The 72089-nt window shown below is 44.2% G+C and overlaps 1 protein-coding gene across 1 annotated transcript; it reads left to right on the forward strand.

The window, feature by feature from the left end:
* The first annotated feature begins 3062 nt into the window (after positions 1-3062).
* Positions 3063-57103, forward strand: MARCO (macrophage receptor with collagenous structure). The gene is given in 20 exon segments (XM_061612707.1): positions 3063-3075; positions 12258-12359; positions 17889-17903; positions 17905-17925; positions 19287-19499; positions 25588-25641; positions 30463-30525; positions 30629-30661; positions 32129-32182; positions 32284-32328; positions 34251-34358; positions 39781-39888; positions 42079-42114; positions 43771-43863; positions 43951-44004; positions 46025-46069; positions 46995-47102; positions 50943-50978; positions 54313-54486; positions 56060-57103. Coding segments are annotated over 20 exon segments (1506 nt in total). The 3' UTR covers positions 56191-57103.
* The last annotated feature ends 14986 nt before the right edge of the window (positions 57104-72089 follow it).

Below are 72089 nucleotides of genomic sequence, written 5' to 3' on the forward strand. Positions count from 1 at the left end.
AGATTCTTAGAAACAGAGGAACAAACAGAGGAAGCTGCTTTCTACTGAGACAGACCATTGGTCTATCTATCTCAGTGTACTGTCAACACTGACTGGTGGTGCACTACAGAATTTCAGACAGGGTCTCTCCCAGCCCTACCTGAAGATGCCAGGGACTGGACCTGGGGTCTTCTGCATGCAAAGCAAATGCTCTACCACTGAGCTGTGGCCCTTTCCCAAGAAGGCTCCAGGGCTGGCCTGAGTCGTTTTGCCACCTAAAACAGAGCCTGCCTCCTGAAGCTGTTACTAGTACTTACAATAGCCACTGCTGTGCTACAGAGAAGCCACCCCAAGCTTCACAAGGCTTAACCAAGGTTTTGGCAAAGTCTTGTGAGGCTTTGCCAGGCAAGTCTTGGGGGAGGCCTATATAACCCTTTTCTCCATGTGGCCCAGTCTCAACTGGGGGACAGCCACTGTGACCCACCAGTGGTATTCCATGACCATGAGCAGCAAAACAGCATCTCACGGGGACACACTTTTTCTGGCATGCAGCAGGGACTTGGGAAGGTTGTGGCAGGGGGAACTCACTGCTCTTCCTAATCCACTACCTCAGACAAAAAGCTCAGTGTGCCTAATGGCAGAGCTGCTCCTCGACTCTATGCTTGCTGGGCAGCTTCAATGTCTACTAGAGCTCGCCTCTGTGATGCCCCTAAGGTTCTTCCCCCTTTCCTTGAACTAGCAACCTAGGAAATCACAGCCCCCCATGACCCAATTTTTACTGATGCTACTCCCATCCTTCCTGCATTAGGAACATAGGAAGTTGCCTTATGCCAAGTCAGACCCATTGGTATCTAGCTCAGTATTGTCTACACTGAATGGTAATGGATCTCTCACAGTCCTACCTGGAGATGCCAAGGATTGAACCTGGGACCTTCTGCTTGCAAAGCAAATGCTCTGTCACAGAGCTATGACCTTTCCCATTGAATGCAATGTCTGAAAGAGGTTTCTAAGAATGTTTGGGCAACATGCTTAGACAGGGCAGGCACCAGATTGCAGTGGGCCCTCAAAGGTGGTGTGGCAGCACAACCGCTGCCCCCAGAGGCTTAAATATGCCCAGCATGTCCCTGCTACCAACTTGAGTGATGGCAAACATGCATGTGGAGCATTCTGATGTGGCAACATGGGAAGTGGCATGGGCAGCCCGTGGCAGGGAGTGTGTTACCTGGGAGGGTGGTTCCTGATTCGCAATCTGTGCCGGCAGTGGGTCACTGAGTGCACACTCCACGACCCATGCTAGCACGGATTGTGGAGTGGAAGCTACACCCACCTATCCCCAGCAGCAGGGCCCCTCTCAACTGCAGGGACCCTCGGCTAGCTCCTGCTGGCACCGGGTCTGTGCTTAGATTTCTCCCTGAGGATGGGAACCTAATAGTACAGATTTTCTGTTTGCTTGGAGGATTGTAACCACTTTAACTCAAATGCACTTAGAAGCCCCCTTCAGACCTTCCTGCTCAACATGGGAAGGTCAGATGGAGCAACCAGGGTCTGCACATGTGACAACACACATGAGAACACTGGAGGCAGGCCCATCACACCCCTGTTCTACTTGGGAATTCTCTGACCAGGGAAATAAGATGTTACCTGCAAAATGGATCCAGTGGCATGATCCATTTCAGGATACTGGGCACCAGATGCAGAGCTTGGAAAAGTTACTTTTTTAAACTACAACTCCCATCAGCCCCAGCCAGCATGGCCACTGGATTGGGCTCATGGGAGTTGTAGTTCAAAAAAGTAACTTTTCCAAGCTCTGACCAGATGACACAAAGGTCAATCATAGTTGCAATATTCACTTTTGCCTCTCAGAAAAAAAACCTGGCAGGCAGCTTGGGGTCTGGATGAAACACAGGTCAGATACAGACTTGAACATCATATATGAGATCCCTGTAAATCTACCTGTTACATTCCAACTCTCTCTGACACCCTCCAAAGATACTGAAAGAGGGTAAACAATCTCCAAGAACTAAGCCAAGGGATCACTATGGTTTTATGTTCAGAATTATTTCTACCCTGGACCCATAGATAGGGATGGATGAATATATCAATTTCAGTTTCTCATTTCCCTTGTGTTTTGTTCAGTTCTCCACATTGTTTTGTACATTTTTTAACAAGTCTTCTTGAAAATTCATCATTTTAGTGTGAATATCTCCTTATACACATTTTTGTACGCAATTTTGCCTAATATACACAATTTTCCAAAGCAATTTTTCCCAATATATCTATTTCCTTAATGCATTTTTAATGCTATTTTCTCTAATGTATGCATTTTAAGCAAACTTTAGTATGCACATTTTTATATGCATAGGTCAGAGAAGTGCATTGCAAAATTAATTTCAGAGAAGTGAGAATTTCAAAGGATGGCTCCATTCCACTTCACATAATGTTTCAGAAAGTGCAAGTTAGGTAGATTGTCCTTTAAATGTGAACTGAATCAAATTTCTCTTCCATCCCTCCCCAGAGCCCTCCCCACAAATCAAAGCACTCTCCATCATTAATTTTATTTTTGGTCAGTGTTGATTTACAGTATACAAAGACAGTAAACTGCATGGCAAGACAGTGATAGGATGGTTGGAGTAATGGCTCAAAGGGGGTTAAGTTGTCTCAAAGGGGGGGTCCAAAATGACATAATTACATGCCATCTGCAAATTATTCCATGTTAATTATCTGAAAAATGCAGATTAGACTAATCTACCAATAATGCCATTGTTACCAGAAAGTTCCATAAATGATATTCATGCTGACAACTTAAATTCACATTGCTGAATAAGGATCTTCAGGTTTAAGTACATCTCTTTACTTTCTGTTAGACACGTTGACCAACCTATTTAGAAATTTTGAAGGAAGTGCTAAGGACACCACATCAGAAAGATTTTTTGCAAGACTAGAACAAAAAAAAACCCCAGTCAACAGAAAATGTTTATCTAACAGCATGTCCAGTAGATAAAACTAGGAAGCCCCTTCTTCTTCCTCAGTGTCTAACTTTATCCTGACAAGACTGTAGTTTAACAGTAAAAAAAAAACCGATCATGGACAAACCAGGTACTTATGATGATGATGGACTCTACAAGGATGGATCATTAAGTCTTTCAGATAAACTAAAGTTTGCATCATCTGGAATCACGGCATTTGAAATAAATGGTAAAGTATTTTCACTATTTGATCGTGATATCGGCTTGGGGAAGCACAATATTTTTTATTAGTGAATGAGTGTTCAGAAGTGCTTGCCTTTTAAAAAGTTAAATTGGATTTTAATTACATAACAAGACAATAATATTGTCTTATCTAAATTGTTTTCGTGACAAATGTAGCAGAATATCATGATGCATAGGGTTGTAGTCAACTAAGTTCTACTCAAAGTAGACACACTGGAATAATGAGTCTAAGTTAGCCATGTCTATTAACTTCAGTGGGTCTACCCTGAGTAGGACTAGCACTGAATACCACCCTGAATGACTTAATGGTGCAACACTAACCATGTCCCCTCAGATGTGAGCCCTACTGAATTCAGTGGGGCTTCCTCCCAGGTAAGTGATGTTAGAATTGCTGCATAAGACTGCCCCCCTGAACACAGTGGCTTACTTATGAGTAAATATACATGGGGTTGCTTTGAATTAGGGATTCCTAGGGGCCACTACTCACTTTATTAGCATCTAAGTAAAAAAATGTTTATGTGCTTCATATTAGTTAAGAATAGCATGCATGTGTTTTAATTAGCCCTTTCCCCCAGCACACAGAATCACTGTCCCACATGCTACTTCTGAATATTTCACTTAGAAAAGCAGCAAGTTAAATGTTCTTAAATCTCAATTGACACAAACTATGTGTTTTATTGTACCAGGGTATTCCTACCTACACCTAGATGTTCCATTATGGTTTAAATCAGGACTTAATTTCTCTTAAGTTTCAAGATTTTTGATGAAGGATGAATCTTGTGCCTCCAGGAAATGAGCCTTTAATTACCATTGTTGTATTTCTGGGTACAGCAGAGAGAAAGAGAGTGAGGACTTGAGAGTTCACACAATTTTTGGGGTGTGTGTTTAATATGATGGCGTCAACATGAGCTAACCTTTCAGTGAAAGTTGGTGCATTGATCCATTCTTGTGAATTGCTTATCACTGTTTACTAGAAATTAACTTAATAACAAAACAAGAACTAGTACCAATCCCTTCGTTAGCATTACTGGGGATATGGGATGAGCCAAATGAAAACGGATTGGATAAAGAATTGATTCTATATTTATTGTTGGTGCCAGGATGGTTATTGCAAGAAAATAGAAACATTTAGATGGGTTAAATGAGCAGTTATGCTACAGACAAATCTGGTCCACAGCTATTGCTGAAAAAATTAACTCAAAATTAAGGAATAGGAAAGGACAAACAAAAATTGTTTTCAAACTATGTGGCAGAATTTTATTTTCTATATAAATGATGACAACAGTAGTCAAATACCTCCAGTGAAATATGCCACTATTTAGAATTTTTAGTAACTCTTCAGCTTCAAGTTAGAATAGAATAAAACCCCAAGGACAACATCCTCATACTTACAAATAAAACAAATATTTAAAAAAGGACCTGTCATGAACCTGTAATGGTCATGAGTTATTAGAAATCTGATGACAACACTTTGGTTCCAGTAAGGGACTCTGGGAGATGGTTATAGTCAGAAAGGACAGGCCTTGCCAATTTGCAAAGTTAAGTTTCATTTTCCCAGCTGAAGACGGTTAGAAGAAGCCTTAACAAGCTGCACCTGTTTATCTTTGTTGATTAGCCAGTGCCTGGCACCCAAGGTCATCCTTGGCCTATGCAGTTGGAAAACACCGTTGGGAGGGGGGCCTGAAGGCGCGAAAATGTGAGAAACATCGAGAAGAAAGTTACATCAGTCAATTCCTGATTGGTCAATTAATGTTGGACCGTTAGGATCTTTTTCCCTTAAGTATAGGGCTAGGGACCCACAGCTTTTGTTCTCTGTTCTCTGCCTATGCTGACTGGCACCAGAGTTCCAAACCTTTTCTGCCTTATGGTTCCTGGGGTTGCTTATGGGAAGGCAACCTATGTCTGGTTCCATTGCTTTATGTTGAACATCCATCTCTCTTAGGAGAGGTGCCACGCAACCAACTACCTCGTATGTAAGTAGTTAGGTGAGCTAGTTTATTATTTTCTTGTTGTGTGTATGAATTCTCTGTAAGAACCTAAACCCCTGTTGGGTGAATGGTCTTAAAGGATTACTTGTTGCTATATGATATGTGCACTTATATATTTTAATAAAGCTACTTCTATTTAACCTGGTGTGTTCATTTGAGAGAAGGGGTGGTTCTAAATTCAGTGTTTTGACCCAACCTCAGTCACTCACTACCAAAGAGGGTTAAGAAGTTAAAAGCTTGGATTTTAAGTGTTAAACCAGAGGTGCCTGGCAAGGAGTGTAACTGTGACTCTTGCCTTTTAGGACCTTGGTTTTATATACCTTCTGGGCTCAGAGATCCCCTGGCTCTGAGTGGACCAGTATACAGGGGTGGTGGCAGCCTACCTTCTACCTTGCAGGGTTGTTGTGAGCGTACACAGCCTTGGCAAGGGTGAAGTAATAGCTTTTCGGTTCCAGTCTCATTTCCCTAAGGGTGGGGGTCTGAGCCTGATGCATGTTCCCGGGACCCTGAGGGTCGGGCGGGCATGACATGGCTGGCAGTGGTGAGGATCGAAGCCATTCCTGCTCTTAAGTGAACACGCTGTGTGAGATAAGTGCATTGCAGCAAGTTGTAAATTTTAAAGAGACTTCTGACACAATTGTTTGTTACTTTGGGTAGTAAGGTTAGTGCAGAATGTCGCAAAAGATAAAAACCAGATCTCAAAAGAATGGAGCTGAGGATGTGCTCCTGGCAGACACTGCGTTGCCTAGTCAGCTTGTTCAGCTGGAAGAAGGCGCTGCTGCTCTGTCGTTTATACCTCAGCCTTCTGTAGATGAAAAGGAGTTCGTGTCTAAGCAAACTGAGGATAGCGAAGATGAGGAGGAATCAGATTTGGATGAGGAAGAGCTGCCTAGGAGCATGCAGCGCTACCTGGCTAAGCAAATGAAGCTGTTGTCCCTGCAGTTCAAGGCTATGGAGGAAGATCGCCGGAGTAGGGAAAGCTTTGCTCGTGAGATGCAACAACCGCGAGGAGGAAGACCAGACCTCCATAAAAAATCCTTTCCGACTTTTCGTGAGACAGATGACATTTTTACCTTCTTCCAAGTTTTTGCTCACTCTTGTAGGGATCAAGGTGTGCCTAAAAAGTACTGGATGAGTGCTTTACGCATTAATGCTGAAGGCGAGTTGAGAGAACTGTTGAACTCTTTGCCACTGGAGTATGTAGATGATTTTGACTACTTTTATGCTTTAGCCAAGTCTCATTTTGCGCTAACTTCAGAGGATTGTTTTCGGCATTTAGAAATAGACCAGAAGAAGTCTCGGGAAAGCTTCTCAGCCTTTGCTGCACGGATGGGCAGAAATGTGGAACGTTGGGCTGACACAGCCGAGGCTGTAACCCGAGAGGAGGTTTTAGATCTGTTTGCAAAAGAACTGTTTTACAGACGCCTCCCTCGAGATTTGATGGCTCTGGTCAGAGACCAGCAGCCCCGTTCTCTGACTGAAGCAGGCATGCTAGCAGATCGTATGTTTAGAAACAGAGCTGGAGAAAAGTATACTTTGTTTCGGAGACCGGAGTACGTTCCTGTGAAAACGCCGAGGCGAGAGACTGCAGGTATGCAGAAACCAGGGCAACCGGCGAAGGAAGAGAAAGGGGGGCCTGCTGGCTACTTCAAAGTGTCTTCCGCCCGGCCCGAGGCTGCATTGCAAGAGAAGCCCCGTGGAGAAATAATTTGTTTTAAATGTGGGCAAATTGGACATAAAGCTAATTCCTGTTCTAAAACCTTGTCTAAGCCCAATCCTGCTGGAAGGAAGAACCCAAAGGTTGCTCCAGTTGCACGCGTGAGAGACTTAACGTCCCCTGGAGCGGAACCTCCTGAACTTTCTTCATGGTCGTCAGCCGAGGAGAATGAAGGAGCAGAATCGGATTTTGTATTTTCTGCCCCAAATTCACAAGACCGTCCTGAGGCTCCTCGTGGACCAGTTGTTAAAGCCCTGCCGGTGAGTGTTGTACAGACTGTGTCAGGGGATCGAGAGGGAGGAGTAAAGAATAGTTTGTTTCCAGAGAAAGACTCTCCAGGACCTCTTTCATCGGAATGTAAAGAATGGGTTCAAACGCAGTTTTCCGAATCCATATATGTAAACTGTATTAAGGTCAAGGGAAGAATCGATTCAGGCTCAGAAATTACCAGTATTGCAGAACGGCTGGTTAAGCCGGAGCAATATGTTCCAGAGTTACAAGTGGCGGTCACAGCGTATGGCCAGCAGACAGTGCAAGTGCCCGTAGCTGATGTGGTGCTTTCATACCGAGGCTGGACTGGACGCCATAGAGTTATAGTTCATTCGGATGACCATTTATGGGATGTTTTAATAGGAGTTGATCTGTTGTTCCTAAGCCATCAAGAGACTGTACGTGAAGCGGAAATAAACGCTCTTACCAGGTCTCAAACTTTGTCACAACCTATGGAAGACTGTGGGGAGAAATGGCCTCTGGGTGGCGAGGAAGAGAGGGCTGCCGTTGGGAGGGCTGGGACCCTGCCCGAACAACAGGGAAAAAACTCCTTTCAACCCAGTGTGGGGGAGACGGAGGAATGTAAATTACCGGCAGCCAGCTCCCAAGCCTTTAAGGCAGCTTTACTGAAGGATGAGAGTTTGCAAAACTGCAGAGAAGAAGCCGAGAGAAGCCCTCCTGCCTTATCAGAGACTGTGAAAGTGAGATTTTATTGGGACAAAGGCTTGCTTTATCGAGAACATGTACCTGGGGGGAATTCTACGGACTGGCAACCAGTCAGACAATTAGTTGTGCCAAAACCTTTTCGCCTGGATGTATTGCGGCTGGCCCATGATGTTGTGACTGCGGGGCACCTGGGTGTGAAACGGACTTTGTTTTCTGTTACCCAGCATTTTTATTGGCCCTTAGTGGCTAAGACTGTTAAAGAATATGTAAAATCCTGTGATATTTGTCAACAACTTGGGTATGCGCGTGATCACCCCAAGGCACCCTTACAAGTATCCCAGATTGTGGCAGAACCTTTTGCTCAAGTGGCTGTGGACGTGATCGGCCCTTTTAATCCGACTAAGACTGGGAGAAGATTTATTTTGACTGTAATTGACTTTGCCACGAGATTTGCTGAAGCTATTCCTTTGAGTTCCATCACTGCCCCAGTCATTGCTAAAACCTTGTTAGAGTTATTTTCGCGTTGGGGGTTTCCCAAGACTATTTTGTCAGACCGAGGGCCGAGTTTTGTGGCCAAGTTAACTAAAAAACTTTGGGAACTTGCTGGTATGGAACATCATATTACGACTGCTGGTCACCATTCCTCGAATGGGCTATGTGAGAAAATGAACGCCACTATTAATAAAATGTTAAGGGCGTATGTGTTAGAACATCCTAGAGAGTGGGATGTAGCTTTACCTTTCCTGATGTTCGCCTATAGGGCTACTCCCTCTGCCAGCTTGGGCTACAGCCCCAACCAGCTAGTTTTTGGAAGGGATCTGGTGGGGCCTTTGTCATTACTCAAGAATGAGTGGGAAGGAAGGTTGGAAGCTATGCCTGTGTCGGTAGTAACTTACCTTCAGAAGTTACAGAATATTTTAAGAGATGTTTTGGCTGTCGCTCATGAGAATTTGGGGGAGGCTCAACAACAGCAGAAAGCCCATTATGATGCTCACGCTAAAGAAAGACACTTTGTTGAGGGGTCAGAAGTTTTGGTACTAAAGGCCCAAGTAGACAATAAGTTGTCGGTGGCCTGGGAAGGCCCTTTGATTGTCAAGGCCCAGTTGAGCGACACCAACTATCTGCTAATTGACCCTAAATCCCATAAGAAACCTAAAGTATACCATGTGAATATGATGAAGCAATATTTTTCTAGGAAACACCTGGTTTTGACTTGCACTCCTGCTATGGAGGTTGTTGAAGATGCCCTATCTCGGTTACCTGTTCCAGTTGATTGATATTTGATTCATGCCTATTCCATTGACTGATTTCCCGGCTCTGATGACCTCTGGACCGTTTTTAGACCTTGTTTTACTCTTTTATGCTTTTAACATGTTTTATGGACTTTTTAAAGATTTTACGGCTTATGACCTTTTTTGAACTTGGACCAGTTTTGGATCACCCCATTTTTCATTCTATTTTTTTTTTTTATTTTTTATTTTTTATTATTATTTTTTTTTTGATAATAAAGTTTTCTTTTCTTTTTGGGTGTTTTAGGGGTCCCTTATTTCTTTTTTTTTTTTTTCTTTTTCTCCTTTATTGTTTGTTATGTTGTAACTTTGAACTTAATTAGAAGGCATAAGACAAGAAGTAGCTCACTTGCTTAAAATGTATTAAAGTGTTTTTTCTTCTCTTTTTTATATGCTGTATTGTAATGTTGATGGAATTTTTTTTTTTTGATTGTTCCCTTATTCCTGGTTGCTGTGGCGATGACGCAGAACTATTCAGAGTTCTGACATCATCTTCCCAAAAAGGGGCGTGTCATGAACCTGTAATGGTCATGAGTTATTAGAAATCTGATGACAACACTTTGGTTCCAGTAAGGGACTCTGGGAGATGGTTATAGTCAGAAAGGACAGGCCTTGCCAATTTGCAAAGTTAAGTTTCATTTTCCCAGCTGAAGACGGTTAGAAGAAGCCTTAACAAGCTGCACCTGTTTATCTTTGTTGATTAGCCAGTGCCTGGCACCCAAGGTCATCCTTGGCCTATGCAGTTGGAAAACACCGTTGGGAGGGGGGCCTGAAGGCGCGAAAATGTGAGAAACATCGAGAAGAAAGTTACATCAGTCAATTCCTGATTGGTCAATTAATGTTGGACCGTTAGGATCTTTTTCCCTTAAGTATAGGGCTAGGGACCCACAGCTTTTGTTCTCTGTTCTCTGCCTATGCTGACTGGCACCAGAGTTCCAAACCTTTTCTGCCTTATGGTTCCTGGGGTTGCTTATGGGAAGGCAACCTATGTCTGGTTCCATTGCTTTATGTTGAACATCCATCTCTCTTAGGAGAGGTGCCACGCAACCAACTACCTCGTATGTAAGTAGTTAGGTGAGCTAGTTTATTATTTTCTTGTTGTGTGTATGAATTCTCTGTAAGAACCTAAACCCCTGTTGGGTGAATGGTCTTAAAGGATTACTTGTTGCTATATGATATGTGCACTTATATATTTTAATAAAGCTACTTCTATTTAACCTGGTGTGTTCATTTGAGAGAAGGGGTGGTTCTAAATTCAGTGTTTTGACCCAACCTCAGTCACTCACTACCAAAGAGGGTTAAGAAGTTAAAAGCTTGGATTTTAAGTGTTAAACCAGAGGTGCCTGGCAAGGAGTGTAACTGTGACTCTTGCCTTTTAGGACCTTGGTTTTATATACCTTCTGGGCTCAGAGATCCCCTGGCTCTGAGTGGACCAGTATACAGGGGTGGTGGCAGCCTACCTTCTACCTTGCAGGGTTGTTGTGAGCGTACACAGCCTTGGCAAGGGTGAAGTAATAGCTTTTCGGTTCCAGTCTCATTTCCCTAAGGGTGGGGGTCTGAGCCTGATGCATGTTCCCGGGACCCTGAGGGTCGGGCGGGCATGACAGGACCCTCCAGTATTAATAATTATTATTCTTCCCAGGGATTGGACCCAAATTTGTATCTTTTTTGCGTGTATACATATGTTTCATTTAAATTTTTCTTCAACTGTATTTTTTCTCCTTTATTACCTTATTTCTTATATGTTATTGAAGTATATTTTTAGTTAGATGCATAAAAAGATTTTTTTAACAAAAGAATCACAGTTTACTCATCTGAGCTCAGTATGGGGAGATTTTTCAAGATATGGTGAAGTGTTAGAGCCAGAATATTGAGTCAGAGCAGGAGTGGGTAAACTGTGGGTTGAAAGCCAGATCTGGCGCTGCAGGAAGTAGCCTGACAGCCCCTACAGCTTTATCTCCCAATCTCAGCATTGTGGTCCTCAGTGCTGAAATTGGGAGATAAAGCACTCTGACTGCTCTTTAGAGAGCAGCCTACCTCTAACGGATCATTCACAAGATGACCCAAAATGTACTAAAAATCCAAGTCATATTTGATCTGCTCACCTTGTGTCAAATGATGGTGTGAAGCAGCTCTAAGACAGGGGATTTCAGGTCACTATAGTACCATGGCTGCAGTCCTCTGTACAGTCATTTGGGAGTAAACCCCAGTGATCTTACCTTTCCTTGCGATGAACTAATTCAGATTAACTAATTCACTGAATTAATTCAAAAATCTCTGAATTACACCCCAAAGTGGCTCCTATCATTTCCAGGTGAACTGAACATGAATTAAATTATTTTTGCAATGGAACTTAAGGCAATTTTTAATTCTGTTCAATTTTTATTTTAATTTAGTAATATGGGTTTCATCACACTTAACTCTGTGTTTGATTGTGGCCATTGCATTTACCATTTTTACCTATCTGAAAAGTGATGCTGCTATTTAAGCGTAAACATCATAGCGGCTAGGAAAAATAAATAAAACAATTGTTCACATTACACTGTGTGTGTGTTTCAATATTTTCTTAGTGTTCTTAACTATATTTTATACTTTAGCAGAACAGCTGCAAAATTCAGAAGGCTGAAAAGAAATAAGCCAAGGACTATGTGAATGAATTATGAATTTAACTGGAACAGGATCCATTCTTTTTGGAAGGGGGTGAATTTGATCTGGAACTAATTCCTTTTGGGAGGGGGTGATCTGGAACTGGAGCTCCTTTTTAAAATGAACTTTCCAAGTGCTGGATTTTACTCGTAGGGTTTCCCTTCAAGCAATCATGCATAGAGTGGACCTGCACTGTACACAGCTTCCTTGCAGTTCAGACAGCCCAGGAAATTGGAACTTTATCTGGAAATACAGCTAAGTTGAACAAAGGTGTTAAAGACATAGTGTATCACAGCCTGCCTGTCCAAGAATTCACTATTAACTGTAACTGTGCAGCTCAACAGGATCCATGTTTACTCAGGAGCAAGTCACTGATTCTAACTCTCAGTATTTGTGCATAGGGTTATAGCCTTAAACAGTAACACAGCACATTGGTCACTCATTTGCAAGCCAAAAATGATTGGATGACATTTCTTTCTCCCCAAAACCTTAGATCCAAAAGGCCAGAAAAAGACTTTCAACTGCTGCATTTCAGCTGTGGTTATACCGTACTTGATTGTGCTCACTGTAGGCTTCGGACTGTTGGCCTATAAAGGTAATTAATCTTAAATGCTGTATTCTCTCCTGAATCTAGAGGTAAAGATTGTGCACCAATAATACTTTAAATATCCAATTAGCAAATCTCTTTTGGGAAGAAGGGGCATGTCCTGCCGCCAGAATAAGAGCTTAGATGTGGAGGAAAGGAGCTTGTCTTAAAGACCTAAAAGAGCGTCCACTCAGGGATGCTCTGCAAATCAATCTTGCTTTCAAGACACATTGTTGTGTCTCAAATCACAAATAAGACTGCAATCCAATACATGTCTACTCAAAAGTAAGCTCCATTGGGTTCAATGGTACTTACTCCCAGGTAAGTGTGTACTGGATTGCAGCCTAAATGTGTTTTGTGTGTGTATGTATTTTAAAAAAAGATTCTCAGTCAAACCCAAAAATCTCAGAAAGAATTATGGTATAAAACACACACACACACAAAAGGAATCTACATATATTTCCACGCTAAAAGTTCCAAACTTTTAACATGTGTGTGAAAAATAAAAACAAAGGACACTCCATTTGCAGAGGACAAATTCCAAACATGCAAGTAAATAACCTTCAGACCTTTAGCCTCTCAAGCTGTTTCCCAGATGTTCTCACATCCAGCCATATGCTAGACAAATTTGTTACCTTAAGGACCCTGATAACAACCTGGGTGAACCTTTCAAGAGCTTCTTATCCTGCAGGATACTAGCAGCATCTTCTTTTTATCACAAATTCATTCTGCTCCTCAGAATAAATTGCTGGGATAATTAGGAATATTTATTTATTATTTTATTTTTTTATTTAATTTAATTTATATACCGCCCTAAGCCCAAGGGCTCTCTGGGCGGTGTACATAACAATAAAACAATCAGAAAATATATAAATACAATAATACAATGGAATCAAACCAAACAGACGTAAACAAAAATCAAAACAGCAGCAAAATACATCAATAAATATTAATAGTACACATTAAAATGCCTGGGAATATAAAAAGGGTTTTACCTGGCGCCGAAAAGATAGCAGCGTCGGCACCAGGCGCACCTCATCGGGGAGACCATTCCACAATTTGGGGGCCACAACCGAAAAGGCCCTATTTCTAGTCACCACCCTCCGAGCTTCTCGATGGGATGGTACTCGGAGGAGGGCCTTAGATGTTGAGCGCAGTGTACGGGTAGTTTCATATTGGGAGAGGCGCTCCACCAGGTATTGCAGTCCCATGCCGTGTAAGGCTTTATAGGTCAAAACCAGCACTTTGAATTTAGCCCGGAAACAAATAGGAAGCCAGTGCAGACGGGCCAGAACAGGTGTTATATGAGCGGACCTTCTGGTCTGCGTCAACAATCTGGCCACTGCATTCTGGACTAACTGTAGTTTCCGAACTGTCTTCAAGGGCAGCCCAATGTAGAGTGCATTGCAATAGTCCAATCTAGAAGTTACCAGAGCATGAACGACTGAGGCGAGGTCGTCACTGTCCAGATAGGGACGTAGCTGGGCTACCAATCGAAGATGGTAGAAAGCATTTTGTGCCACTGAGGCTACCTGAGCCTCAAGAGACAGGGAAGGGGCAAAAAGAACTCCCAAGCTACGAAACTGTTCTTTCAAGGGGAGTGTAACCCCATCCAGAACAGGGTGAACATCCACCATCTGGGCAGAGAAGGCACTCACTAACAGCGTCTCGGTCTTGTCTGGATTAAGCTTCAGTCTGTTAGCTCCCATCCAATCCATTATCGCGGCCAGGCAACGGTTTAGTACGTTAACAGCCTCACCTGAGGAAGATGAAAAGGAGAAATAAAGTTGCGTGTCATCAGCGTACTGGTGACAACGCACTCCAAAACTCCTGATGACCACACCCAGCGGCTTCATATAGATGTTAAAAAGCATGGGGGACAGTACCGATCCCTGTGGGACTCCACAATGGAGAGTCCAGGGTGTCGAGCAGTGATCCTCAAGCACTATCTTCTGTTGACGACCCACCAAGTAGGAGCGGAGCCAGTGCCAAGCATTACCCCCAACTCCCAACTCCGTGAGCCTTCCCAGAAGGATACCATGGTCGATGGTATCAAAAGCAGCTGAGAGATCAAGGAGAATCAACAGGGTCACACTCCCCCTGTCCCTCTCCCTACAAAGGTCATCATACAGAGCGACCAAGGCTGTTTCGGTACCAAACCCAGGCCTAAAACCGGATTGAAACGGATCGAGATAATCAGTGTCATCCAAGAGCCCCTGGAGCTGGCCGGCCACCACCCGTTCCAGAACCTTGCCCAGGAACGGAACATTCGCCACAGGTCTATAGTTGTTCAAGTTATCTGGGTCCAAGGAGGGTTTCTTCAGGAGCGGTCTCACTACCGCCGCTTTTAGGCAGTCAGGGACCACTCCCTCTCGCAAAGAGGCATTAATTACCTCCTTGGCCCAGCCGGAGGTTCCGGTCCTGCCAGCTTTCACCAGCCAAGAGGGGCAAGGATCCAGCACAGACGTGGTCGCCCGCACTAGTCCAAGGATCTTGTCAACATCCTCAAGCTGCACCAACTGAAACTCATCCAATAAATGAGGACAAGACCGTGATCTGGATGTTTCATTGAATCCAACTGCTATAATATTGGAGTCTAAGTTCCGACGAATGCAAGCGATCTTATCTTGGAAGTGTCCAGCGAACTCTTCACAGCGGGCTACAGATGAATCTATAGTATCCCGAGGGCCAAGATGTAAAAGCCCTCGTACAATTTTAAAAAGCTCCGCTGGGCGGGAGAGTGATGCCTTAATACTGACAGCAAAATATCTCTTTTTTGCTGCCCTCACCGCTGCTATATATCGCTTAGAGCAGGCACTTACCAAGGCATAATTGCATTCGTCGGGAGTCCGCCTCCATCTGCACTCAAGCCTCCTCCTCTCTTGCTTCATCGCTCTCAGCTCCGAGGTATACCATGGAGCTGTATGAGCTCTACATAGGAGGGGGCACATGGGAGCGATCGTGTCAACCTCCCGGGTCATCTCCGTATTCCACAGTTCAACCAGGGCTTCAACAGGAGCGCCAGTCTTCTCAGTCGGAAAATCCCCCAGAGCCTTTTGGAAACCCTCAGGATCCATTAATCTCCGAGGGTGGACCAATTTAATAGGTCCCCCACCCTTGCAGAGGGAAAGGGTCGCCGTAAGCCTAAACCTCAGCAAGCGGTGATCTGTCCATGACAATGGGGTAGATGAAAAAACCCCAACCTCCAGATCACCATCTCCCTGTCCAGTGGCGAAGATCAAATCAAGGGTATGTCCCGACACATGCGTTGGGCCAGTAACAAACTGAGACAGCCCCATGGTTGTCATGGACGCCATAAAGTCCTGAGCCGCCCCAGATAAAGCAGTCTCGGCATGGACGTTGAAGTCCCCCAGTACCAACAGTCTAGGGGACTGCAACAATACCTCCAAGACTACTTCTGTCAGCTCAGTTAGGGAATTTGTTGAGCAGCAGGGCGGGCGGTACACCAACAAAATTCCCAGCCTGTCTCTCTGGCCCAGCACAAGGTGGAGACACTCCAAACCAGTCGTCACCTGTACAGGGTGCTCGGTGAGTGAGAAAGAACTCCTATAGACCACGGCAACCCCGCCTCCCCGACCTTCGGCTCTACCATGATGCTGAACCGTATACCCAGGTGGGCAAAGCTGGGTAAGAGCAACTCCTCCCATATCACCCACCCAGGTCTCGGTTATGCACGCCAGGTCAGCCGCCTCCTCCACAATTAAATCATGAACAAGGGAGATCTTATGCTGTACCGACCTGGCGTTTAACAACAGCATATGGAGATCCGAAGGCTGACTGATAGGACAACCAGCAGTCCTGGGGATGTGAGGAGAAATATACTAGGAGATAGAAACAAACAAGCCAAATTTACTGAAATCATGTCAGGCACTGGTCTTGAACTGGTGGCTTGTGTGATCAACTCCTGAGGTGGAATATCTGTCTATATATGGTGTGTCACAATAGTGGTGCTGCCATTTTTTCCTGGTTGACATATTTTAAAGAGAGAGGGTGAGAGAGAAAAGAACAGTAGAAAGAGATGAGAGAAAGGAGAAAGGCCGCAAGAAAGGAGATGAGAAAATGGGCACAGAAAACACCAATTTTGCTGTATATGGTAAGATAGTCAAAGTGGACCCATGCTGTGGATTGAGGTTAAAGGTGGGTCATGGGGCTGAAAGGACTGAAGATTGCTTAGCTAGGGCACATTGTAATTGTCCATAAAGCCACAAAACCAAGAGCCAGTTCCACTTGCATGAGCTTCACCTGATTTCTTAGCCCTTAATGATTCACGGCTGAGGCATTGAACATACATTACTAAACTGCAGCTGCTCCCGTGTTGCTGCTGGTCAGTATTTGAAATAAATCTGTCATATGGGTGGGGCTGGCCACACGGTAGCCTGGCATGCCAGCATCTAGTACCCCAGTGGCTGACAATACTGATGTGCAAGAGAGATAACCAAGTGTCCAAATCTGCCCACCTGATTGTTGTTGACCTTCAAACATTACCCCCACCCCTTGCCACTGCAGTGGGCCAGATTGTGTGAGGTGACTCTTAGTTTGAAAGCACTGTGTGTGAAGTGCTATGAAAGTTCTGTCTGTGGTGCTGAACAATGTGTAGATGGAATTCACCGCCTGATGCTGCAGTCATCAAGGGAGGGCATGCAAATGCTAACTGACCCTAACTGTGAGACAAATAGCTTTGGACCACACAACAGATAATCTTTGGGTTCCATCTAGTCCTATTAGTTGATAGGCTTCACCTGTAGCCAGTCTTTCTTTTTAGTTGGGGCAACCATATTTCTAAGTGGGGCTATGGGGAGAAGAGGTTCATGGCACCAACCAATCCCTCCTTCACTGGCGGAGAGGATGTATGGGCAAGGCCAGGGGAAGGGAAAGGCAGCGATCTTCCTCCTCATTCCTCCTCCATTCAGAGAGTTTGTTATTTTACATGAATGAAGTTTGATCTGTTGAATTATCTCATCCTATTTTGAGAGATCCCAAGGAATACCTGACTCAAAAGCTTGAGTTTGCCCATAGCTACAAGTCCTTTTTCACCTGTGGTCTCTCTCAGTGTTCTGACTCTCCATGAACTGAACTATTTGGCTTTGATGCTGCATCAGGGATTCCACCCCAAAAACAAACTTGTCCATACTACAAGTTTAGGGAAGAGCAAAGAGAAAATAACTACTTCAGGGTGTGTTTGTTAACTCCTCCTTGAAAGTCCCTCTTTCTAGTGTTGTCCCTGATCTTCCTTGCTGTTGGACAATGCAGGGGGGGGAAATTAACTGGCTGCTATATAAAGGACTAACTTAGCAATTGGAAACTAATTGTGGAAAACAATTAGAATTTTTGTACTGGTTGCTGGGTTGGTTTTTCTGTCCAGACCCTGGAAAGGCCTCATGCTGAGCTGCACATGATGGAAAAATCAGAAATTAGGCTTGAATTACAGCCTAGGTGGCCATCCATCCAACCAGCTAGCTAACTGTAGTCTACACAACAATATTTCTATTTTCTGTTGTTTTCATCCTTTGCCATCAGGTACTCAGAAAAAGAAGAAAAAATAGCTGCTATGATTGTGAGTATAGTGAATGCTTTAAAAGAGTAAAAGGTAACTTAGGGTAGATATTTTCTCAGATCATTTTAAGTTATCTCTTTATTTCACCCTTTAGCAATAAGCACCCAATCCTGCTCTGCTCATCATAATAACTGCAGAATAAACATACTCTTTACCTGAACCTGAAAAGCAAAGCAAAGGAAAATCCAGGGGGGTCTAGCCCATAATACATAGTTCTAATATTTAACTCTACAAGGGTCATGTTACTATTCAGGCTGGTTATTTCAGGATCACTTAAATAATTATAAGGTGATTGTGATCATGAAAAATCCACCCTCAGTCAGGGAAAGTCTTGAGCGAGCAGACTTTTGTGGGCTCTTCTAGATGAGACTTTTATTGTGTGTTTGCCCTGCCTTGTTCACTGAATTTTTCAGAGGGTCCTATTCTAAAATTGCTCCTGTTCTTAAAACAAACTGTTATTCTTTAAGTGGAGGCTGTCATTGTCTGTCATGTTACAAATGAAAAAAGAAGACAATTTTCCACACACAAAAAAAACCCGGGGGGAGGTGAAGCATACCTCTAGGGGGTGCCTCCATTTACCCCACTCTCTGGCTACAGGGCTGGGCTTCACCAATTGATCAGTGACTGCCTGTTCCTACCTCAGTTTCAGCTTTTGTATAATAGCCTCCTCCAGTGCTTCATCCACAGATAATTGTGTCATAGCCAGTCAGTACTAAATGGACTGTGGAGAGAGGTAGCCTTGTTGTGGCAAGATAGTCACACCACTGAGTGTTTCCCTCCCCATTTTCAAATAAACATTCAGAGTAATGTGTATTCCAGAGAATACATCCTTCAGAAAATGAAATAAGAGGATGTGGGCATAGGAAGGCTGCTGGTGGCGGGGATCTGTGCCATTAATCATTCACATTATAAGCAATTATAAACAGCTGTACAACCACTTTTTACATGACAACAGTAACAATAATAGATATGCTATTGGAGGGTGGGATAGAATCACATTTTCCAAGATATAAAGCATTTTATTTATTTAAAACATTTGTATACCACTTAATCATTTGCATTTCTAAGTGGTCTGCATAAAAACAAGCCATATGTAAAATAAACAATAAGTACAATTCTATGTATCTCTACTTAGAAGTTTGTTCCTTGGGTGTAGGGTTGCTGTCTCAGTGTTATATAACTACAGGGCTATATTGGAGGAAACCAAAATTTATTTATTTATTTATTATTTGATTTATATCCTGCCCTTCCTCTCAGAGGAGCCCAGTGCAGAAAATCAGTACATTTGGTTAATAGCTGCTAAGAAAGAGGTGACGAGCAATACTGTGCTCTACTTATTTTGTGATCTCTTCTATTTTCAGTCTATGAGATGACCATAGATATAGATAAAATGAAAGAAGAAACTGCCAAGAAACTGGCAAGCTATTCTGTCAATGCCACTGTGCAAAAGGAAGCCTTTATTGGAGCAAGCTCACACAGAGGAGGAGACAACTGGATCAGAAATTTAAAGGAAGAAATTCACATAATCAAGCTGAGCAACCAACATTTACAATGGAAGATGGCCAATTTTACAGGTACCTCCTTGTAGTACGTAGGCTGGAGGTTTTTGTTTGTTTATTGATTGATTGATTTTGCCTATCGTCTTAGCGTGCATAATAAATACTCTGAACTCTGTGTAGAAAATGGTGTGCCCGTCAGGATGCCCTTTGCCCAGGGACCCCTCAAACCTGGAACCAGTTCTGCCAATCACAACAATAAGGCTCAGAAAAAACTGTTTACACTGATTAGACTAGCTAGTAATTTTGTCATCATTTCCCATAAATAGATTCTGGTCACTAGCGGTGCTGGGTGTATTAAGGAATGTGGTGTTATGTGCCCTGAAAACTGTTGATCTGGCTACCGACAAAGGACCCCCCACTCAGCATTGAGATGGCTAGAGCAAAGGCCTTGTGTAATGTTTCTTATGGCATCTCCAGCCTGAGGCCCCTTGAGGACCTGGAATGAAGGACAAATTTCCCCTGCAGGAAAAGCACTCAAGGGACAGACTCTTTCACTGTTAGCTGAGATGCTGTTAGGAACATAGGAAGCTGCCTTATACTAAGTCAGACAATTGCTCCATCTAGCTCAGTATTATCTACACTGACTAGCAGTGGCACTCCAGGGTTTCAGGCAGAAGTCCTGCCCGGCCCTACCTGGAGATGCTGGAGATTGAGCCTGGGGGATGTGCATGCAAAGCATGTCCTCTGCCACTGAGCTATCGGTCCTTTTGCCCCAAGACTTATTATTAAGTCTTATTCCTGAAGGTTTGAATTGAAGACCTATCCATCCATACATATGTCCCCATTTCCCCCTCCCACAATTCCTGTTGTGCGGGGAATTGTTGGCTCTGGGTCCTTGATGGAGTAGGCAAAAAGAATAAGACCAACAGGACTCTAAATTAGCACTCTGTACCTCCAGAATATCAATGTCCATATCACTTATCAGGGTTTGGGGAAGCTAGTGGCTGAATAATATTTGAACAGGTATCCCAGTAATCAGGGCTGGAGCCAGAGGGCAGCCAGGTCGGGCCTTGGCTGAGGGCTCTGCAGCCCAGAGGGGACCCTGAAGGGACCCTCCTTAGGGTGGGAGGAGAGCTCTCCCATTCCACAGTCTGTAGCAGAGTCAACTCCCTACCCGGCCGCAGATCACAGACAGGGAGCTCCCAGGCACCCCCTCCCATACAGACCACACGGGCTTCAATAAGCTTGCACAAACACTCCACCTACCTCTCCTGTTGCTGTGAATACATGCCATCAACCAGGATGGCATCAGGGGCATCAGCCCCTTAGGGAAGCCACCCCCCATCTTGGTTGATGGTAGACATACACATGCAGCACACATGGCATTCACATGAGGCGACAGGAGAGGTAGGCAGTGTGTGTGGGCAGGTGCCGCAGGCCTGGGGCAGGCTGGTGCCCAAGGGCCCAGTCATGCCTGGTGTTGGTCCTGCCAGTAATGTTCCTACCCAGTTTCACCTATTTCTTATGAACACCACAATGAACAGGATTTGTTTAACAAGAAAGCGGGGGGGGGGGAGAGGACAGGAGGAAGAACCAAGATGAAACATATATACACACAATGGAAAGGCAAGGCCACTAAATCTAATCCCCAGAGGTTATTGAGTCCATTATAGGAGCTACTGTCCTGGCTGGCAATTAGGCCCTCCGTCTTATTGAATAAGTCATTAATGCATTCTATAATCAGTGGTTCAAGCCTGTAGGAGAAAGGAGCCACTCTCTCTTAAGAGAATTTATAGTGAAGGGAATGCATTAATGATTCATTCAGTAAGGATGAAGCTTTCTCCAAATGGGACCTTTGCACTCCGTGGCATTCTGGCTTCACAATGAAGGTGTGTGATGTAACAAAAAAAGAACAGCATCCTGGTGGTCGAGCTCATTAACAGTGGCCTGATCCAGTTTCTAAGCTGAGCCTGTCAATAATTACCTGGGACAGTTTAGGGTGTGAACTGCAGCATTAAGCAGTTTCAGGAGGAAAACCAGCTCATTTACAATCAATAGCATAGTGGCAAATTCAGAAGTGCAGGGTCCTATCATGATAGTCATGCCATGCCCCCTCGCTTACTTGCTCGCTCTGCGTCATCATCTCCATACTCCCAAGTCCTTCCTCCCACAACAACAGATGTCCCTAGGAGCCAGTCAGCATGAAAAGAGAGTGTGTTAACTATTGAGAAGAGTCTTTTCACTCTGATTGGCTCCAATCAGCAGGAAAGAAGGAAGCATGCTACAAGATTCTTCTCTGTGGCTGATTGGCTTGTAGGATGATGGAGACATAGGGACCAGGCTAGGACCCTGCTTCCAAAAAAGTAAGGGGTCTAAGACCCCCCAAGACCCTGGTTGACTACATCCCTGTTTACAATAACCCAGTACAGTCACCTGAGAACAATCATGGGGGATTGGAGTATATTTAGGGAAAGGGAAACATTTCTGGATTTTTTTCTGTTAAAACAATTCTCACTTTTTTCCCTATAGCCTTCACTGAAACTAATGTGTTGTTGGAATTCTGCCTAGAGCTTATTCTTTTTTGTTGTTGTTGGAAGAATCTTCTTCCCACAAGATTAAAGGTTTTATTTTAGTTGCAGACTTCTTTTGCCATTGGTGGGTGTTCCCAATAGCTATCAATATCTATTTCAGAACAACTTGAAAGTAATGCACTTGAAGAATCTCCAGGACCTCTGGGTTGGTTAAATATTGTCAGCTCTTCACTGAGACAGCAGTGTCGGTGGGGGTGCAGGCAGGGCTGGAGATTCCTTGGTAATTGCCAGGCCGTAAGTCCTCAGCTGGCAACTTGGCTATATATCTGCCAGGCTAGCAAGGAGGAAGCAAGATAAGGACAGAGGCCGTTCAAAGCTTACGTGCCAAACCAGAAATCCAGAAGAGACATCAGTGAAGGTCCGGGTCTAGTTTGCCAAGAGATCAGTCCAAGTCAAGGTTCAGGGGATAGGAAGACACACAGTGGTCACGCCTGATGTTGTAGTCAACAACAAGCTGAAACCAAGGTTTGACTTTTAAGGAGCAGGTTTGTCAGCAGGTGTGAGCCATCAGCATTTTGGCCTTAAGTGGACAGGCCTGCCCCTCTTCTGCCTGACCTTCTGTTGTCTACGTTCTGCAGGTGAGGGGGGAGTATCCTGTTCACTGTCTGCGCCTGGCTGAAGGGCTTCAGCTGTGTCTGGGGTGCTCTGCAGCTGAGGGGGAGAAGGAGCTGGGTTCTCAGGAGTTTCCTCCATTTCTCCTTCTGGGTCTGCTGCTTCTGGGTCTGCTGCTGTTACTCCCGAGTCATCCTCGTCTGATGAGTCCTCTGACGGGGCCATGACAAATATGTTCCATTAATCACATTGAATCGCTTTGCCTATAGCTCTTCTTGCCCAGTTCCTGTGTGAAGCAGCTTCAGCTGGATCAAAAGCCCTGTTTGGTTGTTCTTATTCCTCTATTTGTACTTATAGCATATGGGCTACATAGGCCCAGGTTTTGCTTAAAACTGGATGGCAAATCCTAAATCACAGAGTCTAGAGAAAAACACAAACAGCCTCTAAATCTTCATTTCATTTTCCCCAATTGTAAACTTAGGCCAAGCAGAATAAAAAGGGCAGTTGGGGGTTGAGTTAATTGGAGAGATTCATGAGGGCTGGGGGGAAATTTCCCCCACAGTTTATGTGTTAAAAAATGCCCTGGCAGTCGTGTGCAATGTCTAAGCAGGCCCTATCCTACATCCCCATACATCAAGCAACACAAGGCATGGGGGGCTAATTTTCAGCAGGACCACACACAACACACAGGGAGGAGAGCTTTAACCTTTTTTCCTTAGCAGTGATCTTAACAAAGTTTCCCTGTGCTGCAATTCATCTTAGGGGGAAAGACTTTCATTGGCAACTTCTCCTTGAGTGAGCTAGATGAGAGGTAGTCTCCAGTAGCCCTTTAGGAATCAATACAGCCATTAGAAATAATTGAAAAAATTCCATTGATAAAGAGGCACATCTTGACATGTGTCAGGAACAATATACTGGTACAGCAGTCCCACTCACCCCTGTATGTATGTTCAGACAAATGTCTGGACAGTGCTTCACATCCTGTAACTCATTGTTCTTCAACCTTGGGTCCCCACATATTGTTGGGCTACAACTCCCATATGATGAAGAACCAGAAATTTTAGAATGTGAGGTGAAAGCTGCTCTTAAAATACTTGGAAGAAACAAATCACCAGGAACAGATGGCATACCAATAGAGTTGCTACAAGCTACTTAAGACTGAATCTGTCCAAATTTTGACAAAAAATTGTCAAAAAAATATGGAAAACTAAGCAATGGCCCACAGACTGGAAGTGTTCCATATACATCCCAATTCCAAAGAAAAGGGATCTCAGAGAATGCAATAATTATTGAACTATTGCCTTAATATCCCATGCAAGTAAAGTAATGCTCAAGATTCTACAACAAAGGCTCTTACCATATATGGAGCGAGAAATGCCAGACGTCCAAGCTGGATTAAAAAAAGGGAAGAGGCACCAGAGATCATATTGCAAACATACGTTGGATAATGGGATGGACCAAGGCATTTCAGAAGAAAATCACCCTGTGCTTTATAGATTATAGCAAAGCCTTTGACTGTGTACATCATGAAAAACTATGGAATGCTTTGAAAGAAGTGGGGGCACCACAGCATCTGATTGTCCTGATACGCAACCTATATTCTGGACAAGAGGCTACTGTAAGGACAGAATATGGAGAAACCGATTGGTTCCCAAGGTGTGAGACAGGGGTGCATTTTATCACCCTATTTGTTTAATCTGTACGCAGAACATATCATACGGAAAGCGGGATTGGACCAAGATGAAGGAGGTGTGAAAATTAGAGGGAGAAATATCAATAATTGAAGATATGCAGATGATAACATACTACTAGCAGAAACCAGTAGTGATTTGAAATGAATGCTGATGAAAGTTCAAGAGGAAAGCACAAAAGCAGGACTACAGCTGAACATCAAGAAAACTAAAGTAATGACAACAGAAGATTTATTTAACTTTACAGTTGACAATGAGGACATTGAACTTGTCAAGGATTATCAATACCATGGAACAGTCATTAAGCAAAATGGAGACAATAGTCAAGAAATCAGAAGAAGGCTAGGACTGGGGAGGGCAGCTGTGAGAGAACTAGAAAAGGTCCTCAAATGCAAAGATATATCACTGAACACTAAAGTCAGGATCATTCAGACCATGGTATTCCCTATTTCCATGTATGGATGTGAAAGTTGGACAGTGAAAAAAGCGGATAAGAGAAAAATCAACTCATTTGAAATGTGGTGTTGGAGGAGAGCTTTGCTGATACCATTGACAGTGAAAAAGACAAATAATTGGGTGTTAGAACAAATTAAACCAGAACTATCACTAGAAGCTAAAATGATGAAACTGAGGTTATCATTCTTTGAACACATAATGAGAAGCCATGATTCACTAGAAAATATAATAATGCAGGGAAAAACAGAAGGGAGTAGAAAAATAGGAAGGCCAAACAAGAGATGGATTGATTCCATAAAGGAAGCCACAGACCTGAACTTACAAGATCTGAACAAGGGGGTTCATGACAGATGCTCTTGGAGGTCACTGATTCATAGGGTCACTGTAAGTTGTAATCGACTTGAAGGCACATAACAACAACAACAACAATTTCCATATACCCCAGCCAACTTAGCCAATGATCAAGGATAATGGGAGCTGTAGTCCAAAAATATCTGGGGAGGCAAAACTGAAGAACAGTGTAACTGATCTGTTCTTGCCATTCCTGAAGGTAAACTTAAACATTCTATTTCATCAGAAATTAATTCAAATGCAGTTTACAGCAACAAATCTTTTTTGTTGGCATTCACCTCTTCTACTCTGCTTCTGTACTGCTTTTACAATTATGCTTTATTTCTGATGTTGCATTTGATTTGAGTTGTAAAGTAATAATTTATTATTTTATTTTAACTAATAAACTGTCCTAGAAACCTTTGCTTAGAAGGCTACATAAAAATCTGTCTTCATCAATTAATATATAATATTAACTTGGTTTCCAAGCATTTTTCTCCTTTTCTGTGCATCTCTGAAATTAAGGCTTTTCTTTTCACTTAGGTTCCAAAGGAGAAAGAGGAGTTCCAGGGACGAAGGGTGACCAAGGCAGTAATGGTCAGTTTTCATACACTTACAGTTTAAATTTGTAACACCGTGGTCCAGATGTAATCTCAGTCAAATAAACCATAAACCGAATGAGACGTGTGCCACAAAACTCTCTCCTCACCCTATCTTTCCCTATTCCTCTTGCACACTTGTTTTGGAAAATCCTAGTTTCTTTCAGTTTCACATTATAATTCAAACCAAGAAACTGGTCTGTTTAAGGGTACCTTCCAAACCAGGCTAGTTCTTCTAAACCATAGCCTGAACCAGAATGGACTGACTGAGAAATCTCAATCCTTAAGAACATAAGAAGAGCCTGCTGGATCAGGCCAGTGGCCCATCTAGTCTAGCATCCTGTTCTCACAGTGGCCAACCAGATGCCTGGGGGAACCCCGCAAGCAGGACCCGAGTGCAAGAACACTCTCCCCTCCTGAGACTTCCGGCAACTGGTTTTCAGAAGCATGCTGCCTCTGACTAGGGTGGCACAGCACAGCCATCACGGCTAGTAGCCATTGATAGCCCTGTCCTCCATGAATTTGTCTAATCTTCTTTTAAAGCCATCCAAGCTGGTGGCCATTACTGCGTCTTGTGGGAGCAAATTCCATAGTTTAACTATGCGCTGAGTAAAGAAGTACTTCCTTTTGTCTGTCCTGAATCTTCCAACATTCAGCTTCTTTGCATGTCCACGAGTTCTAGTATTATGAGAGAGGGAGAAGAACTTTTCTCTATCCACTTTCTCAATGCCATGCATAATTTTATATACTTCTATCATGTCTCCTCTGACCCGCCTTTTCTCTAAACTAAAAAGCCCCAAATGCTGCAACCTTTCCTTGTGAGGAAGTCGCTCCATCCCCTTGATCATTCTGGTTGCCCTCTTCTGAACCTTTTCCAACTCTAGAATATCCTTTTTGAGATGAGGCGACCAGAACTGTACACAGTATTCCAAATGCGGCCGCACCATAGATTTATACAACGGCATTATGATATCGGCTGTTTTATTTTCAATACCTTTCCTAATTATCGCTAGCATGGAATTTGCCTTTTTCACAGCTGCCGCACACTGGGTCGACATTTTCATCGTGCTGTCCACTACAACCCCGAGGTCTCTCTCCTGGTCGGTCACCGCCAGTTCAGACCCCATGAGCGTATATGTGAAATTCAGATTTTTTGCTCCAATATGCATAATTTTACACTTGTTTATATTGAATTGCATTTGCCATTTTTCTGCCCATTCACTCAGTTTGGAGAGGTCTTTTTGGAGCTCTTCGCAATCCCTTTTTTTTTTTAACAACCCTGAACAATTTAGTGTCATCAGCAAACTTGGCCACTTCACTGCTCACTCCTAATTCTAGGTCATTAATGAACAAGTTGAAAAGTACAGGTCCCAATACCGATCCTTGAGGGACTCCACTTTCTACAGCCCTCCATTGGGAGAACTGTCCGTTTATTCCTACTCTCTGCTTTCTGCTTCTTAACCAATTTCTTATCCACAAGAGGACCTCTCCTCTTATTCCATGACTGCTAAGCTTCCTCAGAAGCCTTTGGTGAGGTACCTTGTCAAACGCTTTTTGAAAGTCTAAGTACACTATGTCCACTGGATCACCTCTATCTATATGCTTGTTGACACTCTCAAAGAATTCTAATAGGTTACTGAGACAGGACTTTCCCTTGCAGAAGCCATGCTGGCTCTGCTTCAGCAAGGCTTGTTCTTCTATGTGCTTAGTTAATCTAGCTTTAATCATACTTTCTACCAGTTTTCCAGGGACAAAAGTTAAGCTAACTGGCCTGTAATTTCCGGGATCCCCTCTGGATCCCTTTTTGAAGATTGGCATTACATTTGCCACTTTCCAGTCCTCAGGCACGGAGGAGGACCCAAGGGACAAGTTACATATTTTAGTTAGCAGATCAGCAATTTCACATTTGAGTTCTTTGAGAACTCTCAGGTGGATGCCATCCGGGCCTGGTGATTTGTCAGTTTTTATATTGTCCATTACCTCTCGTTACCACTATTTGTCTCAGTTCCTCAGAATCCCTTCCTGCAAATGTTAGTTCAGGTTCAGGGATCTGCCCTATATCTTCCACTGTGAAGACAGATGCAAAGAATTCATTTAGCTTCTCTGCAATCTCCTTATCGTTCTTTAGTACACCTTTGACTCCCTTATCATCCAAGGGTCCAATTGTCTCCCTAGATGGTCTCCTGCTTTGAATGTATTTATAGAATTTTTTGTTGTTGGTTTTTATGTTCTTAGCAATGTGCTCCTCAAATTCTTTTTTAGCATCCCTTATTGTCTTCTTGCATTTCTTTTGCCAGAGTTTGTGTTCTTTTTTATTTTCTTCATTTGGACAAGACTTCCATTTTCTGAAGGAAGACTTTTTGCCTCTAAGAGCTTCCTTGACTTTGCTCGTTAACCATGCTGGCATCTTCTTGGCCCTGGCGGTACCTTTTCTGATCTGCGGTATGCACTCCAGTTGAGCTTCTAATATAGTGTTTTTAAACAACTTCCAAGCATTTTCGAGTGATGTGACCCTCTGGACTTTGTTTTTCAGCTTTCTTTTTACCAATCCCCTCATTTTTGTGAAGTTTCCTCTTTTGAAGTCAAATGTGACCGTGTTGGATTTTCTTGGCAATTGGCCAGTTACATGTATGTTTAATTTAATAACACTGTGGTCACTGCTCCCAATTGGTTCAACAACACTTACATCTCGCACCAGGTCCCGGTCCCCACTGAGGATTAAGTCCAGGGTTGCCGTCCCTCTGGTCGGTTCCATGACCAACTGGTCTAGGGAATAGTCATTTAGAATATCTAGAAACTTTGCTTCTTTGTCATGACTGGAACACATATGCGGCCAGTCTATGTCCGGGTAGTTGAAGTCACCCATTACTACCACATTTCCTAGTTTGGATGCTTCCTCAATTTCATATCTCATCTCAAGGTCTCCCTGAGCATTTTGATCAGGGGGACGATAGATCGTTCCCAGTATTAAGTCCCTCCTGGGGCATGGTATCACCACCCACAACGATTCTGTGGAGGAGTCTGCCTCTTTTGGGGTTTCGAGCTTGCTGGATTCAATGCCTTCTTTCACGTATAGAGCGACTCCGCCACCAATACGTCCTTCCCTGTCCTTCCGATATAGTTTATATCCAGGGATAACCGTATCCCACTGGTTTTCTCCATTCCACCAGGTCTCGGTTATGCTCACTATATCAATGCTCTCCTCTAAGACCAAGCACTCCAGTTCTCCCATGTTGGTTCGCAGGCTCCTAGCATTAGCGTACAGGCACTTGTAAGCAGTGTCTCTCTTCAAGTGTCTTTGGCACTTGTGGTTAGGCCTGTGGTAATTTTGCTCTTCTGAATTGATATCCTGTGCCCCTGCTCTCACAATGCCTACTTCTAGGCCTACCCCTTTTAAAATTTCATCATTTCTTTGGTTTTTATCCCAGGGGGGAGGTTTATTCCGAACCGGACCTTTCTCAGCTCCTGTCGGGTTTCCCCCCTCAGTCAGTTTAAAAGCTGCTCTGCCACCTTTTTAATTTTAAGTGCCAGCAGTCTGGTTCCATTCTGGTTCAAGTGGAGCCCGTCCCTTTTGTACAGGCCCGGCTTGTCCCAAAATGTTCCCCAGTGCCTAACAAATCCAAAGCCTTCCACCTGACACCATTGTCTCATCCACGCATTGAGACTGCAAAGCTGGGCCTGTCTGGCTGGTCCTGCGTGTGGAACCAGTAGCATTTCAGAGAAAGCCACCTTGGAGGTCCTGGCTTTCAGCATCCTACCTAGCAACCTAAATTTTGCTTCCAGGACCTCACGGCTGCATTTCCCCATGTCGTTGGTGCCAACATGCACCACGACCACTGACTCCTTCCCAGCACTGTCTACCAAACTATCTAAACGACGGGCGATATCCGCAACCTTCGCACCAGGCAGGCAAAACACCTTGTGGTCTACACGCCCATCACACACCCCACTGTCTATGTTCCTAATGATCGAATCACCCACTACAAGGATCCCTCCACCCCCTGGAGATATATCCTCGGCACGAGAGGATAGCTGCTCATCCCCCAAGGAATGGGTCCCTTCTAAGGGATCCTTTCCCTCTTCCTCAGCTGGATGCTCTCCTTCCCCGAGACCATCGTTGTCCATGATAGCAGGAGAGCTATCATCGTTGGAGTGGGACACAGCTATAACGTCCCTGAAGGCCTCCTCCACACACCTCTCTGCCTCTCTCAGCTTTTCCAGGTCCGCCACCTTGGCCTCAAGGAAATGAAGTCGTTCCCGGAGAGCCAGGAGCTCATTGCACCGAGAGCACACCCACGACTTCTGTCCAACAGGCAGATAGTCGTACATGCTGCAGGCGGTGCAAAACACTGGAAAGCCCCCACACCCCTGCTGGCTTCTTACCTGCATAGTTTTGTTTAAGGTTTATTACGTCAATGGGTTGGAGACTGCGGTTTAGTTGAGGTCAGGGAACAGACAGGCAGAGTGGGGGGCCCTGGCCTCCTCGCCCTGCTGCCGAACTCGCTCTGCTGCTTAACTCGCCTTGACGCTTCGTCAGCTGGGGCTCCCTCTAGCTCGTGGAGCAGGCTCCTTCGCTAGGGTGCTCTGACTTTTCAATATGAAAATTACCATATTCAAATACAGTGGAATGATAATGACATCTAATCTATTGCATAGGCAGGCAAGCAGCAGATGAGGTTGAATGCAAAGCCCATGAAATTATGTGGCTAACTTATGGTTTTGATTAAGTTAGCATAGTGAACACTGGAACTTCAGCCATTTCCAATAAGTACATCAGAGAAGAGTTGCAACAAACACATGTGCTTTGGACATCTTTCAGGAATTAAAGGCAAAAAAGGAGATATTGGCTTAAGAGGAAGCAAAGGAGAGCCAGGGCCAAAGGGTAAGCAATTAATATGGAATCCCAAATCTTCAAGTGTATGGGGGGGGGGTTGGAATTCTTGAACAACCAATTTAAAAAACAAATATGGTGTTGTGTTTTTCAGGTACAGGATTTCCTGGACTAAAAGGAGAAAATGGTAATTTTGTCTGCCCCCTTCTGTCACTATAATACATGTAAATATTGGGCAATTCCCTTCAGTTCCTCCCACACTTATTCTGAGGCTGTGTGCCATGATGTCATATAATTTTTATGCTTGGTCTATGGCAGGAATTGTCCAAAGATATGAGTGGTTGTTCTGTGTCCAAGTAACAGATATAGCCCCTTTGTGAGCCTTGTGTGTAAGGCTACATACACATAACATTTTAATTTATAATCAATGGAGACCAAGCACTTTATTCCCCTACATGGTCTGCACACAATCCAGTTCTATTGCACATTTTTTGTTCCTGAAATGTGCTTCTTGAGAAACTGGCTTCATTTTGAAAATAAAAGCTCATTGCAGATTGATTCTGCGTTACCAGTGTGTCTACTTGAAAACAGATGAAAACAGATATAAGCAGTCCCAGCAATGGGGGGCATATCCACAGCTGCCCAATAACATTGTGGGTGGGCATATACCAAGATCAGACTCACCACTTCCTTCTCTTCCTTCAGCTGGGGCATGTGCAGGGAGGAAGAGGCATGGATAATCTAATCAAGCAGTGGGTTTTCAAGCACATATCAAGTAGGCATTCAAGAGGCAGCTGGACAGCCATCTGTCGGGAATGCTTTGATTTGGATTCCTGCATTGAGCAGGGGGTTGGACTCGATGGCCTTGTGGATGGCAGGATCTAGAATCAATCTAGATTAAAAGCAGCATGTTGAGAATGAGCACGAACAGTTCCAGACTGAGAAAAACTACATTTTTTTGTGCTATAAATGGATTGGTGGCATGTGGCCTAAAAGGGACATACATTTTAAAATGAATATCTGTATTTCCTAAATGCTCCAGCAACATCAAAAGAGAGTAGAGGGGCAAGGTCCTTTGAGTTTGGCAGAAAAAAGAAAGGAACTACTCGCCCGCTCCTCCCTCTGGATAAAGATTTTAAGTTCTAAACAGGACCCCATCTTCTAAAGAAGGGACTTTGGGAGGGGTGGTTTGGAGGGGGAAAAACAAGAAAATGTGGTGCTTTCCTTTCCCCATCTATGTTTCTCTCCATAGGGTTCCAGATGCGTGTTTATGTAGCTACACATCCTTAGTGATATTTGGGAACCGTCTTCATGTATTATATCCGTGTGCACCCCATTTTTGTGTATATTTATTTGCAGAGCTTGGAAAAGTTACTTTTTTAAACTACAACTCCCATCAGCCCCAGCCAGCATGGCCACTGGATTGGGCTGATGTAGTTCAAAAAAGTAACTTTTCCAAGCTCTGTTTATTTGTAATAAAATCCCACTTTAGTGAGTGGGCTTTGCTCACAGGTAACTGTTCATAAAATTGCAGCCTTACAGTACAATCCTAAGCATGTTACTCATACAAGTGAATCCCACTGAGTTTAATGAGACTTACTTCCAGGCAAGCATGGACAGAATTGCAGCCTTAATGTCTTCATTTATATTTTAGGAGTTCCAGGGATGAGAGGACTTGCAGGTGCCCAGGGAGAGAAGGGTGAAACAGGTAACAAAATAAGATTTGTAGAAGCAAATGCTGACAAGCAGGTGAAGTTGCTTTGCCTCTTGCCCTTTATTGTTAATTATTTTTCTGTATTTTGATTTCAGGAATCGAGGGACCAAAGGGATCAAAAGGAGAGCAAGGACTGCCAGGTAATGTATCTTTCATTGGCTTGCTATATATATGCTGCTGACATCTATAGATAGATAGATAGATATAGATGTCAGCAGCATTCTACACAATTTTATATGTACAGGAAGATCTTCTTTACATCACTCCACTGTTACTTCCAGAGTAATTGAACCAGTATTATGGCAACAGTCTAGATCAGGGATAGCCAACATCCCTGTTGTTGGACTAAGTGTTGTTGGACTACAACTCCCATCAGTCCTAGCCAGTATGGCTAGTGGTCAGAGACAGTGGATGTTATAGCCCAGGTGTGAGGAACCTTTGGCCCTCCAGATGTTGCTGAACTACAACGCCCATCACCCCGGCCGTTGGCTTGCTAGGATAGATGGGAGCTGTAGTTCAGCAACATCTGGAGGGCCAAAGGTTCTCCGTCTCTGTTGTAGCCCAACATCATGTACTTGATCTTGATTTGCATTGGCTTCTCCCAACTTGGTGCCCTCCAGATATTTTGCACTGTAGTCCCCATCATCCCTGGTCATTTAGTCATGCTGGCTGGGGCTGAAGGGAGTTGTAGTACAAAACATCTGGAGGGCAACAGGTTGGGGGAAGGCTAATTTACACCAATCTATCCAGTTGCAGAATATGTCCCTCTTACTGCTTTCTCTTAAAGTAACACCACCACCCTATTTTGTTTATGTACATAAGAACCTTTTTGGATCAGACCAAAAGTCTACCTACCCCAGCATTCTGTTTCCAGCATTCTGACTGTAGCCAGTCAGATGTCCCTAGAAAGTTCACAGGCTAGGCAGGAAAGTGATAGATATCCCCAGTTGTTTGTCTTCACCTTTGATAATCAGAGGTGGTTATTATTGTCTCTGAACATATAAGTCCTCTTCAGCTTCCAGGCTTCATGGAAATTGCTAGATCTACCTTTCATGTGTAAATTCATCCAAATGTATGTAAGCTGAGAATGCCCATTTTTCAAGAATTCAGACCAAGCTAAAAGCCTGTAAGGCACATTTATAACCATCCAGCTAGCAGTTCTGCTCTGAGGGCGGATTCATGTTGAAAAAGCAACGACTCTGAAAATGAACAATGAAAATTTCAGATGACTAGACTAGCACATGATAACCCCAATGGCTATGTGATGATTAGGGATGGGTGAGAAATTCAATTTAGTTCACATTTCAAGCTGAATATATCAAATCTGCACTTCCACAACAATATGGGAAACGAAACACAGCAATCCTGTGAAATTTACACTTATTCAAATTTCACAACGCAGTACAGCAACCAAACCATGTTTCCAAAAAGGCAGTGTGCATAAAAAATGAATATATGCATGAACATAACATACAAACATGCATTATATGACAAAAATGGTTTGCAATAGTATGTACATTAGTCAAAACTGCCTACAAAAATGTGTTATTAGGAGAAATTCACACTAAGATGCTGGAGAATTTTCATGAGGATTTTTTCAAAAAAATCATAAATTGCAGCAGAAATGTGGAGTACTGAATTTAAGATTGGAAAAATGAGGAACTGAGATAACCAAAATTGACAGATCTTTCCATCCCTAGTGATGACCCAATAAAACACTAGCTTCTGACAATCAGTGGTCTGATCATGCCATAATAAGGTAATTGCAAGCAAGCCCATTTCATCAATCTACAGCATTCATGTGTCATGAAAAGAATTGGCATGTGATATAAGTTTCTGACAATGATATAACTTGTGACAGTTGCAAACATTGTGTAAAATACATGGCCAGAATTAACTTAAGTCTTGGAAGCACTTATAGCATACTAGTCCCCATAGCAGTTAGTGGGACTACTACTCTAGAAAAAGAATTATAGGGCTTCAGCTCTTGTGCTACTTTAAAGTGAGCCCATTAAAACAAATCAATCAGTCAGTCATAAAACAGAGTGTGTTTAAAATCCAGGTTTAATTGGACGTGATGGTGAAAAGGGATCTAAAGGGGATCTTGGGCCTGCTGGGCTAAAAGGTGAACCAGGAACAAAAGGGCAAATGGGAGACAGAGGACCTCAAGGTAAGACTCATGTCTATGATTTTCAGTAGCTCATATGCTAACCCATTTTTTAGTTAGTCTCTGAATTAAATTAAAGTGGAAAACCTTGTTCAAAATCCGCCAAGGATATTCATCATGCAGGCAGATAAGTGACTTAGAGTATGGTCAGCATCCTAATGCATGTTGAGGGGGAGGGCTTCACTAACCTCCTCTTATGGTTAGCTGGGTTGAGGGGCTGCTTGGCTTGGTGTTCTCTGGGCTTGTCATTATCCCACCTGCTGAATGCTGGGGTGGCTGGCACCTGTCAGGTCACACACCCATAGCTTCCTTTTATAGGAAGATGCTATTTGCCTCCCATCATGCTATCCTGGGTGCTGGAGTTGATCCCGGGAGCTTTGGTCCTTAGTAGGAGGCAGGTTTTTTTTACCTGCCTGTGCATATTTTACCTGCCTGTTAGCTTGACTGACACAATCTTCCTTTTTAAAGGGTTTTTTACCATTGTTTGCTGCCCTGGGCTCCGTTTGGGAGGATGAAGGGTGGGATATACATTTAATAATAGTCATAGTCATAATTTTGATAATTTTTATAAATACAGCCTTTTAACCAGTTCTTTCTTGTCAAGTCTTTATTCCGGGTGTGGAATAACCTCAGTAAACTCAGATATCAAGGAAGCATGACATACCCATCCACGCTTTACCAGTTTGTGTACTGAAGGTATGCCAACCAGATGGAACCAATGTGGGGATGCAAGTGAGCATTCCTCAGAGTTCCCTGGCCTTTGGCAAAAATTTGGTCCAAGACAATCAATGTGCAGCTTTTGCCATGGATGTCATACAGTCCTGTGTCCTTTTTAATTGTAACAAAAGCTGAAACAATTCAAACAGTACCACCCTATAGTTCAGATCTGTTCGGTATGGTCTACTGAGTAACTGAGCACAGGTCACAATGACTTCTTCATCTGTATCAGATGACTGAACCAATTTGTTGAAGGGAAGCTTTGTAGGGGCCCAGATCAGTTCTCCCTCCTGCACCAAGGACACTTGAAGACCCTCTTTATCTTCAGTAGTTGTGCAGAATAAGACATTTCAGCATGCACAGCTTTTCACATTCTGCATGGAGGCTTTCTTTGTTGCCCCTGGGATGAACCATAACTCCCCAGATTTCATTTTTAAACAGGAAGCTTCTAGCATTTCTAGAACCTGAGATATGAGGCAAAACATACAGACAACCAGGGCTGGCGCCAGAGGGTGGCCAGGTCAGGCCCTGGCCGAGGGCCCCTCCTTAGGGTGGATGGGTAGTGCTCCCTTCCGTGATCCATGGCAGCGTTGCCTCCTGACCCTGCCACAGATTATGAGATGGAGCTCCCAGGCACCCCCCCCCCTACTGCTGTGCAGGCCCGCGATGCCCGCCTGCAAGCCCCACCTACCTCTCCCTTGATGTAAATGCTGGTTGTGCTGTGGACGCAAGCCTGCCGTCAACCAAGATGGTGGCTGAGGTTTCGCTAAGGGGCTAATGCCCCTGCCGCCATCTTGGTTGATGGCAGGGATGCGTGCATGTAGCATGCATGCGTGCCATCAACCAAGATGGTGACTCAACCAAGATGGTGGTGGAGGCATAAGCCCCTTAGGGAACCCTCAGTCACCATCTTGGTTGATGGCAGGCATGCGTGCACAGCGTGGGCAGCATTCACCAAAGGAAAGGTAGGTAGGTGGAGTGTGCGTGTGTGCATGTGCTGGGGCCCGGGGCAGGCTGGGGGCAAAGTTTTCCCTCAATTGTCCCACAAGAAAGAAAATCTAAAGGTCAGGAACAAGATTAGAAGTAGGGATTTTCAAGGAGTTAACAAACACACTCTAAAGTAGTTATTTTCTCTTTGCCGTTCCCTAAACTTGTAGTATGGACAGGTTTGTTTTTTGGGTGGAATCTAAAACTGAGATCTCTAATACAACATCAAAGCCAAGCTCAGGAGCTCACTGTCATTACCAAAGTAATTCAGTTCATGAAGAATCAAAACACAGGCACAGACCACAGGTGAAAGGGGACTGTAGCTATAGGCACACTCAAGCTTTTGAGTCTGGTATTCCTGGGCAGCTCTCAAAAAAGGGTGAGACAGTTCAACAGATTAAACTTCATTCATGTAAGTTAACACACTCTTCGGATGGAGGAGGAGTGAGCGGGAAGGTCACTGCCTTTTCCTTCCTCCGGCCTGGCCCTCACACTATCTCCACAATTGAGGGGAGAGATTGGCTGGTGCCTCCCGCCCATGCACCTAGAAATGTGGTGTCCCACTTAACAAGGAAGGCTGGCTACAGGGCTGCCCCCACAGCAGCCATTTTATGTTATGCCATGCCCCCACGGTAACCATTTTGTGATGGATGTCGATGGTACTTAATCAAAATACAAAATGTGCCCACTGGTCCAAATGGATTGATGACCTTTGCCATATAACAAGCTTTATCTGTCCAAATTCCTTCTTCCACCGGAGTCCTTGCTTCTTGTAATCTGACTGAGAGAAGGAGAAAGGCAGAAACAGTGTAAAACACACACATATGCACACACTGAAAGGAGGGCCTTATGTTTCATGTTACTGACCATGCAAAACCTAAGTCCTACCTGTTCATAGCCCAGGGAGCCTTCTGCCTTGTCACTTCAGGCAGCACATCACTTAGATTAAGACAGCAAAATAAAGCTCCAGAGTTTCCTGAGTCCAACCCTCAGGGTTCCTGACAGTCAGGGCCGGACTTAGGATAAATAGCACATTGGGTGAGGAGTGCCTTTGGTGTCCCCACTCCCATGGTCAGCTTTGCAGGGCCACCCGGAAGGTTTATGGGGCTTGGTGTGTGATGTTGGGGCCCCTGCTGCTGCCCCTTACAAGGACTCATGCGTATGCATATGTGTACGAAGAATTGTTGGGTGCATTTTGTAGTTAGTACCCAAACAATCTGTAGAACCTGGGGGGGGGGGAAGATTACGGACGCTTGCTTTTTGTCACCCGATCTCACTGAAAACAGTAAATCAAAAAAACACAGCCACTGAGCTCAGCTTGGTGCCCCCCCCCAGCTGAGCACCCTGGATGACCGCCCAGCTCGCCCACTCCTAAGGCCAGCCCAGCTGACAGTCCCTGAGCAACAAAATAGTGACTTGGTCTCTTACAGAAGCTCTACAAACTAAAGCCATGTTAAATCAGTGAGTGGTCCCCTGCTTGTTCAAAATCTTGCGTGGTTGCAGGAGAAGGTATCAAGAGTTTTAATGTTCGTTTTAGCAACATTTTTACATTGTTGTACCCTGAGACTTTATGGTGAAAGGCCAGTAAGAAATCTAATGAATCATATACCTTGTAAGTTTTGAGTGTTTCTGTTGTACTTTGAAACATTATTTACATTCTTATGTCACTGTTAAACACCTTTCAAAATTAATTGTATGAATAAAAAAGGACAATTATGTTTCAAATATTTCATAACCCTGCCCTCTCCAGTCCTGTTTAGGGTGGCCACAGGCATCATCAAAAAAGGGGGGCAATAGAGATGACATAGATCTCCATAACATTGGCATAAGCTAACTTATATGGAAAATGGACTGCCTTCAAGTCGATCCCAACTTAGGGCGACCCTATGAATAGGGTTTTCATGGTAAGCGGTATTCAGAGGGGGTTTACCATTGCGTTCCTCTGAGGGTGAGAGGCAGTGACTGGCGCAAGGTCACCCAGTGAGCTTCATGGCTGTGGGGATTTGAACCCTGGTTTCCCAGGTCATAGTCCAACACCTTAACCACTACACCACACTGGCTCTCTAAGCTAACTTATATATATAGATGCAAATTTAGGAATGATTACTATAATTGAAACAGAAATGCAATGCATCTCACCATAGTGGCAAAGAAAGTGAGCAAGTGACCTGTGTGCCTGCTCAGTTTGCTCTGTATTGATGGGTAACTTCAAGACACCACCACATTTTAAAGCTTGAAATTGGTCTTGGGCAAGATAGGAGGTTGGGCCTTGACCTGGGAGACTAGGACTCAAATCCCCACTTGGCCATGAAGCTCACAGTCACTGCCTTGCACCCTAACCTACCTCAGAGGATAACATGGAGAGGGGGAGAACCATGTTTCTATGCCACCTTGAGCTCCTTGACGGAAAGCTTGAGCATAAATGCGAAAATAAATGAATGAAATAGAGGACTGTCCTTTGTAAAGTTGGATGCATGGCCACTCTAATTGTATTCTTATCACAAATACTTTGGCAAAAATATCAGATGATGATGCTTTCATTTCTGCACTGAAAACTCATATAAAAATATATGCATGTGATGTACAGAATTTCAGCTAAAAGCAACTTTACGCTGAAAGTAGTCTTCTCATGGTACGTACCAACACAGAACCAAAAACATAAGCCTTTTAGAATCTTCCTTTTACCTTTGATTCAAATTTATTTATTTATTTGTTACATTTATATTCCACCTTTCCTCCAAAGAGCTCAAGATGGTGTACATGCTTCGCCCTCTCCCCATTTTATCCTCACAACAACCCTATGAGGTAGGTTATGCAAAGAGACTCTGATGGACCAAGGTCACCCAGTGAGCTTCATGGCTGAGTGGAGATTTGAACCCTGGTCTCCCAGGTCCTAGTCTAAGGCTCTAACCAAATCTACTGTGTACTACTCTCATGGATGTAGATAATTGCAGGACCTTCTTTAAATTGTTGGCCTAAAACTACAGTCTATATTCACAGTGTGTCATTCTCATGAAAATTTGTCATGTCAGCATTTTGACCCCAGAATAAAAAAAATATGCAGATTCACCATCAGCACAAAGCCTGTGCCAACCGGCCACATAAACGACCAGTGAAATGGATATTAATCATATCAATATTATTATTACACATAAAATCAAACTAGGCATTACACAAAAGATTTAAAAAATGGACAAATCCCTGCCAGCAGACTAGGGATCGGGAAGAAATTTGATTTAATTCATATTTCAAGTCTAATTTATCAAATTCACATTTTCCAAAACAATATGAGAATCAAAACACAGCCATCCTTCGAAATTCACACTTATTCGCATTTTGCAATGCAGTTGGCCAGCCAAATAATGTTTACAAAAATGGATATGATAGGGGGAAGTGTGCACAAAAATGAATATCTGAATGAAAATAACGTACAAAAATGAATTGTATGATGAGAAATTGATTGTAAAAATGTGTACATTAGTCAAAACTGTCTATAAAATGTAATTATTAGGAGAAATTTGCACTGAAATGCTGAATAATTTTCATGTTTCTTGATTTTCATGATTTCATGAGGATTTTTTTTTTAAATCACAAATTGCTGCAGAAATGTGGACAACCAAATTTAAGATTAAAATAAGAAACAGAGAGAACTGAAATTGACAGATCTTTCTATCCCTACTGCAGATTTAGCATCTAAAATGAGTTCAGACTTGTTATACAGGTCTTCCAGGGCTCCAAGGAGCAACTGGTGAAAAGGGTGATATGGGCCCAAGAGGACTAGATGGTCTTCCAGGAGAGAAGGGTGAACGGGGAGAACGAGGCCTCCAAGGTGAGTGGAAAATATGAAACCTAAACCACATCTGACATGCTTAGGCTTGAGACTAGCCTTACAGCATACATTCAAAGCACATTCAAGGCACATTTAAAGTACATGACTTCCCTAAAGAATCATAGGATTTGTAGTTTGTTAAGGGTACAAGGAAGTTGTAGCTCTGTGAAGAAGAAACCACAGTTCCTAGGATTCTTTTCGGGAGGTCATGTACTTTAAATGTGTGTTGGGTGAGATTTAAATGTATGCTCCAGATATGCCATAAACCAGGCAAGCAAAGCCCATCAGTCCCTAAATCTTAATCCTTTCAGTGCTAGTCCCAGAAACTGTATGAGAAGCATGTAAGGGAAGAGTATAACCTGGGATTATCATGTCTGGCTTCTGACACTCTAAGAGTAAAAATAGACAGATATTCTAAGGCCTGGTTCGCAGGACGCAGTAAACCAAACTATGGCTTACCTGGACCTGGCAAATGTGAATATTTCTTCCTTCTGCATGTTTGTATGAATCTTCTTTGAGTCCAGTGATAGGCCTCATCTGCACTATATGGCTGCTTTAACACTGCACTTTATTCCATTATTCTGACAATTTCTTACCTGGTAATTTGCACATTATATTTGATCTTTCACACAATGTACAAACTAGTTCTGGAATTCTAGTGGAATATAATGCAACTTTAGCGCTAATTTCCATGATAAATAATACCAGAAATAATATATTTAGAAGGTTGGGAAGAACCCATAAAATTGCAAGTTTTTTGCTAGCCGCAGCCATTCACATGACAGGCATCTCAGCATGCAGTGTCTTTGCATCCTTTAGGCGTGCACGTTTTTGTCCTGATGAAATTGCACTAGTATTCCAGCATAGGACAGATCTTAGACCTTCTACACAGTGGGGAACTACATTGTGCTTGTGTATAATGGGTGAGGGACAAAACCAAGATATTCACTACAGCTGTGTGAAAGACAGTTGCGTGAAATGCCGGTGTATCGGCTGAAAAATCTACTGCTCCTTAACACAACAGGTACTGCAGTGTGAAAGGAATTTTAGAAATTGGGACAGAAGCGCTACCATTTTAAACTAATGCAATAAGCCCCATGTCTGAAGGCAGCCTATATTAAAGCAGTACTATACCACCTTAAATAGTCATGGCTTCCCCCAAATAATCCCAGGACCTGTAGTTTTTTAAGGATGCAGAGAGTTGTTGGGAAACCTTTATTCCCCTCACAGTGCTATATTTCTCAGAGTGGTTTGATAATCCCTCTTCCCAGGGAACTCTGGGAATTATAGTTCTGTGAGGGGAATAGGGGTCTCCTAACAACTCTCAGTGTCCTTTACAAACGACAGTTCACAGGATTCTTTGGAGGAAGGCACAACTGCCTAAAGTCATGGCATGATACTGCTTTAAATATATAATACAATTGGATATACTGTTTGTCACAGTATAAAGGCACATGTCAGCTGCTGCTTTCCTGTTTTTGTATTATATTGAAACTTCAGGTGGCTGTTTCTACTGTTTTTCCAGATTACTTACTATGACTTTATTTACTTTTTGTTACATTCTTCCACCTTAATCATCATTACCATGTATGCCTGGGGTCTCCAACATAGTGCTCATGGACACTCTGGTGCCCTCAGACACTCCACTTGGCACCCACCAAGGCCTTCTGCCCCTCCTATTTTTTTAAATGAGCTTTTGGGATGTTGTTTGGTTGGGAGGGTTGCCTGGTTTGCGGGGAGGGGTTCCTGGCTTTTTGTCTGTGTTTTATTTGTTTTGTGAGGGTCTGTAGGTGATTTGTTTTGAAGGATAGGTTCTGAGTCTCACCATTTTTTCTTCTTTGAAATGGGCGTTTTATGGTGACCATGACCAGATTTCCAAATGTGTTCCTGGCCACAGAAAGCTTGGGCCCCCCTGGTGCATTCCATTCTATTTGGATGTCCTAATCTATATGCTTGCTCCTTTCTGTATCCCACCCCTAATTCTACCACTATTATCTCCTTCATATAGGCTAACTATAAGCATAATTTTAAAAAGTGGACTCTATTATACGGAAGCATAATTTCTATATACTGTAATTTGTCATTCCTACTCTCATGTTTCTTCATGTTCTATTAGCCATTTTTAACTAACTGCAAGACACTAAGACAAGCATCACTATACAGTAGCAACATATTTATGCTCTATTTCAGGTTTGGATGGTCCCCAAGGATTTATTGGATTACCAGGTACATTATGATGGAAAAAATACAATTTCACATATGCACACCCGTCTTACTTGTTTATGTGTTTCTTTTAAGGGTTGATTTAGGCTGCAACTGTATACACACTTATCTGGGAGAGAGTACCTTACTTCTGAGTAGATATGCATAGGATTGCACAGTTAATAGGAATTTCACCACTTGTAACCTGGCATATGTCTCTATCTTATGGATGTTTACTGAAAAGTAAGTATCACACTGTGTTCAGTGGGGCTTACCCATAAGTAAAAGTAAGGATTGCAATTCTATAAACACATATTAGGAACTAAGACCCATTGATCTCAGTGGAACTTATTTCTGAACGAACATGCTTAGGATTTTAGTAGTAATTGCTGCAGATTTTATCAGCTTGGACTTACTTAACTTCTAAGAATGGTTAACAAGGACAAATCTTCATTGAAATGGTTAAGTTCTAGCGGGGGGGGGGTCCTAAGGAAAACTGCAATACAGCTAGCTTATCTTGTGCAATACTGCTAGGTTGGGTGTTCTTGTTTGATGGATTTGCGGGCAAGTAGTTCAGGACTTCTTTTTTGGTAACACTTCAACAACAAAAAGTAAATGCTGATCAGCTGTCATTGCCTGATTAACAGATGCTTCTACAATCGTTAAAAGGCTTTTGTTTTCCCCAAGCTGATCAATGAGTTCTGCTTCAACTTAATTGTAAAAATGAATTCTGAATCTCTCAGGCCTTACCCATTCTAACAACTGCTCTGCTACTTCATAGATTTGTAGCTTAAATTCGTTGCTATTTACATAAGTGAAAATGATAACAAATCAACTGAACACTGGTGTGAAATGACTGAAGATGAACTAAAGCACCAGCATTTAAGAGAGATGTGTCTATGGCAGAACAATTGCCATGTGATGGTGGAGAAATTTAATTCAGTTTTCATTTAACACCGAATCTATTGAATTCTCACTTACTGAAACAATATGAGAACTGATACATAGCCATCCTTTGAAATTTGCACTTCTCTGAATTTCACAGTGCAGTTCTCCAACCAATCAATGTTTGTAAAAATGCATATATTAGGGGAAAGTGTGCATAAAAATGAATATATATATATATATATATATATATATATATGGCAAACATGTGTACATTAGTTAAAACTGCACAGAAAAATGTGTTTATTAGCAGAAATTCACCCTAAAATCCTGAAGAACTTCCATGAGGATGTTTTTAAAAACACACTAATTCCGGCAGAAATGTAGAGGATTGAATTTCAGATTGGAAAAATGAGAAACGGAGAAAACCAAAATGGACAGATCTTTCCATCTGCACTCTAGTGGTGTTTTGTCCTACACTTTTAAAAAGATGAGGAACATACAAAGCTGTCTTACAGTGTACCAGACCCATTGGTTTATCTAGCTCAGCATTATCTTCAGTGACTGGCAGCAGCTCTTAGGGTTTCAGAAAGGGGACATTCCCAGCCCTACCTAGAGATACTGGGGATTGAACTTGGGACTTCCTGCATTCAAGGCAGATGCTTGGCCACTGACCTGGAATCCTCCACCTTCTAAGCCTTCCCTCATTCACCAAATATGACAAGCCCTTCACTGCTTTGTTGCAATTCCTGTATCATTCTGACTATGATCAACATTCTTTGGTTCACTTACAAGGTGTCGCTGGTATGATTGGACCACCAGGAAATCCTGGTCCAAAAGGCCCAAAAGGGGACAAAGGACAGAAAGGAGAAGCAAGTAACCTTGCAGGTACATAAATAGACATGTGTTTCTTAATCTGCTGAAATATTGCTTTCCAAGGGGTTTCTGACATGTACTTCCTTTTTCATCTTTCAGGGTTACCAGGAGTAAAAGGCGATCAAGGGGAAAAGGGTTACACAGGAGATCCAGGTAAAAATGGAAATGTATAAGCTCAGTGTGTGAGCAAAACACATCTTATTCAGAGAGATGTGAGATACCATAAGCCAAGGATAATGGCTGCATTTCCAGATCGACATGTGAGCAGCCAACTCATGGAAATCCTTTGCACCAATACTTAATCAAGTATATGGTACCCTTACTAGTTATTATAGAATCATAGACTAATGAGTCCTGGCAGACTCTGGATTGTTACTGTTGCTTTAGTTTAGGCAAATGCTTCCAAAGAGCCCTCATCTACATGGCTGATACCCTGTTCTCATCAATGCATTGTGTGAAACAGTGATGTAAGGCAACCCAGTATGCATAAATCCCTCTTTGTGGCTGTCACTGTTGCAGGGATGGGTAACTGGGGTTGGCCCGAGAACCTTGTTGCCTCCAGGAGCAGCCAGCGTGATAGACAGGGCAGGGACAGGGCAGGGCAGCAGTGAGGTCAGGACTGCACAGGCACACCAGCAGGAGTGCCAGATTGGCTCTGCTGATGTGCCTGCACAACCCTGACCTCCCCTGTCACCCTGCAACATCCAGATAAGTGATAGTGATCTTGCTATCCGGGGGGGCAGTTCTGCCCCACTGCCCCACCATGCTGGCAGCTACTGATTGCCTCGTGGAAACTCCTCCAGGGGCCACATGTCCAACCAGGGGTCACATGCACAAACTGGGTATGAGATCGTATGTATGGTCTTCTTCCTTTAGCCATGCCCAAATACCACACACTAGGGACAGGCGAGAAATTAGATTCAATTCACATTTAAGCCGAATATGTCAAATTTGCACTTACTGAAACACAGCCATCCCTTGAAATTTGCACTTATGAAAATTTTGCAATGCAGTTCAGCAACCAAACAACATTAGCAAAAATGCATATCTTAGGGGAAAGTGTGCACAAAAATGAATATATCAGTGAAAATAACATAAAAATGCATTATGATGAGAATTTGCTTGCAAAAATGTGTACATTAGTCAAAACTGCCTACGGAAATGTGTTTATTAGGAGAAATTTGCACGAAAATGCTGGAGAATTTTCATGAGGGTTTTTTTTTAAATCACAAATTGCTGCAGAAATGTGGAGAACTGAATTTAAGGCTGGAAAAATGAGAAATTGAGAGAACTGAAATGGACAGACCTGTCTATTCCTATCACACACACATGAACCACAAACTCATGCATATACATAGCACACACATGCAAGAGTTTTTTGAAGCCTAAACAGTATGGGTGAAGGGGTTGCATCTGGGTATGAAAGGGTTCCTTCCCCAGCTGCAACCTCCCCCCCCCTTAGGCTTGAAAATCTCCTTCTAGTGACCCCAACAGGATGGGGTTTTGTAGCCTGGACATGACACTGGGAGAAGAAGAGGCAAGGAAGGGAGGTTTCAACGGGCTGCCTCTGACCCACAGGGTAATGATTCCCCATTGCTGCACTATTGGGTGATTGGCCTGGTAGATTATTAATAAAGGGCCCACTATAAAGACTGGGGAAAGGGAAACATTTTGGGGAAGGCTTTGGCAGCTGTGGCGGCAATGTAGCAAGGGAAAAGAGTTGTGTTCTAGTGTTCTAGAGTGTTTCACTAAAGCACTCCTCTTCTTCAACTAGTCAAGATGGTCATACAGGTACTATGACAGTTGCTGCCTGGGGACAAATTTTCTGCCATGGTTTCTAAGTGTTTTACAGATGTGTCACACCAATAGAAAAAAATGTTTTCAGTCTGTTAATCCTCCAACATTATTTCTCCACTTTCTTTAAAACGGGAAGGGTTGTGGGCTGAATCTAGCCCCAAAACCATTGTATCTGATCTCTGGCAGCCCAGCTAAAATGTAATCATGTTCAAGATATAGTCAGAATTTCCACTCATGGAAAAATTACCCAGTAATCTGCTAGTGGATCTACTTCCTGCATGCACTGGAATATTGGATACTAAGCAAACGTTTGAAATTTCCTCTGATGCCAGATTTGCCTCATTTTTAAAATATACCCTTTCCCCCATTCTTTTAGGCTTACTCGGAAGTAAAGGGACAAAGGGAGATCAGGGTATGACAGGTAAAATACTTGCTGGAGTTGCTAAATGAAAATGATGACTCTGTAGAATCAAAGCTTTATACTCACCTTGGTGTCTTCAGCACTAGTGTTCCCCAGGGCAGTTTACAGTTAAAATGAAATGTAAAAATACAGTACAATGTAGTGTTGAAATGCAGCAAAGCTAAAACAGCAACATAGTCCAGCATATACAAATTGCAAGAGGACAAAGCAAAAAACAGCACCCAACTGCTTAAAAGGTGGGGGATTGGGGACTTTCACCTGGCATAGCACCCTCAGCTGGAGATCAACCTCTTCCAACCTCTGCTCATCCCAGCTGATCTTGGGGCTGAATTCCTCCTAAATCTGGATCCAACCTTACAGGGCAATACTATGCATATTGACTCAGAAGTAAACATTTTCTTTATTTTATACGCTATACTGGTTAATTTTCATACTGTTTTTTATAGAACTGCCATGCCGTGGCTGCTGATTATATTGTTGTATTATGTGATTGCATTGGAATGTTTATTATTGACAGTTAGGTTTTACTGTGTTTTATGATGACTTTATAATATAATCAAATTGAGTGATTTGTTGGATTATCACATTACATTTTGAAATGATTTAGCAGCACTCGATTGTCATGATGTATAGGTTTACATTTTTGTTCTTCTGTTGTGAGCTGCTTTGAGCATTTTTATAAGGAAAAGTGATATATATATGTAAATAAGTAAATCCCATTCGGTTCAATGGGGGATTGCTCTCTTCATAACAAGGGTGTTTAGGATGCCAACCCTTAATGTTTATTTTTCTGAAGCAGGCAGAGGAAAGGCAGGATCCATTGGGCTGTTGTACAGAATCCTTTAATAGCTTACATAGCTGTATGTCTTCTGAAATTTGCTGTTGTCTTGTCTGTGCGAAATTGACACACTCATCTCTTACTTAGGCAGCAGAGGCATGCCTGGAGAAGAAGGAAGTAAGGGAAGTGCAGGGTCTCCTGGGCAGAAAGGCGAGCCAGGAAGTAAAGGAGACAAAGGCTCACAGGGAAATCAAGGTAAAAAAGGAGGGAAAGAAATGTCTTGCAGGCTTCTGACTGATTCCCTACTATTCTATGGCATGCTTTCTATCAGCACCAGTACACTAGCATTTTATTTTCTAAACAACTTATTTTTTTAAATAGTTGGGTTATATAGCTAGCTGTCAAACTCAGAGTAAACCCACTGAAATCAATGGACTTAAGTTAGTCATGATTTTCAGTAGGTCTATGCTCTGAATTTGACTTATTCAAATACATCCCTTAGTAAAGAACGATAAGGAGATTGCAGAGAAGCTAAATGAATTCTTTGCATCTGTCTTCACAGTGGAAGATATAGGGCAGATCCCTGAACCTGAACTAACATTTGCAGGAAGGGATTCTGAGGAACTGAGACAAATAGTGGTAACGAGAGAGGAAGTTCTAGGCTTAATGGACAATATAAAAACTGACAAATCACCCGGCCCAGATGGCATCCACCCGAGAGTTCTCAAAGAACTCAAATGTGAAATTGCTGATCTGCTAACTAAAATATGTAACTTGTCCCCCGGGTCCTCCTCCGTGCCTGAGGACTGGAAAGTGGCAAATGTAACACCAATATTCAAAAAGGGACCCAGAGGGGATCCCGGAAATTACAGGCCAGTTAGCTTAACTTCTGTCCCTGGAAAACTGGTAGAAAGTATTATTAAAGCTAGATTAACTAAGCACATAGAAGAACAAGCCTTGCTGAGGCAGAGCCAGCATGGCTTCTGCAGGGGAAAGTCCTGTCTCAGTAACCTATTAGAATTCTTTGAGAGTGTCAACAAGCATATAGATAGAGGTGATCCAGTGGACATAGTGTACTTAGACTTTCAAAAAGCTTTTGACAAGGTACCTCACCAAAGGCTTCTAAGGAAGCTTAGCAGTCATGGAATAAGAGGAGAGGTCCTCTTGTGGATAAGGAATTGGTTAAGAAGCAGAAAGCAGAGAGTAGGAATAAACGGACAGTTCTCCCAATGGAGGGCTGTAGAAAGTGGAGTCCCTCAAGGATCGGTATTGGGACCTGTACTTTTCAACTTGTTCATTAATGACCTAGAATTAGTGAAGTGGCCAAGTTTGCTGACGACACTAAATTGTTTAGGGTTATTAAAACAAAAAGAGATTGCGAAGAGCTCCAAAAAGACCTCTCCAAACTGAGTGAATGGGCGGAAAAATGGCAAATGCAATTCAATATAAACAAGTGTAAAATTATGCATATTGGAGCAAAAAATCTGAATTTCACATATACGCTCATGGGGTCTGAACTAGCGGTGACCGACCAGGAGAGAGACCTCGGGGTTGTAGTGGACAGCACGATGAAAATGTCGACCCAGTGTGCGGCAGCTGTGAAAAAGGCAAATTCCATGCTAGCGATAATTAGGAAAGGTATTGAAAATAAAACAGCCGATATCATAATGCCGTTGTATAAATCTATGGTGCGGCCGCATTTGGAATACTGTGTACAGTTCTGGTCGCCTCATCTCAAAAAGGATATTCTAGAGTTGGAAAAGGTTCAGAAGAGGGCAACCAGAATGATCAAGGGGATGGAGCGACTCCCTTATGAGGAAAGGTTGCAGCATTTGGGGCTTTTTAGTTTAGAGAAAAGGCAGGTCAGAGGAGACATGATAGAAGTGTATAAAATTATGCATGGCATTGAGAAAGTAGATAGAGAAAAGTTCTTCTCCCTCTCTCATAATACTAGAACTCGTGGACATTCAAAGAAGCTGAATGTTGGAAGATTCAGGACAGACAAAAGGAAGTACTTCTTTACTCAGCGCATAGTTAAACTATGGAATTTGCTCCCACAAGACGCAGTAATGGCCACCAGCTTGGATGGCTTTAAAAGAAGATTAGACAAATTCATGGAGGACAGGGCTATCAATGGCTACTAGCCGTGATGGCTGTGCTCTGCCACCCTAGTCAGAGGCAGCATGCTTTTGAAAACCAGTTGCCGGAAGCCTCAGGAGGGGAGAGTGTTCTTGCACTCGGGTCCTGCTTGCGGGCTTCCCCCAGGCACCTGGTTGGCCACTGTGAGAACAGGATGCTGGACTAGATGGGCCACTGGCCTGATCCAGCAGGCTCTTCTTATGTTCTTATGTTCTTAGTATAGATTAGGATTCAAAATCATCAGTGTAATTCTGAAAATTCTGCTGAAAATAGCAAAATGGGATTGGCTTGCGGTCCAGCTTGGTGAGTCACGAGGTGTGTGAGCATGATCTGGAAAAACATGCTTTCCTAGTAGCATAAAATGTGACCCTCAACTCAAAGTGTTTCATGATCTGAAAACAGATTTGTTCATATTATGGAATTATCTTCTGATAGATAAAAATGCTTCTCCTCATGCAACCCAGCTATGCTAGTGTTTTCTTTCTTTCTTTCTTTCTTTCTTTCTTTCTTTCTTTCTTTCTTTCTTTCTTTCTTTCTTTCTTTCTTTCTTTCTTTCTTTCTTTCTTTCTTTCTTTCTTTCTTCAGGAAGTGATTTGCAGTAATTTTTATGAAAAACTGTAACTACCAGGCACTTTTCAGCAGAGCAAGTTTTGATCCACTTTGCAACCAATTTATGAAAAAGTATAATTAACAGTACTTGCTGCAAAAAAAGAAGGCACAACCCTATAGCTAAGTTGCATCTGCAGAACGTTAATGGTAGAGATTAGATCTAAACTAAAGTTTTTCCGGTTCGTAGTTCAGCCTATTAGCCATTGAACTAAACCAGTTAGCTCCAAACCACACTTTGAGAGCAGGGATGTACCATATTTAGCTCAGAAAAATGACAAGAAATTTGCACATCAGAAGGCAGGAGGAGGGAGAGGAAGGGAATGTGCATGACCACTGGGGTTGGGGTAGGGGGCTCACCATCTCCTAAATATAGTTAGGAGGCTAGGCAGCTTTACAGCCAGGGCCAGCCGCAGGCATGCCAGGGCCCTTGGGCACCAGCATGCTGTGGGCCCTGGGACCTGCACATATGCAAACCCCACCTACCTACCTAGCGGGCAGGAGGACAGAGGAGCAGGAGGTCGGGGGAGGGTGGTGGGCAGGTGAGCGAGACAGCGGGTGAGCAAGTGGGCGGAGGGAAGGCCAACAAGCAAGCAGGTGGGGGGAGGGTGAGAGAGTGGGCGAGCGGGTGGGAGAGGGTGAGAGAGCGGGCGGGGGAAGGCCAATGAGCAAGTGAACAGGCAGGAGGAAGGCCAAGCGAGCTAGTGGGCAGGCAGGAGCGTGGGTGCAGGGTGAGTGGGTAGGGGGAGTGAGCAAGTGGGCAAGCGAGTGGGTGGAGGGTGAGCAGGCAGGGGAAGGGTGAGCAGAAGGGGGGTAAATGAGCGAGAGAGCAGGTGGGTGAGCTGGCAGGGGGAGGGCAAGCAGGTGGGGGTGAGTGGGGGAGGGCAGGGGCAAGCGATCAAGGGCAGGGGGCAGGTGAGTGAGCAGGTGGAAGAGGTGAGTGGGTGAATGAGCGGGTGGGGGAGGGTGAGTGAGCGGGTGGACAGGCAGGGGGTGGGGGGCAGGCAAGCCAGCAAGCGGGCAGGGGGGGCAGGCAAGCGAGCGGGCAGGTGGAGCAAGCAGGCAGGTGGATGGTGGATGAGTGAGCTGGTGCGTGTGGGCCAGCAAGTGGGCGTGCAGCTCCTCCCCTGCAATCCGAGGCAGGGACCCTGCCACAAAGGGGAGTGCTACTCCCCCACCCTAACAAGGGACCCTCGGCCAGGGCCCCACCTGGCCACCCTTTGACGCTGGCCCTGTTTACAGCTACACTGGGCCAAAAAGGAAACACTGGTCTCTTTGCCCTAAAGAATTGTCATTTAAAATCTGTCTAAATGTTTCATCAAACATTTGTTCTTTTTTGTGTTAAATCAGGACTCTCAGGACCTAAAGGTGAAAAGGAAGCTTCAGGTAATTATGTATATTTTCCCTACAAATATATAGGTAAGTACATAAAATCATCCCAGTCCAAAGTTTCGTGGAGCTTCATTGCATATATGGAGTCCCATATGAGCTGAGGCTTCTCTGTTTTGTTCATTGACAGGTAGGAATAACACCAAAGACACAACAATAATAATAATAATAATAAAATTTTATTTAGCAGACGCCCATCTGTCTGACTGAACGGACACTCTGGGCGACTTACAATATAAAATACAATATAAAATACAGTCTACTCATATACATAATCATCACATTATTAATATCATAACATCTCATCTGAAGACCATCTTACATTAATACAGTGTAAAACCTAACCCACCCCAGAGATCCCATAGGCCTGCCTGAAGAGCCAGGTCTTCAAGGCTCGGCGAAAAGTCAGCAGGGAGGGGGCATGCCGAAGGTCAAAGGGAAGTAAGTTCCAGAGGGTGGGGGCCACGATCGAAAAGGCCCTCTCCCTGGTCCGCACCAACCTAGCTGTCTTAGTCAGTGGGACCGAGAGAAGGTCCTGTGAGGCTGATCTTGTTTGGCGGCATATTTGGTGATACTGGAGGCGCTCCTTCAGATAAACTGGTCCGGAACCATATAGAGTTTTAAAGGTTAAAACCAACACCTTGAATTGGGCCCGGTATACAACTGGTAACCAGTGTAATTCAGTCAACACTGGGGTGATATGATCACGGCGGCGGGTCTGCTTTATTAAGCGTGCCGCCGCGTTTTGTACCAGCTGGAGTTTCCGGACCGTCTTCAAGGGTAACCCCACGCAGAGCACATTACAGTAGTCTAATCGAGAGGAGATCAGGGCATGTATCACTCGTGGGAGCAGATGTATGGGAAGATAGGGTCGCAGCCTCTGTACTAGATGAAGTTGGTACCAAGCTGCCCGGCTCACTGCAGAAACCTGAGCCTCCATAGACAGCTGGGAGTCCAAAATGACCCCGAGACTGCGGACCTGGTCCTTCAGGGGCAAACTCACCCCATTAAGTATCAGGTCAAAATCACCCAACCTTCCCTTGTCCCCCACTAGTAATACCTCAGTCTTATCGGGGTTCAGCTTCAGCCTGTTCTCTCCCATCCATCCACTTACGGACTCCAGGCACTTGGACAAGGTATCCACAGCCAACTCTGGTGAAGATTTAAATGAGAGATAGAGCTGCGTGTCATCCGCATATTGGTGACACTGCAGCCCAAAACTCCTGATGATGGCTCCCAGCGGTTTCATATAAATGTTAAATAGCATGGGAGAGAGGATAGAACCCTGTGGCACACCACAGTTGAGGGGTCAAGGGTCTGAAACCTCATCCCCCAACACTACCCGTTGATATCTACCAGAGAGATAGGAACGGAACCACTGTAAAACAGTGCCTCCAATTCCCAGTCCCTCCAGGCGACTCAACAGGATACCGTGGTCGACGGTATCGAAAGCCGCTGAGAAGTCCAGGAGGACGAGGAAGGTATGTTCTCCCCTATCCAACGCCCTCCTCATATCATCCACCAGAGCGACCAAGGCTGTTTCAGTTCCGTGTCCAGTCCTGAAGCCCGACTGGAAAGGATCTAAATAATCTGCTTCCTCCAAGTGTGTCTGTAGCTGCTTTGCCACCACACGCTCAATTACCTTGCCCAAGAATGGTAAATTGGAGACTGGGCGAAAGTTGTTTAAATCTTGGGGATCCAAGGAGGGCTTTTTCAAAATAGGTCTTATCACTGCCTCCTTGAGGGGCAATGGCATTACACCCTCCTCCAAGGATGCATTTACCATTGCCTTGATCCCATTGCCCAGTCTCTCTTTACAGCTCATAACGAGCCATGAAGGGCAAGGATCAAGTAAGCAAGTGGCTGGTTTTACAGTAGAGAGCACCTTGTCCACTTCATCAGAGAGAAGAGGCTGAAACCGATCCCAGCAGACCGGATTGCAACTGGCCGCCTCTGGACCCCTACTTGTAACCATGACATACGGAATCTTGTCCTTTAGGTGCTCGATTTTATCGGCAAAGTGTTTAACAAATGTGTCACAGGAGGCTTTTGCTTGTTCCATAGGTTCCTGCGCTACTGGACCGACCAGGCTTCAGACCACTTGGAACAACCTCCTGGGACAGCACTCTGCCGACGCAATAGAGGCAGCAAAGAATTGCCTCTTTGCTGCCTTTGTTGCCCGCTGGTAGGCCACTATTGCCGCTCTAACCAGTGTCCGATCACCTTCAGTGCACGATTTCCGCCATCGGCGCTCTAGTCATCTCACTTCCTGCCTCAGACTGCGTAACCGTGGTGTATACCAGGGTGCAGTCTGAGTTCTATTCAGGAGAAGAGGACGTTTCGGTGCCACCCGGTCTATTGCCCTAGTGATCTCCCTATTCCACTCCCTCACCAGGGCTTCGACCGGGTGGCCTTCAGTTAGCTCCAGATCACCCAGCGCATTTAGGAATCCAATAGGCTCCATCATGCGTCTGGGGCGGACCATCCTAATAGGTCCTTGTCCCCTGCGGAGGGTGTGCGGCACAGAGAGATCCAATTTCACCAGGTAGTGAAAGATTTATGTATAGAGCAGTCTCTGATTGTGAAACAAATGGGGCAGCTTTTCCTTGTGTAAGGATTCATAGACACACTGGATCACTTTCAGGCACACCAGACATTGGGGTTGAGGCAACAGTAATAAATAATACAGTTATTTTCCTAATAAATACATACATACATATTATCCTTTTGCTACGTTTATCTCATGATTAGTCTCCAAGCTCCATGTAAGTGTTGTGTGTCCTTGTGTTACTCTACGACTTTGCTGCTTAAACTCCTTGATTGGCTTTTACCACTCAGGAGCAGCTTCCCTCAAACCACAGTTAGAATTGACCTAGACATTTCAAACATAAGCACATAAGAAGAGCCCTGCTGGATCAGGCCAGTGGCCCATCCAGCATCCTATTCTCACAGTGGCCAACCAGATGCCCATGAGAAGCCCACAAGCATCCTACTGGGAGGAAGGACGGGATATAAATTTAATAAATAAATAAATAAGCCGGACCTGAGTGCAACTGCACTCTCCCCTCCTTTGGTTTCCAGCAACTGGTATTTAAAAGCATGTTGCCTCTGTCAGTGGCAGTAGAAGCAGGTTTGGCTTATTTTTCAGAACGTAAAGTTGGTGGGGGCAAAGTCAAAAACCGGTATAACACAAATTTCACTTACCCCCCAAAAATGGATATGTAAGGGGTATCTCTTCCATCATTTACTCACACCCTGACCTAAACCTTTATGTTTTACCTCTGTCTTTTAATAAGCATATAAATGACACTTTTCGAAAACAAACCAACAGGAAGTGCTTCCATTCTAAGAATTGTTGGAGGACTTCATCGTGGCCGAGTTGAGATTCTACATGATGGTGCATGGGGTACCATATGTGATGATAACTGGGACAATAATGATGGAATTGTGGTTTGTCGAATGATGGGATATAGCCGTGTAATTGAAGTCTTCACTGCACCTGCAGGTAATCTACAGGCTCATTCCCTGGCCTATTTAATCAAGTCATAAAATGAAACATTCAGTTCCATGTAAGGTCACTGTATTCAAATATATTGGGGAGGGGAGTTGTTTCTCTTTTGTTATCATCCAAAATATGTCACTAGAGTAGAACTAGGCACACAGCCTTATGCTGCTCCCCCTGAAAATGAGTTTAGCCCTCTGAGCATTCCGTTTAAACGCTTGAAAGCCCTTGAGGGGAGTTTTGAGTGTTTGCAGGAATATCTATAGGACTTGGTTTCCTCTGCTACTTCAAGGAAGAAAGTGTTGGTCAATATGGCAGCATAGCAGGTAGGTGGGGTTGCCAGGTTCAAGGCCTGAGACTGATCCTGTATCTTTAGGAGAAGAGAAAGTCAGTCAAGTGCAGGTGTTCTTGCAACACTGTAATGGGAAAAACCACAAGATGGAATTCTCCCTTCCCCTGCACAACTTTTAGACCTCTTGGAGGCTGGGCCTGGCAACCAAGAGGTCTTTTGTATCTTTAAAAGTTGTGCAGGGGGAAGGGAGAATTCCACCTTGTGGTTTTTTCCCATTACAGGGTTGCCAGAACACCTGCACTTGGCTGACTTTCTCTTCTCCTAAAGATACAGGATCAGTTTCAGGCCTTGAACCTGGCAACCCTACAGGTAGAAGTTCTTCTGAAGATGATAAAGGCCTGCTGGGTCTCTCTTCGTTCCCTTCATCTTTGTGAAGGGAAGACTCTGTGATTGTCGTGTCTTTTCTCACAGGGGATCATGGGAGTTATAGTCAAACTGCAATCCTCATGACCTGCCAATGGGGAAAGGGAGTGGCAGGAACTCCATTTTCAAAACAGTTGGGGAAAGGCTGATCAGGGCTCTTCTCTTTTTGAGAAGCCCTCTGGCACCTGCAACCCCATCCCTGACCCACAAGGTAAATTATTTGCTCCTTGGAAGCAAGCAATGGAGGTATGAGCAGAATTTTAACAGGCATTGTCTGCTCATAGCAGGCTCTAACTTCCTTGATTTCTCCTCAGAAGAATTCAATCAGGAGTGTTCAGCCCTTAATTCAACCCCTGCTTGAGTTTTCGCAGCACCCGTGCACCAGATTAAGGACACCAATCTCAAACAATTTCCTAGACGTGCTGTAGCCTCAAAGGAATTGTCTTGCCTGCAAAAACAGACCCCAACATTCTTTCCATGACCTAAGATCAAACTCTGAACTTTTTAAAAAATGAGATTTTGACCCCAGGAAGAAGTTTGCATGCGATCTTTGTGGCTACTGCTTTGCAAGCTACTGCAGTCTAAAACTGTTTGCTAGGCAATAGGATGGTGAGAAAGGAAAGAGGAGTGGGATTCCCTTTCTAAGCAATTTTTATTTTGGAGTAATTAATGCCATTTTTGTTCAGGATCCAGACATCTTTCCTAAAGCATTCCCAGTGGGAAATCACACTTTCCCTGGTACTCAAGACATTTGCTTGTGAGACACGCTATGGATTAGTAGTTTTGTTATTTTATTTCTCATCCTGTTTGTTCTGTGCTAACTTGTTACATGTCTGTCTGTTTACTTCTGGTTGACATCAGGCTCTGGAACAATCTGGTTGGATGACGTGCAATGTACAGGAAGTGAAGTCTCCATTTATGCATGTCCTAAACGTAGCTGGGGTGAACACAACTGCGGTCATAGAGAAGATGCTGGGGTACAGTGTGCTTAACAAAAGGCGGTTCTGCTCTGATTTCTCCAAAACAATACTTTAATATTAATAATACCATAATGAAATATGTATGACACTGTCATGCAGTGTGCATTTCTGAGGTAATTAGATTATGGATTGATTTTGTTTTGGGGGTTTTATCCCATTCTAATAATACATCTCTGTATTCTCCTTTGCTGATCAAGGCTATTTTAATTGGATGTGTGAAAAATCAGCATCAGCTAACTAGGCTCACTTTATGATAAGATTCATTTTAGTGGGGAAGGCCTGTAACTCAGTGGTAAGAGCATCTGCCTTGCATGCAGAAGGTCCCAGGTTCAATCCCTGACATTTCTACCTAGGGCTGGGGATGTCCCCTGTCTAAAACCCTGGAAAGCCACAGCCAGTCAGAATAGACAATGCTGTGCTAGGTGGAGGTATGGTATGACTTGGCATAAGGCCATTCCTTATGTTCCTAATTATAACACTGAACATTTACAAGGAACTACATCCCAAGTGCATTAACTCAGAAGTAGAGTCCTTAGGAAGGCCTTAAAAGTTTTTTTTTTTGTTTTCAGTGGCCTTCTCTTAAGGGATGATTTACTTTACTGTGCTCTTTTCCTGTTACAGTTTTGTTTTATGGAGCGGGGAGTGGATGTGTGTTTATGACTGCTGAGTTTATTCATGGTTTCTATTTTGGAAGTTTGATATTGTCTGTTATTGTGGAAGTTGTATTTTTATCTTGTTACTGTGGAAGTTGCCTTGACAGAATTTTTATTTGTAAAGATGCCCTAACATAGAACTTCAAGGCTGTTTTAAGAAGAAAGATCCTATGGTATATAAATTTCCTGGTTGTTTGGCTGTTTTTATTGTACCTTTGTATTTTATGCTAGTGCACTGTATGCCCTTCTGTACTTTTTTTAACCTTTTGCGGTGGCTAATAGCTTTTAGCAATAAAGAATTGTTGTTGTTGTAAGATGCCCTATAAAAAAATTAAAATTAATGGCGTGTTAAACTCACCAGGACTTACTTCTGAGTAAGATTGCGTAGGATGCTGATGGAGGAGGAGGAGAGTAACATGAAAAATGTGTCCATCTGGTTCTTGTAAATCAAACATATAAAATCATTTTCCAGGGTTCTTCAACAAGATATTGTATGTAAACCCATTGAAATGTACGTTATTGACACACTTTGGAAAGCAGATGAGACCTGAGGAAACACTCACAATCTTTGCCTCCCAGAACTTGATGAACAATAATGCCCATGTTTATTTAGTCTATCTTTCTTTGCTGCACTCATGAATCTGCAGCTTGTCCATAACTTCTTCATTTCATTATTTATCTGTTAAGAGTTTGGTTGACATTGTGCGATGGGAGGGATCTGGGTGCAGAGGAGAGAATTGAAGCAGTTTCCATGGCCAAAGAAGCAATGCTGCTATTGCAGTGGGGGCTGCTGTAATGGGGGGGGGAGTTAAGCTCTCCAAATAAACATGCCTATTTATTTTTTGATGCAGTGATAAATTTTGAAGTGCCAGACTTCATGGCAGCCCCTATACACATTCCCCCAAGGAGAGCCCTTAGCCATGTTCCAAAGAGGAGTACAAAAAGGCAGGCAGCTATGTTGACTCCATATGTGTGTGTGTGTTCACAAAGTACAGAAGTACATATAACAGAGGTAGCCAACATGGTGGCCTCATGATATGACTACAAGTCCCTTCATCCCTGACCATTAGCCTCCTGGCTGGAGCTAATGGGAGTCAGAGTCCAAACAACAAGTAGAAGGTACTATATTGGCCATCCCTGACATAAAGCATAATGCCCATTATATTAGGATCACCTGAGAATCATAGAATAGAAATCTGGCAGAGGCTGGTGTAGTGGGTGCCGTGTTGGACTTTGACTGGCAAGGACTGAGTTCATATCGCTGACCAGCCACGGACTTCACTGGGTGACTCTGTGCCAGCCTTTGTCTGAGCCTAGACTACCTAAGAAGGGGATCACGTGCCAGATTAGACCTACCCTCCAGCCTCCCAAGCTTACAGCACTGGCAAATACCACTCAGGCTGATCACACCATCACTTCTCCTGTGTATAAAAGCCCCGGAGCTGAAGTTCTCTGCATTTCTTCTGCTCTGTTTTTATGACGATGGCATTCCTTTGGATTGCAAGCATTGGTTTTGCTGCCTGACTGGATGACAGCAGTATTGAAAAGATGACTAATGGAGAGAGGGAGAAGGGAAAAGGGCAATGAGCTGTTATGTGGCCTCTCCAGATTTCCAGTCTGTATGCTAAGGACAAAAGACAAGTCATACTGGGTCAGGACAAAGACCAGGTCCGGTGTTAGAGGGCGGCCAGGTTGGGCCCTGGCTGAGGGCCCCACGGTCCACAGGACCCCCTTAAGAAGAAGCAATCCCCTTCTGCGATCCGCAGCAGGGTCCCTGCTGCAGACTGCAGGGAGGGAGCTGCCTGCCCACCCGCTTGCTCACTGGCCTGCCCATGCCCGCTTGCTTGCTCACTGGCCCCTCTGCCCACTCGCTCACTCATTCACCCACTCGCTCACCCTCCTGCTCACTCACTCACTCACTCGCTCTCACTTGCCCTCTAGACTCCTACCTGCTAACTCACTCACCCTCCCACTCACCCACCCTGCCTGCCCGCTTGCTCACTCACCCCCGCCCCTCCGCTTAAGAACATAAGAAGAGCCTGCTGGATCAGGCCAGTGGCCCATCTAGTCCAGCATCCTGTTCTCACAGTGGCCAACCAGGTGCCTGGGGGAAGCCCACATGCAGGACCCGAGTGCAAGAACACTCTCCCCTCCTGAGGCTTCCGGCAACTGGTTTTCAGAAACATGCTGCCTCTGACTAGGGTGGCACAGCACAGCCATCACGGCTAATAGCCATTGATAGCCCTGTCCTCCATGAATTTGTCTAATCTTCTTTTAAAGCCATCCAAGCTGGTGGCCATTACCGCATCTTGTGGGAACAAATTCCATAGTTTAACTATGTGCTGAGTAAAGAAGTACTTCCTTTTGTCTGTCCTGAATCTTCCAACATTCAGCTTCTTTGAATGTCCACGAGTTCTAGTATTATGAGAGAGGGAGAAGAACTTCTCTCTATCCACTTTCTCAATGCCATGCATAATTTTATACACTTCTATCATGTCTCCTCTGACCCGCCTTTTCTCTAAACTAAAAAGCTCCAAATGCTGCAACCTTTCCTCGTAAGGGAGTCGCTCCATCCCCTTGATCATTCTGGTTGCCCTCTTCTGAACCTTTTCCAACTCTAGAATATCCTTTTTGAGATGAGGCGACCAGAACTGCACACAGTATTCCAAATGCGGCCGCACCATAGATTTATACAACGGCATTATGATATTGGCTGTTTTATTTTCAATACCTTTCCTAATTATCGCTAGCATGGAATTTGCCTTTTTCACAGCTGCCGCACACTGGGTCGACATTTTCATCGTGCTGTCCACTACAATCCCAAGGTCTCTCTCCTGGTCGGTCACCGCCAGTTCAGACCCCATGAGCGTATATGTGAAATTCAGATTTTTTGCTCCAATATGCATAATTTTACACTTGTTTATATTGAATTGCATTTGCCATTTTTCCGCCCATTCACTCAGTTTGGAGAGGTCTTTTTGGAGCTCTTCGCAATCGCTTTTTGTTTTAACAACCCTGAACAATTTAGTGTCGTCAGCAAACTTGGCCACTTCACTGCTCACTCCTAATTCCAGGTCATTAATGAACAAGTTGAAAAGTACAGGTCCCAGTACCAATCCTTGAAGGACTCCACTTTCTACAGCCCTCCATTGGGAGAACTGTCCGTTTATTCCTACTCTCTGCTTTCTGCTTCTTAACCAATTCCTTATCCACAAGAGGACCTCTCCTCTTATTCCATGACTGCTAAGCTTCCTCAGAAGTCTTTGGTGAGGTACCTTGTCAAACGCTTTTTGAAAGTCTAAGTACACTATGTCCACTGGATCACCTCTATCTATATGCTTGTTGACACTCTCAAAGAATTCTAATAGGTTACTGAGACAGGACTTTCCCCTGCAGAAGCCATGCTGGCTCTGCCTCAGCAAGGCTTGTTCTTCTATATGCTTAGTTAATCTAGCTTTAATAATACTTTCTACCAGTTTTCCAGGGACAGAAGTTAAGCTAACTGGCCTGTAATTTCCGGGATCCCCTCTGGATCCCTTTTTGAAGATTGGCGTTACATTTGCCACTTTCCAGTCCTCAGGCACGGAGGAGGACCCAAGGGACAAGTTACGTATTTTAGTTAGCAGATCAGCAATTTCACATTTGAGTTCTTTGAGAACTCTTGGGTGGATCCCATCCGGGCCCGGTGATTTGTCAGTTTTTATATTGTCCATTAAGCCTAGAACTTCCTCTCTCGTTACCACTATTTCTCTCAGTTCCTCAGAATCCCTTCCTGCAAATGTTAGTTCAGGTTCAGGGATCTGCCCTATATCTTCCACTGTGAAGACAGATGCAAAGAATTCATTTAGCTTCTCTGCAATCTCCTTATCGTTCTTTAGTACACCTTTGACTCCCTTATCATCCAAGGGTCCAATCGCCTCCCTAGATGGTCTCCTGCTTTGAATGTATTTATAGAATTTTTTGTTGTTGGTTTTTATATTCTTAGCAATGTGCTCCTCAAATTCTTTTTTAGCATCCCTTATTGTCTTCTTGCATTTCTTTTGCCAGAGTTTGTGTTCTTTTTTATTTTCTTCATTCGGACAAGACTTCCATTTTCTGAAGGAAGACTTTTTGCCTCTAAGAGCTTCCTTGACTTTGCTTGTTAACCATGCTGGCATCTTCTTGGCCCTGGCGGTACCTTTTCTGATCTGCGGTATGCACTCCAGTTGAGCTTCTAATATAGTGTTTTTAAACAACTTCCAAGCATTTTCGAGTGATGTGGCCCTCTGGACTTTGTTTTTCAGCTTTCTTTTTACCAATCCCCTCATTTTTTGTGAAGTTTCCTCTTTTGAAGTCAAATGTGACCGTGTTGGATTTTCTTGGCAATTGGCCAGTTACATGTATGTTTAATTTAATAGCACTGTGGTCACTGCTCCCAATCGGTTCAACAACACTTACATCTCGCACCAGGTCCCGGTCCCCACTGAGGATTAAGTCCAGGGTTGCCGTCCCTCTGGTTGGTTCCATGACCAACTGGTCTAGGGAATAGTCATTTAGAATATCTAGAAACTTTGCTTCTTTGTCATGACTGGAACACATATGCGGCCAGTCTATGTCCGGGTAGTTGAAGTCACCCATTACTACCACATTTCCTAGTTTGGATGCTTCCTCAATTTCATATCTCATCTCAAGGTCTCCCTGAGCATTTTGATCAGGGGGACGATAGATCGTTCCCAGTATTAAGTCCCTCCTGGGGCATGGTATCACCACCCACAACGATTCTGTGGAGGAGTCCGCCTCTTTTGGGGTTTCGAGCTTGCTGGATTCAATGCCTTCTTTCACGTATAGAGCGACTCCTCCACCAATACGTCCTTCCCTGTCCTTCCGATATAGTTTATATCCAGGGATAACCGTATCCCACTGGTTTTCTCCATTCCACCAGGTCTCCGTTATGCTCACTATATCAATGCTCTCCTCTAAGACCAAGCACTCCAGTTCTCCCATGTTGGTTCGCAGGCTCCTAGCATTAGCGTACAGGCACTTGTAAGCAGTGTCTCTCTTCAAGTGTCTTTGGCACTTGTGGTTTGGCCTGTTGTAATTTTGCTCTTCTGAATTTATATCCTGTGCCCCTGCTCTCACAATGCCTACTTCTAGGCCTACCCCTTTTAAAATTTCATCATGTCTTTGGTTTTTAACCCAGGGGGGAGGTTTATTCCGAACCGGACCTTCCTCAGCTCCTGTCGGGTTTCCCCCCTCAGTCAGTTTAAAAGCTGCTCTGCTACCTTTTTAATGTTAAGCGCCAGCAGTCTGGTTCCATTCTGGTTCAAGTGGAGCCCATCCCTTTTGTACAGGTCCCGCTTGTCCCAAAATGTTCCCCAGTGCCTAACAAATCCAAAGCCTTCCACCCGACACCATTGTCTCATCCACGCATTGAGACTGCAAGGCTGGGCCTGTCTGGCTGGTCCTGCGCGTGGAACAGGTAGCATTTCAGAGAAAGCCACCTTCGAGGTCCTGGCTTTCAGCATCCTACCTAGCAACCTAAATTTTGCTTCCAGGACCTCATGGCTGCATTTCCCCATGTCATTGGTGCCAACGTGCACCATGACCACTGACTCCTCCCCAGCACTGTCTACCAAACTATCTAAACGACGGGCGATATCCGCAACCTTCGCACCAGGCAGGCAAAACACCTTGCGGTCTACGCACCCCACTGTCTATGTTCCTAATGATCAAATCACCCACTACAAGGATCGCTCCACCCCCTGGAGATATATCCTCAGCATGAGAGGATAGCTGCTCATCCCCCAAGGAATGGGTCCCTTCTAAGGGATCCTTTCCCTCTTCCTCAGCTGGATGCTCTCCTTCCCCGAGACCATCGTTGTCCATGATAGCAGGAGAGCTATCATCGTTGGAGTGGGACACAGCTATAGCGTCCCTGAAGGCCTCCTCCACACACACCTTTCTGCCTCTCTCAGCTTTTCCAGGTCCGCCACCTTGGCCTCAAGGAAATGAAGTCATTCCCAGAGAGCCAGGAGCTCATTGCACCGAGAGCACACCCACGACTTCTGTCCAACAGGCAGATAGTCGTACATGCTGCAGGCGGTGCAAAACACTGGAAAGCCCCCACACCCCTGCTGGCTTCTTACCTGCATAGTTTTGTTTAAGGTTTATTACGTCAATTGGTTGGAGACTGCGGTTTAGTTGAGGTCAGGGAACAGACGGGCAGAGTGGGGGGCTCTGGCCTCCTCGCCCTGCTGCCGAACTTGCTCTGCTGCTTAACTCGCCTTGACGCTTTGTCAGCTGCTGCTAAGCTCGCCTTGACGCTTCGTCAGCTGCTGCTAAGCTCGCCTTGACGCTTCGTCAGCTGCTGCTAAGCTCGCCTTGACGCTTCGTCAGCTGCTGCTAAGCTCGCCTTGACGCTTCGTCAGCTGCTGCTAAGCTCGCCTTGACGCTTCGTCAGCTGCTGCTAAGCTCGCCTTGACGCTTCGTCAGCTGCTGCTAAGCTCGCCTTGACGCTTCGTCAGCTGCTGCTAAGCTCGCCTTGACGCTTCGTCAGCTGCTGCTAAGCTCGCCTTGACGCTTCGTCAGCTGCTGCTTAGCTCGCCTTGACGCTTCGTCAGCTGCTGCTTAGCTCGCCTTGACGCTTCGTCAGCTGCTGCTTAGCTCGCCTTGACGCTTCGTCAGCTGCTGCTTAGCTCGCCTTGACGCTTCGTCAGCTGCTGCTTAGCTCGCCTTGACGCTTCGTCAGCTGCTGCTTAGCTCGCCTTGACGCTTCGTCAGCTGCTGCTTAGCTCGCCTTGACGCTTCGTCAGCTGCTGCTTAGCTCGCCTTGACGCTTCGTCAGCTGCTGCTTAGCTCGCCTTGACGCTTCGTCAGCTGCTGCTTAGCTCGCCTTGACGCTTCGTCAGCTGCTGCTTAGCTCGCCTTGATGCTTCGTCAGCTGGGGCCTTGACGCTTTGTCAGCTGGGGCTCCCTCTAGCTCGTGGAGCAGGCTCCCTCACTAGGGTGCTCTGACTTTATATGTGTGGCTGGTTCCTCCCAGCTACTGCTGCCAGCCAATGATGTGTTACTTGAGGCTGATGGCTCAACTATCAGCTGGGGCTTAACTCTTTAGTATTCTCTCAGGCTTCCTTCCTTTGAAGGCAGGAAGGCAGGCTTCCTTCCTGAGCAAGGGGCGGGGCTGTTTAAGCTTTTGGCTGCTTTTAATCTACGCAAGGGGCTGCGACTTCCAGGCAAGTCTTTTTTGTTTGTTGTTTTCCCACCTAGAACAGCCTGACCTTTCTTTAACCTAGGGAAACAGAGCTTGTGGTTGTATTTCAGGAAGGCTAAAGCTGCCCTTTTTAGCAAGGACTGAGCTGACTCTCTCCCTGTATGTATCGGTGGAGTTTCCTTTTCCCTCTTCTCTCCGACTGGAATTTAGCCTTGTTTACAGTGTCCCCTGAAGCTTTCCTGCTAGGGTGGTGTTGAAAACTAGCTTTCTATAGGCTTCCTTCTCCTAGGATCTGTCTCCTAAGATATAGGTTCTTTCAGGATTTGGCTCCTAGCTCAGGGTGACCTTAGGCTGCCCTTATTGCTTATTTCTCTGAGCTGTTTTACTTCAATTAAATAATGGAATAAATGGGAGCTACTTACCCTCTTTTCGCTCTGCTGCTTAACTCGCCTTGACGCTTTGTCAGCTGGGGCCTTGATGCTTCGTCAGCTGGGGCTCCCTCTAGCTCATGGAGCAGGTCCCCCTGCTCACTCACCCCCCACCCTCCACTTGCTCCGCCCCACCCTGCCCACTCAGTTGGTAGGTAGGTGGGGCATGCATGCAGGTGCCAGGGCCCAGGGCAGGCCCAAGGGCCCCAGCATGCCTGGCACCGGCCCTGACAAAGACCCATGTAGTCACATTCATGCCATATATGTTTTCCACTTTAAACCATCATGGCTTCCCTCAAAGAATCCTGGGTATAGTTTTTGAAGGGTATTGAGAGGTATTAGGAGATCCCTATTCGGCTTGTAGAGCTACAATTACCAGAGTGCTCTAGGAAAGAGGAATTGATTGCTAAACCACTCTGCGAATTGTAGCTCTATGAGGGGAAGAAGAGTCTTCTAACTCTCAGCACCCTTCACAACCTACACCACCAAATTCTTTGGGGGAAGCCATGACAATTTATAGTGGAAAAATAGTGGAATAAATGTATGGTGTGAATGTGGCCCTAGGTCAGCATCTCACAGAGGCCAACTAGATGCCTATAGGAAGCCCACAAGCAGGACCTGAGTGCAATAGCACTCTCCCCACTTGTGATTCTCAGCAAATGATATGCAGAGGCCATCTGCCTCTGGCAATGGAGGCAGAATATAGCCATTGGGGCTAGTAGCCATTGATAGCCTTCTCTTCCATGAATTTGTCAGTCTGTACACTGTCGAAAACATTCCTGCAGGGCAAACAGTATGGAAATGATTGGTTTAATTTTTTACCTGCTGAGTACTTGCATTTGGGGCAGATATAGTTTATATTATTAACTTTCTTTGTATTTTATTTATTTATTATTACTTTCATATCCTGCCCTTCCTCCCAAAAGGAGCCCAAGGTGCAATTTCATAATGATATAGTGCAATATTTTAATTAAATAGTTAGGTTTAAGTTCCCTGATTAATAAACCTTTCATTATACTTTAGTATATAATACCTCTGCTATATTGAATGTGTCCAGGCACACTCATCTTGTCCAAGAGAAAAGTGGAGGATAGAAGCAAAAGCCGAGGGTAGTCACTTCCTGGGAGAGCCCAAATCTATGACTGATAATTTAAGAATTAAGGTCATGTCTGCACTACACATTTAAACCTATTTCAAATATTTTAAAGTGTCCTGGGCCCCAACCAAGGAATCTTGGGGACTATAGTTTATAAAGAAGCTAGGGCACAAAAAATTCTGAACTGCCTCTCTGGGTATTAAAATATCCAGGATTCTTTGGTGGAGGGCATGGCATAGTCAACTCAGATGTCAACCAGTTGAACTGTACAGTGCAAATGTGCCATGTTATTCCAGTTAATTGGGAATGTATCTTGTGTGCATCCATGTACATGTGTCCTGCCCAGAGCCCGAGGCAAGAGACGGAGGCGAGGCTTGGTTCAATTCTCGTTTTATTAGTGTGATGGTTACATCCAAAGCAGTGCGCTTCATAAACCTGTCTACTCTAGCTCACTACTTTCCCTAGCTAAGCTACCTAAGCAGTCTCTACAGCGTGTGGGGAAAGTTGACTCAGTACTAGAGTCTGGGTGGGCACCTGCTTAAGTAGGGAAGGTCTTCGCTCATAAACGACGGCTCCTCCAAAGTTTCACTCTCTGAAAGTCCCTCTTCTCGTGCTGCCTTGCACGGGGTGAGGGGGGACGAGCCTCTGGCGGCCCATCCGACAGTGGGGCTTCGCTAGGTGACAGCTCGGCTTCAGGGAGTGGAAAGCTGATTGGCGGGGAAGCGTTTGAAGTGCCAGGCGAGGATTTCTGTGGGGGCGGGGTTGGCACACAAGAGGGGTTTCTTCCCAATGGCTCAGGTGAGGAATGCGCAGGCGGCACGGGGACAGCCTCGATGGGGGGACTGGCCGGGGAAGTTTGCTGGCTGACAGCACTCCCCCTTCCTTCAACACTGCCCAGGATCTCATCCTCATCTGACTCCTCTCCTTGAGCTAGCTCCTCTTACGCCTGGGGCACAACAATCTGTGACACTGTTTTATAAAGATGCTTGGAATGTACTCAGAGGGTACCAGAAATGATAGGACATTTCCACAACTGGTGGAAATTATTCATATGTAAAAAAAATGAATCCTGGTTATGAGAAATTTCAATTATTTTTTACATCTAATGGTCAAAACATGTGTATCACATTCCTCATAACAGAGGCCTGCTGTGCAGCAGAGTATAAGCATGTCACACATAGCAAAGGGCTGTGGGATGTCCTATACATTGCAACCATCCTTAGACAGAGGAAGTGGGGATTTACACTGGCACACAGAAAAGTCATGCTGAAAACAAGCCAAGCCATGTGTGCATGGGGGAAAGAAAGGATTCTGGAAATTTCTAAAGCTTTGAATTGGAGGAGAAATGACTGGTTGTAGCAGCCAGGAACATGTATCTATATTACAGTGTAGAATATGAGAACAGAATATGAATATGCTGTGTTGCCATCTTTGAGTTTCTCTTAAGGACATGATGGGATGGATTATGTTTCCATATTGGGCTCCCATCTGCCTGGCAGCTCTGATCCTGGGGGGAGGGCAATGGGCCAACCTGCCTTGGGTTGACCTGGGGACCATCATCCCACCCTATCCTGGATCTGGTCCCAAATAAGTTTGAGATATTTAATATTTATAGGGTTTGTAAGCCTTAGTTAAACATATAGGTGGAAGAGCATCTTCTTCCTCCCTCCCAACCAAAACATTAATTCTGCATGGTGCTGTAATGCCTCCCACTCCAGCATCAGTGCCTCCAGGGGGGGGGGGCATCACAGGACCCTGTGGAATTGACCTCTTCATTGAACAACTATTGGTGATGCTCCACAAATGGCTTTCCTAAAGGAAAACTACTTGCAGAGCATCACTCGCACACTACAGAATCAAAGAGCTGACATATTGGACGGAAGGGACAATTCTGCGCTGGTGATGCTCAGCAAGCAACTTTCCTTTAGGAAAGCCACTTTCAGAGCATCATTTGCACCTCACAGAATCACCCCTCAGCAGAGGGATCAAGGTGTGTGGGGGGAACCATTAGGCAAGCAGAAAGCTGGGCCAAACTTCTCCTGGATCTGAGGTAGGTCTTGACCTTTTTGTGGGATTGACTTGCCCTGCCTGGCTCTCCTTCTTGCCTGATGCCTCACCCCCTGATAGCCACAGATTGCTGTGGGTCGTCCAAGCTGACCTGTAGCAATCCATGGCTGTCTTGCCCCAACCTGTCCAACTCCGATGCTCAAATTCCTCTGACTAGGCCCGATCTGGCTTGGGCCTTGATCAAATCCAGTGCACAGCCCTACTGAGTAGTTCAGGAATTTCTAAAATCAGCGCCGATAGCCAACTTCTTTTCTACATTCCTCAACTTATGCCCAGGCATGTTGAAGCATGCCAAGATTTAGTATTTGCCCAAACACACATTTAAAAAAAAATAGAGAAAAGGGGGACATTGGAATAACTAAGTACTGTATCTTTAGAGCATTGTTTTTATGCAGGATTTATTAAATTTCTTAAAGCACATTTAATTCTGGCTGAACTATAAGCCTAGCAAATGCTGGCCTGAAGACAATTCTGCAGATGAAATATAATGGTGCAGAGTCTAGAAATGTTTTCTCTTTGCACAAGAAATAAAGAAGAACAGGCTTAAAACACAACATGCACACCATAATATCAACATGTTTCATAGAACTGTAGAAAGGGACCAGTTCTTTAATAGAGAGTGCATTTGTAAATTGCACATTCATTGGAAAGCAGCAGACTACATGAATCAGAGAATTCATCTTATCGGCAAGTTCTTTTTAATCATAAGAACATAAGAACATAAGAAGAGCCTGCTGGATCAGGCCAGTGGCCCATCTAGTCCAGCATCCTGTTCTCACAGCAGCCAACCAGGTGCCTGGGGGAAGCCCGCAAGCAGGACCCGAGTGCAAGAACATTCTTCCCTCCTGAGGCTTCCGGCAACTGGTTTTCAGAAGCATGCTGCCTCTGACTAGGGTGGCAGAGCACAGCCATCATGGCTAGTAGCCATTGATAGCCCTGTCCTCCATGAATTTGTCTAATCTTCTTTTAAAGCCATCCAAGCTGGTGGCCATTACTGCATCTTGTGGGAGCAAATTCCATAGTTTAACTATGCGCTGAGTAAAGAAGTACTTCCTTTTGTCTGTCCTGAATCTTCCAACATTCAGCTTCTTTGAATGTCCACGAGTTCTAGTATTATGAGAGAGGGAGAAGAACTTTTCTCTATCCACTTTCTCAATGCCATGCATAATTTTATACACTTCTATCATGTCTCCTCTGACCCGCCTTTTCTCTAAACTAAAAAGCCCCAAATGCTGCAACCTTTCCTTGTAAGGGAGTCGCTCCATCCCCTTGATCATTCTGGTTGCCCTCTTCTGAACCTTTTCCAACTCTAGAATATCCTTTTTGAGATGAGGCGACCAGAACTGTACACAGTATTCCAAATGCGGCCGCACCATAGATTTATACAACGGCATTATGATATCGGCTGTTTTATTTTCAATACCTTTCCTAATTATTGCTAGCATGGAATTTGCCTTTTTCACAGCTGCCGCACACTGGGTCGACATTTTCATCGTGCTGTCCACTACAACCCCGAGGTCTCTCTCCTGGTCGGTCACCGCCAGTTCAGACCCCATGAGCGTATATGTGAAATTAAGATTTTTTGCTCCAATATGCATAATTTTACACTTGTTTATATTGAATTGCATTTGCCATTTTTCTGCCCATTCACTCAGTTTGGAGAGGTCTTTTTGGAGCTCTTCGCAATCCCTTTTTGTTTTAACAACCCTGAACAATTTAGTGTCGTCAGCAAACTTGGCCACCTCACTGCTCACTCCTAATTCTAGGTCATTAATGAACAAGTTGAAAAGTACAGGTCCCAATACCGATCCTTGAGGGACTCCACTTTCTACAGCCCTCCATTGGGAGAACTGTCCGTTTATTCCTACTCTCTGCTTTCTGCTTCTTAACCAATTCCTTATCCACAAGAGGACCTCTCCTCTTATTCCATGACTGCTAAGCTTCCTCAGAAGTCTTTGGTGAGGTACCTTGTCAAACGCTTTTTGAAAGTCTAAGTAAGAACATAAGAACATAAGAAGAGCCTGCTGGATCAGGCCAGTGGCCCATCTAGTCCAGCATCCTGTTCTCACAGCGGCCAACCAGGTGCCTGGGGGAAGCCCGCAAGCAGGACCCGAGTGCAAGAACACTCTCCCCTCCTGAGGCTTCCGGCAACTGGTTTTCAGAAGCATGCTGCCTCTGACTAGGGTGGCAGAGCACAGCCATCATGGCTAGTAGCCATTGATAGCCCTGTCCTCCATGAATTTGTCTAATCTTCTTTTAAAGCCATCCAAGCTGGTGGCCATTACTGCATCTTGTGGGAGCAAATTCCATAGTTTAACTATGCGCTGAGTAAAGAAGTACTTCCTTTTGTCTGTCCTGAATCTTCCAACATTCAGCTTCTTTGAATGTCCACGAGTTCTAGTATTATGAGAGAGGGAGAAGAACTTTTCTCTATCCACTTTCTCAATGCCATGCATAATTTTATACACTTCTATCATGTCTCCTCTGACCCGCCTTTTCTCTAAACTAAAAAGCCCCAAATGCTGCAACCTTTCCTCGTAAGGGAGTCGCTCCATCCCCTTGATCATTCTGGTTGCCCTCTTCTGAACCTTTTCCAACTCTAGAATATCCTTTTTGAGATGAGGCAACCAGAACTGTACACAGTATTCCAAATGCGGCCGCACCATAGATTTATACAACGGCATTATGATATCGGCTGTTTTATTTTCAATACCTTTCCTAATTATTGCTAGCATGGAATTTGCCTTTTTCACAGCTGCCGCACACTGGGTCGACATTTTCATCGTGCTGTCCACTACAACCCCGAGGTCTCTCTCCTGGTCGGTCACCGCCAGTTCAGACCCCATGAGCGTATATGTGAAATTCAGATTTTTTGCTCCAATATGCATAATTTTACACTTGTGTATATTGAATTGCATTTGCCATTTTTCCGCCCATTCACTCAGTTTGGAGAGATCTCTTTGGAGCTCTTCACAATCCCTTTTTGTTTTAACAACCCTGAACAATTTAGTGTCGTCAGCAAACTTGGCCACTTCACTGCTCACTCCTAATTCTAGGTCATTAATGAACAAGTTGAAAAGTACAGGTCCCAATACCGATCCTTGAGGGACTCCACTTTCTACAGCCCTCCATTGGGAGAACTGTCCGTTTATTCCTACTCTCTGCTTTCTGCTTCTTAACCAATTCCTTATCCACAAGAGGACCTCTCCTCTTATTCCATGACTGCTAAGCTTCCTCAGAAGCCTTTGGTGAGGTACCTTGTCAAACGCTTTTTGAAAGTCTAAGTACACTATGTCCACTGGATCACCTCTATCTATATGCTTGTTGACACTCTCAAAGAATTCTAATAGGTTACTGAGACAGGACTTTCCCTTGCAGAAGCCATGCTGGCTCTGCTTCAGCAAGGCTTGTTCTTCTATGTGCTTAGTTAATCTAGCTTTAATAATACTTTCTACCAGTTTTCCAGGGACAGAAGTTAAGCTAACTTGCCTGTAATTTCCGGGATCCCCTCTGGATCCCTTTTTGAAGATTGGCGTTACATTTGCCACTTTCCTGTCCTCAGGCACGGAGGAGGACCCAAGGGACAAGTTACATATTTTAGTTAGCAGATCAGCAATTTCACCTTTGAGTTCTTTGCAATCATGCAATCACAATCATGCAATCAGAATCAGAATCAGAATCATGCAATCAGAAAAGTAAGCCATGCTGTGTAATCTTCCCCTGCTACCAATCCCTCACCACCCTCTGTTTTAAGGCATGAATACTGAGATTACCGTCAAGGATAGACCCCAGAATCTTCGAGTTCATAAATAAGCATTAAACAAAGCTGCAGTTACAAATAAAATCAGATGGAGAAGAGAAGATACAATTTCTAAAATATTTGCTCGTGATACGTGCTTTAACATCAGTCTTAAGTGTACACTCAAAATGTAATGTGTGATGGGGCTCTAGTTTTGGGGTGCCAGCCCCACTGAAGTCAACTGAAATACAGTAAATCGGTTTGAACCAGTAAGTCAGGATCTCAGGATCTCTTCCATAATCTTCCATACTGGCAGCCAATGTTTTTGGCAAATGAGAGCACAGAATCTTCACTGCGTATCTGCAGCCTGTTGCTGTGTGCAAAGGGATCTGTGGATTATGGCACTAATACAGCACTAGCATTCAGAAAGAACTAGAAGAGGGAATCTCTGGCTCAAACTACACATTAACAGAACAATGTGAAGCCTGTGTCTATGTGTGTCTTAACCCAGCAGCAACCTGAACAGCAGAGCCAGTTCAAGACATTTTGCTGCCAGAGGCAGAACAGTAAACGGTGCATCCCCTCCGCCCACACACAGCACATCCAAATCAAGATATAGCCAAGACTAGCCAAGTTATTTCGACACATGAGGAAGAAATCCCACAAGCACTTTCCCTTTCTCTGGTAGTATGAATAAATAATAAATAAAAGCTGAAGTCTACTTGCCCCTCTGTTAAAA

Source organism: Rhineura floridana, chromosome 2, assembly GCF_030035675.1.
Source record: "Rhineura floridana isolate rRhiFlo1 chromosome 2, rRhiFlo1.hap2, whole genome shotgun sequence".
NCBI classification, from domain to species: domain Eukaryota; kingdom Metazoa; phylum Chordata; class Lepidosauria; order Squamata; family Rhineuridae; genus Rhineura; species Rhineura floridana.